The 60,948-nt window shown below is 46.4% G+C and overlaps 1 protein-coding gene and 1 long non-coding RNA gene across 2 annotated transcripts; both read right to left on the bottom strand.

Moving 5' to 3' along the window:
• Positions 1–28,987: 28,987 nt before the first annotated feature.
• Positions 28,988–29,932, bottom strand: LOC121149153. Its single transcript, XR_005882621.1, has 2 exons — positions 29,486–29,932; positions 28,988–29,146 (listed from the first exon to the last, which is right to left on the bottom strand). It is a non-coding gene; the product is annotated as an uncharacterized LOC121149153 (long non-coding RNA).
• A 195-nt stretch (positions 29,933–30,127) lies between these two features.
• LOC121149152 (holocytochrome c-type synthase-like) lies at positions 30,128–38,062 on the bottom strand. Its single transcript, XM_040969622.1, has 8 exons — positions 37,925–38,062; positions 37,282–37,388; positions 36,579–36,730; positions 35,796–35,944; positions 34,062–34,181; positions 33,658–33,744; positions 33,357–33,551; positions 30,128–30,450 (listed from the first exon to the last, which is right to left on the bottom strand). Exons 2-8 carry the CDS (start codon positions 37,343–37,345, stop codon positions 30,324–30,326), a joined length of 894 nt encoding a protein of 297 aa, XP_040825556.1. The 5' UTR covers positions 37,346–37,388; positions 37,925–38,062; the 3' UTR covers positions 30,128–30,323.
• Positions 38,063–60,948: the final 22,886 nt, after the last annotated feature.

Consider the following 60,948-nt stretch of genomic DNA (forward strand, 5'->3'; position numbering starts at 1 on the left):
TTCACACCCAAACGCGGTGGTCTATACCAGAAAGCCCACCAGAACTCTCCTCTGCCAACTCACCAGCCTCCTCTTCGCCACATATGTGTGCCAGACTCTACTACTGTATAATTCAGTAATTTTTAACAAATGTTCCAAATTCTGCCACCATCCCTACCATCCAGCTGTAGAGCGTTTCTGTTAGCTCAGGGTCCCCCCTGAGCATCTGTGCTGTCTCATGGCCTCTCCCCAGCCTGAGGCAACCACAGATCTGCCCTCTGTCTCTCCATTTGCCATTTCTCGGCATTGCACATCAATGGAAGCATGCCACGTGCGGTCTTTTGCCTCTGGCTCCTTCACTTAGCATAATGTTTTTGAGGTTCATCATGTGGTAGGATGAATCAATAGTCTGTTCCTTTTTATTGCTGAATGATATTCTCCTCAGATGTCTGTTGAAAAGATTGTGCTGGTTTTAGAAAGGAAGACGGATCGGAGACTGAATAAAGTATAAGTTAAGCGACCAGGGCATGGGCATTGTTGTGGCATAGACGATCAAGCTGCTGCCCTGTGACACCAGCGTCCCATGTGGGTGTCAGTTTGAGACCCAGCTGCTCCACTTCTGAACCAGCTCCTCGCTACTGGTCTGAGAAAAGCAGCAGAAGATGGCCCAATTGTTTGCATTTTTGCCACCCACAGGGGAGACACAGATGAAGCTCCTGGCTTCTGGCTCCTACTAGCTCAACCCTGGCTATTGTGGCCTTCTAGGCAGTGAAATAGTCAATGGCAGATCTTTCTGTCCCGCCCCTCTCTCTGTAACTCTGACTTTCAAATATATACACATCTCTTAAAAAAAAAAAAAAACAGTTTAATTGGTGGATGATAGTTGCTGTTTAGGCTAGAAATGAAGCAGGTTTTAGCTGGCCGAGTGGCTGTGGGTTTGAAGAGAAAGGGAAGGGATGGGATGACACAAGACTTAGAGCCCGCTGGCTTTCGTGTGTCAAGGAGCGAGGCTTACCAGGAGCCAGGACCATCTGGGGCTGCGAAGCTGGGAGAGCTCTGGATTCCTAAAGGGCTAGGAAAGCAGGATGAGAAGGGCTTGCACATTGCAACAGATGCATACCTAGCCCGAGGCACAAAGTGTTCGGCCAATACTTGTTAGTTTTTCTGGTCCTTCTACTGGTCTGCTGAGGGGCAGCTCATTCGGCATTAAGACACACACACACACACAATATGCTCGTCAACTATACAGGTGACACAAAACCATTAGGGATGAACATTTTGGAATAAAAGAATTCAAAATACCTTTGACAGACTCAATGAGCAGTGGCAGGACTGAGTGAGTCGGCTCCATGGCAGTTCGAGCCCACAGTCTGTGATTTCCTGCTTACTTCTCTTTCCGGGTGTTGTAGACTTTGTGAGAATTGGGACCCAAGGAAAACCATCTGAAAATAATGCCCACTGCTTTCTCTGGGGTACTGAGGCCTTTCCTTTGTGGTTTCCTATGGGGCCGAGGGGCTCTTGTTGCAACAAGAGAGTCTGTGGCTACTGGACGCTCTCACAGGCCCCTAAGATTTCCACAGATGTAACACATGCTCTGCTGGACCACTCTACTGAAGAGCATCCTTTGATCAGATAAGCTTAGCATAAGGCAGGCACTTGGCCCAGCAGTTGGGATGCCCACACTCCGTGTAGCAGTGCCTGGGTTTGAATCATGGCTCTGTGTCTGAGCCTAGATTTCTACTAATGCCCACACCGAGAGGCAGTGGATGCTTGCACTAGGGAGTGGCTCCCTGTCACCCGAAGCCAAGATCCTGGTTTTGGACTGGCACATCCTCTGCCACTGAGGAGAGAATTAGCAGGTGGGAGCTCTCTGTCTGCCCCCTTTGGATGCCTGTCAAATACAAAAATCATAGCAAAACAATAACCTGGTAAGTTGGCCAGCCCGTGGTGGGATTCTCCAGGAACACTGCAAAGACGGGGACCTCATGTCTCTTTGTGCTGATCTCTATTTTTCATCTTTTAGACTTATTTTTCTTGAAAAGAGTTAAAGAGGAAGGCAAAACAGGAAAAGCTTCCATTTGCTGGTTCCCAAAATGGCTGTGATGGCCGAAGCTGGGGGCTTCTTCTGGGTCTCCTACATGGCTGCAGGGGCCAAAGCATTTGGGCAGTCTCTGCCACTCTCCCGAGCCACAAGCAGGGAGCTGGATTAGAGAGCGGCCAGAACATGAAGCTGCTCCCAGGCAGGATACAGGTATCGCAGGTGGCGGTTTAGCTGGCTGAGCTGTAGTGCCAGCCCCTGACCCTTACTTTGTAGTTTCTGTCTAAAGCAGCTTACTCTTGATGTCTCCCCGGCAGTGTGCAGATATTTGTTCTAAGGCCTGGCACCCAGCAGGAGGCCATCATGATGACTTGTTTAAGCTTGCACCCATCTGTGACAGTAGAGAGCTGGCCTAATGATCAGCTTTTGACCAGTAACTGATGGACAACGGAACACATAAGCCGTGCGGGCGAGGGTGCCTTTTTAAACGGAGTCCATTCAAATTTCCTGGTATTAAGCAATGCTGAAATCATTTACTGTGCTTTCTGATTTTGTAAGTAGCAAATGACCTTTGAGACAGAAATGTAGACAACGTTAACTTTTTGATCAATTCCTCTCTTTCATATACCTTCAGTATCCATCTAACTATATATATGTTTATATATATGTTTATATATATTATATACACTTGTACATGCATACATGTAAGCCACATATTATAACTACATAATTGAGATCAACAGCTTGATTTCCAGTTTCAAATTAAAAACAGCTTTCTGTCATTAAGACTCTGAAAGCCTCGTCTGTGCTTAGGGCATGGTATGCTGCAGGGGCATGCAGGTGACATGATTTGGGCTGTTTCTGGACGGGGGCCTGTACGTCTCTCCGCAGCCACCTGATGCTGCTTCCCCTTCAACCAGTGGCCGTCAGCACCAGCACCTGGAGATGCTCCTCTCGGTGTTCACGGATAACCTAACCTCTTGCTTTCCACTCACTTCAAGGTTAAATTCTTCCCTAGATTTCTGTTCCCACCCAGCAGCTAGTTTACTTTTTAACTTTTAGTTTCAGATTAGTTTTCATTTTACCAAACAAAAATTGTTCAGATTTCTCAACCTTCACGTGATTCAGCTAGTTTCTAAGATGCCAGGTATTCATAGACCTGCCAAGGATACTGTGGTTCTCTTCTGCCATCTCCTGGCCATTCATATTCCCTGCAACCTGACTTAGCACTGGGACAAACTGGAAAAGGACGAGGATACAACAGGGCCTTTCTTTGTGTTCAGTTACAAAACTCCATACTTTGTTCTCGGTTCTTGTTATATCAACTAAGAACAAACTTACTTAATTCCATTAGAAAATATACCTTGGAGGCTTTCACTGGTAATAAACTCAATGAGAATCAATAGTGATATGTGAGCGTTGGAGAAATACCAAACCCAGTGCCATTTCTAGGCGTCTTTGTGTGCTGTTTTCAAACCTGGCATCAACATTAGGAAGTACAGCAAGGCAAATTTTCAGGTCAGAAGAGGAAACGGATGGCAAAGTATCACCCAGTACATAATGGTGACATTATGTTCCCCGAAGGTATTGCTACTCACACAGATGTATTTCCCACATGTCTCAAGAGAGGGCTGGAGAAAGAGAACAGCCAAGCAATCTGTGGGCACTGCAAGCTCTGGCTATGTGGGAGCATCCTCTCTTGCAGGGAAGTGTGTGCTAGCTCTCTGAGGTGGGTGTGAACGTGACCCCCAGGCAGAATGTCCTGCAGTTGTTATGGCTGGGCAGAGTGAGGCAGCATCTGATCTCTTTGGCCAGGACTTTGACAGGTGGGGGGCACAACATCCTCTGCTTTCCCTGAGCCCTGGACAGTGCCCTGAGCCTTCTCCCTTTGCCCTCTGTGTCCCAGCATGCTTTGTGGTTGTCCCTGCACTTTCTGCTCTGAGTCACGGCAGCTCCAACTGACTCGTGCCTATCACTCATTCAAAACACCTGTTAGGAGGAATGCTTTGCCTGAGTATCTGGGTCCATCCTCCTTTGGGCCTGAAAGTCAAGAAAGTCTTTTAAAAAGGCCAAGGCAGAGAATTGTGAAGGGATGGATTTCCTGGATCAGCTAAAAGAGAGCACAGAATCGTGAGAGGCAGAGGAGCTTAGGGCTGTTACAGGGTACGAGCGAGATCACTCCAAACATGTCTAAGGTTCATTAAGGAGTCTTTATTAACCAAGCTTGGTGGTAATAGAGCACAATAGCAAATCACAAGTCCATACGGCAATCATAATCCAACCAAACATAATCCAAAGGGGAACAAATGGTCATTACCCTTCAGTCCATCCGTTAAACTGAAGACCCTTGTTCCAGCTTCCCCAATAATGTAAGTTATCCTAAGAGACATGCAACAGATAACCTGGACACACTTACAAAGCTGCAGACATTCACCTTTCCCTGGCTTCTCTGCCCACATTCCATCACTGCTAGGCCTCACCTCTCCTAGAACTCCTGATAGTACACACACCAGAAACAACATTACTATGTCCATTGTCCCATCTAAGCAGTACACAGGGACCATGATTGCTCCGACCAGCAGCGCCAGTAACGTGGACAGGGAGAGGGTCTGGGGATGAAGCACCGACAGGAGACAGTGATGGTAGAAGTCTCTGCGAAGTCTCACTTTATTCCTCCTTCACCTCTCCTTATATACTCTCCCCGACACGTCCTCATTTAGCAGGATATTGGCTACAGATGAGTCCAATTAGTCTAGGTGTTTTTAGCCACAAGCCCAGTTCCTGTTCCTGCCCAGCTCAAGGAGGGCTGATCAACTCCTTAGCCCACTGTCAATGGGTGCTGGCTATCACTGGCTGCACCCCATAACAGGGCCTGAGGCTGAGGGAGAAAGTACCAGTGACAACCAGAGGCTTGGTCAGCGTGTGGCTGAGTGGGCCAACACAAGACTCAAAATAAGTACAGCCACACCAAGATTCCTGGGTTTCAATCTGAAAGCCACCGAAGCCACTGAAGGCACACAGAGAAGAGGGCTGCAGAAGCTGATTTTCATTTCCCAAAGATAATCTGGCAAAGTCTGCAGAGCAGAATGGAGAATAGATGGAAGCAGAAGACACTAACGGCAGGACGACTGGGGGACAATTCCCAGGGCTTTCGCTGCAGCCATGCTGCTGGAGGGGTCAGGGAGGGGGTCTCTACAGGTGGGCGCGAGGAGGGCAGCGTGTGTCCTGCTGACTCCCTGCTCTCTGTTAAAGCCATCCCCAAGAATTGCAGGCATGATTTCAGGTACCACATCTTGTTGCTCTCGCTCACACTGCCTTTAGATTGGAAACAAATTATGTGCAAGTCCCCCTGCCGCCTTAGTGTGTGTGTGTGTGTGTGTGTGTGTGTGTGTGTGTGTGTGTGTGTGTGAGATACTTCTCATTGCATTGGATGCCTGCCACCTGAGCCACCTGTTTGTAAAGTTTCCCTATAGCATCAGTCTAAACGGGAAGCAAACTTACACATACCTCTAGAAACTGAAAATATCAAACTCTTGATTTCCTCTGCTCTCTTGGAGATAGTTTAGTTAGGTACCCTGGGTTAGCCCCATGACATTCCTATCCTGGACCTTACAAAAACAAAACAAAACAAAAACAAAAAAGCCCCACTGATAAAAGAAGCAACAGCCACTCAGGCAGAGCAGGGAACCTTAGTTTGGCAGACTTCCTGGGCGCTCAGGGCAGCAGCAATGGCCCCTGCGTCCAGCAATAGCTGTAGCAGTCTGTGCTTGTTCGGGCTGCTCTGAGGGTGACTATGCTGTCCTCTGGCAAATCGCAATTTATCATGCAGTCTCCAAACTAGCCAGAATTGGTTTCTGTTGCATGCGATTATGAACACCGACTGTTAGAAACATTGAAACCAGGAACATCTGCAGGCAACAGATTCTTAGGGAAGATACAAGGGTCTTTTTATTTTAGTTTTCATGATACAGTTCCATAGGCTCAGAGACCTCCCCTTCCACCCTCTCTATCCACCCTTCCGTGCCCCCAGTACGGGGGTCTGGATGGTTTTGGGAACTGAAGGCTGTGAATCTCATCAAGAGACAGGATTGTGGCAGTGTCGCATGCAGAGGAAAGCCAGCAGGTGCAGATTAAAGTTTGCTAATCATCTAACGTTCCATAAGAACAGACCGACTTATCCAGGAGAGACCATGAGATCTCAGGAGCCCTTAAAAGCTGAAGTCTCTGGGGGGGGGCAGTCAGAGCTACACAAAACAGTACCAGGATTTGATATCAACTGTAGGTTTGGATGTGGAAGAGTCACATGTCAAAGACTGGGACCTCAGTCCCATGACCACAAAGAGGAAGTGAATTCTGGCGATAACATAAATGCATTTGGAAATTCAATCCTTTCCCCAAGCCTTCAGAAAAGAATATGGTCCTGATGACCCCAATGATTTTGACTTTGGAGAGTCTGAGCAGTGAGTTCAGTTACATTACCATCATATTTCTGACCCATGACCTTGGGGGGGAAAAAAACAGCATTGGGTTAAAAACCCATAAAGTCTGTGGTTTCTTGTGAAGCATAAATAGAACACTAGAACAAGCAACCAGAGAGGATGTTTTCAGGGAAGAGAGAAAAATCGAAAGCATGGGGAATCCGGGTGGGTCTCAGGACGGGGCGTCTCATGCCTGGATCCCGGACGGCCGCCATGGGCACATGGTGAGCCGTCCTCCCCGGGCCTGCTGGGTTTCGGGGGCCGCTTCCTTCAGGGTGAGTAGACCGAGGGGGGGAGGCCTCTGGGACTGGGCAGGTCCGGGGCCCACCCGCCGCCTTCATGGGGCGGTGAATGGGATTTGGGAGGGGCGCGACCTTGGGCCTGGGTTATTTAAACCTCCAGCTGCCTCCTGGCAGCTGGTGGGTCTCAGGACGGGGCGTCTCATGCCTGGATCCCGGACGGCCGCCATGGGCACATGGTGAGCCGTCCTCCCCGGGCGGCCAGTGCGCCATTGGTGCCAGGCTCCGCCTGCTGGCCGCCCGGCTGGGGAGCTCTGGGGATTTGGTTCTTTGAGTTGCTGCTTAATTAGCTCCAGGTTGAACCCATTGTGCTTCTTGGACCTGAAAGAGGCAGTAACTCTTCCTTCGCAAAACTTGTAATCACTAATAATTCTGAGCACCAAATACCAGTCATGCAGAAGCTATGGCTTGGGGCTTGCCCTGCACAAGTAGCTCCAAGAGTTGGCCAATGTGTTAACTGGTAATGGAACAGAGTAGATTAGGCACGACTGAACAAACCTTAGCCCACAAGTAAAACTAGAAACCAGGAGGGAGCAGAGGTCATGCCGAGCTAGGCTCTTGTACCTGCTGGTCTGTGGGAGCCTGGGACGCTAAGCCACAGTGTCTAAGGCAGAGTTCAGGACAGGGGAGGGGTTGTGCCAAGCTGAGTCAGAGCATCCATTGGCAGGCATGTGATCTATGGCTGGGAACGGACTCGGTTGGGGAGCAAAGGGGACAACCCTAGCTGGGCTGAGGTTCCCACCAAGAGGCGTGTGGCCTGGAAGGGGGCTGCGTTCTGATCTGGAAACAGTTGTAGTCTCCCTTGGCACAAGTGTGGACTGGGATTGGATGCACCGAACTGGGCCGGACCCCGACTCCCCCTGGTGTTCTGGAGGACCAGGGCAGATGTGGGATGGACTAGGCAGGGTCTCAAACCCCTACTGAGCCATGTGTGAGCCATACGTGGGTATGGACAAACCATGGCTGGGCTGGAACATCCAACAGCAAGAACCAGATTGGGTTGAAGGCCAGTCAGGAAAAGCCACAGTTCCTGCTATGACAGGAGGTGGACTGAGTAGGGTTGGCTCATGGACCCACTGGTAAGCGTGAAACCTGGCATTGGGAGAGGTTCTGATGGAGGAGCCTGGGCAACTCCTCTGGCAGGACACAGACCCAGCAGGTAAACGCAAGAAACATGATAGGAAACAGCCCAGAAAAGGCCATGGAAACCTACCCACTGGCATACAGTTGGCAGACGTGGGGGCAAGACCAGGCTGAATCTGTCCACATCATCCCCTGGCAAATCCAGGCACCAGTGCGGGTCGACCCAGGGTCGGTCGCAACAAAGACTAGTGCACATTATGGAATGCCGAGGTGAGGTTGCCTGTACCAGAAGGGACCGCAGCGCCCAACCAGCCTGAGAACAAGCAAGGAAGTGGGCAGAGCTGGCAGGGGAATAAGGGAGGGTTCCTTTGCTGGACAGCTACTTCCGCAGGAGAGCATGGGCTGGGATGGGGGCAGACCAGACTAGGCAGAGCTACCACACCTGTGCGCCTCATGTGGACTAGATCAGGGAAAAGCCAGGCTGGGCGGATTATTCCTACTGGTGCAAACAAAATTAAAGTGGGCGAGGTTTGTTTGGGCAGCATCAACTGGAATCTGGGAGTGGGAGAGGCCTGGGAGGGAAATAGTGGGCTCATCCCTCTTGGGTTATCACTTCCACAGGAGGACATAAAACTAAGACAGCGGCTGGGGTGGAATGGGATGTGGGACAGACTGGATTACTGCTACACTTACTGGCAAACCAGGGTAGGGGGTGGGCCTGGTTGGGGTTATTGTGGGTCGCTCCAACCTAGGCTACAGCTCCCGCTGGTTTATGTGAGGGCCAAGTATGTGCTGGGCAGAACCAGACTGGATTGCAACACCCATTGGCTCCAGTGGAAGACGGGAGTGAAAACAGAACCAACCCAGGAATTGCAACCACCAGCTGATTGGAGCGATGGACGGTGCCAGGCCCGGTACTTGTTAGCACATACAAGAAGTTTCTTTGGAGATCTTCCTAATCTAAATGCTGGACTCAGAACCATAACAAAGAAAAGAGAGAAGACAGAACGGGTCAACCAACCATCTAAGCTATGATGGACTATGTCAATCAGTGGATTTTTCAAAGACCTCATAGTGCTTGGAGCGGCAAGATTGACAGCGATTCATAACTGTTGCAATATCAAAACCACTTGAGCAAGAACCTCAGAGCATGCCCTACACCCGGGACTTGGGGAGGGTGGGAAATTGGGTGGGCCTTCTCCCTTAATACCCCCCTTTTAAACATGAAGGTAACAATATGGAAAACATATTAGTATTATCCACTTTCCTGTAGCCCTCGAACCTTCTTACCCTAATTAACTATGTAAAGAATGTCAAAATAAAATTTATTAATAAAAAAAAATTGATAAAAAAAAAAAAGAAAGCATGGGGAATCCGCGACTCACGGAGTTGGTGGTTTCTTCTAAGGATGACTCCCCCTGAAGAAAAGAACAGACTTCCAAATTCTTTGTGGGGCTCAACTTGTCAGTAGGAGTGGTCAGCGCCACACGGAGAGCTGTGCTTGGTTCTCACGGAAGCACACCTGGATTTGCAGTTCATCTGCATAATCATCTGTGAACCTGACTTCTACACAGGCTTGATCCTGAAGACCACATCACTTTTAGAGAATCTATTTTTCTGCACAATAAAAACAATTAGTTCGTGGTCTTCATTCATTCGTTTTTGCCAATCATCAAACAAATCACGCTTGAGAGGATGTCATCAGCTACTGAAGGCTCCAATTATAGCAACAATGGAGAGAAAGCACCTTTTGAGGTTAGGCTACTACTCTACAGCATACAGTCTGTCCTCCAGCAGCCAACACTCTGGGCCAGGAGCACCAAGTCAGACGGGTTGCTTATCACTGTTGTAAGTACTGACCCGCTTGCAAAGTTTGGCTTTTATTTTTCTGCGACTCAGACTTGAAAGTTTTAGTCTAGAGAGAAGAATGCTTTCTGTAAAGGACACGCTAATGGTTCCAAAATGCAGTCATCTTAGTTTCTAATGCAGCCGTGCTTCTAAGAGTTACTTCATAGCTCAGACAAAGAGGAATATATGTAGGGTCCAAGGATCCTATGGGATGTCTTCTCAGACTGCAATGGTTAGTGGCACCAAATTATACTGTTTGGCAATCACCTCGGTGTAAAAACTGAGTACATGAAAAAAAATAATTTTTTTTTAATGACTCCATGGCCAGTTTCAAACTATTAACATGACTTTACCCCAACTGAACATGACCTGGGATAAGTTATACAATAGAAGGCCATTAAATGATACTTCTAGAATTCATAGACAACAGATTGTCTATCCAGGGGCTACAGTGATGGTGTTTCACACTAACCCTCCGACTGTGGTGCCAGCATCCCATACGGGCCCTGGTTCATGTGCCTGCTGCTCCGTTTCCGATCCAGCTCTCTGCTTATGACCTGGGAAGACAGTGGAGAACATCTCAAGTCCTTGGGTCCCTGCATCCACGTGGGAGATCTAGAGAAAGCTCCTGGAGACTGGCTTTGGATCAGCTCAGCTTCAGCTGTTGCAACCTTTTGAAGAGTGAACCAGTGAACAGATCTCTCTGTCTCTCTTTCCAATGAAATATAAATAATAAAAAATTATCAGAATTATAGGTATAAATAACATAATTAGGAACTGACGAGTTTGGGGTATTTATCATGTTTGCTTTTTTAAATATTTATTTTTATTGGAAAGCCAGATGTACAGAGAGGAAGAGAGACAGAGAGGAAGACCTCCTGTCCAATGATTCACTCTCCAAGTTTCCTTTTTCCCATGCGGGTGCAGGAGCCCAAGGCTTTGCACCATCCTTGACTGCTTTCCCAGGCCACAAGCAGGGAGCTGGATGGGAAGTGGATCTGCCGGGATAAGAACTGGCACCCGTAAGGGATCCCGGCGCGTTCAAGGCAAGGACTTTAGCTACTAGGCCACTGCGCCAGGCCCCTGTGTTTGCTTTTAATTTGATTCATTATAATCTTGGGATCTGGACACCACTGAATCCTGCAGTGGGACAGAAATCTCATCCAGCCATCTTTACCATCCTACCAGCTATGTAATTTATTTCGCAATAACATAGTCCTGAACTTTATAAGCATCGATTTCATAATACACTTGTGACATTACAGCAAGGTCTTATGATATTAAACTCCAAAAGGAAAGGTTCCCACAGGTACTTATTCTGTTGCTTTAATTTTTGGCTTCTCAGAACCTGAATCCCTTTCAATTATTAGAAAATTCCCACCCTAAGAGTCTTAACATGAAGCTGTGCTAACAATGTCCAATATTTGCTTTCCCAGCCTCTTTGGCAGTTACTGCATAAGCAGCATGGTGCAGGAACAACCAGGATGCTCACCCATCCTACACCTGGCCGGCGGCGATGGCAGCAGTGACATCTCCACTGACTTTGTTCTGATGGTTTGGCTGCACGACCTTCCCACTTGGTCTTCCCTTCTGTCGATCCTGACTGCATTTTTTCTTAAATTGTACAACTTAGCTCATTCCATAAGAACCGGATGTTCTTCCTTTCTGTGGGCCATCCTGCAGTCACTATTGTAGAGGCACGAGAGGAGCTCTAACAACCCTGGCTGCTTGATTCTCCTCTGTGTTTACTTTTCCTGTCCACAATCCACGTGCATATAACATACTACATAACAGTAACGGTGACGGGTTCAAGATGCGCACGCAAATATACGTACATCTCAGTTTAACTCAGGGTCAGAAAACACAACTCTAATTCAGAGAAAGCAGTAAGAACATGATTGGTGCAAGTACCAAGACAAACCAACAATCATACTAGCAACAGAACCTGAAGTGAACATGGAGCTAAGGGGTACTTCTGCAAGAACCAAGAAATCTGTTTCTCAAGTATAAATACTAGGGTTAAGTTAGTTACCCAAGCTCACAGCAACCATAAAATGCATCGCTAGAAACCAGCATCAAACCTTATTTAAAATATATATGCCCACGGCCTGGCATGGTAGCCTAGTGGATAAGGTCCTTGCCTTGCATGTGCCCAGGATCCCATGTCGGTCGCCAGTTCAAGTCCCAGTGACTACTCCATTCCCATCCAGCTCCCTGCTTGTGGCCTGGGAAAGCAACTGAAGATGGTGCAAAGCCTTGGCACCCTGCACCTGTGTGGGAGAACCAGAGGAAGCCCCTGGCTCCTGGTTTCAGATAGGCTTAGCTCCAGCCATTGCAGCCACTTGGGGAGTGAATCAGCACACAGATCTTCCTCTCTGCGTCTCCTCTCTGGATATCTGACTTTCCAATAAAAATAAACATATATATATCCCAACAAAACTTTATAAGTTTCCATGATTCAGCATGTCCTGACGAGCACTATGGTTAAGATACTTGCACCCCGCATCTGAGGCCCTAGATTTAATCACAGGTTTTGGCTCCAGAGTCCAACTTCCTACTGATGTCCTGGCGTATGGAGGGAAGGCCAGCAGTGATGGATCAAATCATGAGGTTGCTGCCTTGTATGTGGGAAGTCTGGGTGAAGTTCCTCAGGTTTGACTTGAATCCATCCCTGGTCAGTACTGGCATTTGGGGAGTGAACCCATGGATGAGGCTTTCTTCCAAATAAAAACAAGGTCACAGGAGGGTATAAGGATATTATCCAGTCTACACACACTCAGTGATCATAAGAGGAAGAAAGTTTTTACACTTTTACACAAAAGTCATTTTCTGTTTCTGAGCCTGCTAATATTTCATAGCTACGTTCCACTTGATTTAAGATTTATTTCTCTTGGGCCTGGCGGCATGGTATAGCAGCTCAAGTCCTCGTCCTTGAACGTGCCAGGATCCCATATGGGCGCTGGTTCTAATCCTGTCACCTCCATTTCCCATCCAGCTCCCTGCTTGTGGCCTGGGAAAGCAGTCAAGGATGGCCCAAAGCCTTGGGACCCTGCGCCCGTGTGGGATACTGGGAAGAAGTTCCTGGCTCCTGGCTTCGGATCAGCATAGCATCAGCCGTTGTGCTCACTTGGGGAGTGAATCATCAGACGGAAGATCTTCCTCTCTGTCTCTCCTCCTCTCTGTATATCTGACTTTCCAGTAAATAAATAAAATCTTAAAAAAAAAAAAAGAATTCTTAAAAAAAAAGATTGATTTCTCTTTTACGACAGGATGTCATTTTGGGAAAATATCAACAGTTCTTGCATCTTGGATAATCTAACATGTTAATTTTCCCACCGTGGATCTTGCTCGTGGTAGCCAACGTGTAAGGTGACAGACCAGGCTCCTAAGCATGCCTATACGCAAATGTAGAACAGAAAAGACAGTGGCCATTGTTCAACGATGTTGCTATAACACAGGAGGTGAGAAAAAGTCTTTTTTATTTCTTCACATTCTAAAGGGTTAAGTCCTTTGAATTAGAGAGGTAGGTCAGGAGAAACAAAACATGTCACTAACTATGGGTTATCTTAGCCTTTGGGAAAGAGCTGATATTACAGCTTAAGTTTAGTGATGATATGAGAACTTCACTCCTAGCTCTACTGGAACCCTCTGTTTCTTAATGGTTACATTGATCTTTTTAAAATATTTACGCCAGTCATTTGTGGGTTTTTTTCTGAACTTTGAATTTTTTTAAAGATTTATTTTTTAATTTTACTTTTTATTATTATTATTATCTTTTTATGACACAGTTCCATAGGTCTAGGATTTCCCTTATCTCCTCCCCAAACCCCTCCCTGCTCACTGAGTTCCCTATATTATTACCAACATATAGTTCTTCATACACAGTCATATGTCCATCATTGCAGGCACAGACAATGGCAGAGTCCAGCATCCTATTGTCAAGATATAGTAAACAGTTTCATTGTAAGTCCATCTTTGTCTGGAAGTAGAGATGCATATTACATTGTATCCTCATATCTGGATATGATAGTCTCCATTACACAGTTACTATGCATCCTCTTAAATGAAAAGCCACAATACAAAATCAAAAACAGGAATCTGGAACTCGGAATTTTAAAGAATAATTTTCAGGGTTCAGCACGGTAGTCTAGTTGCTAAAGTTCTTGCCTTGAACATGCCAGGATCCCATGTGGACACGGTTCTAATCCTGGCACCCCCACTTCCCATCCAATTCCCTGCTTGTGGCCTGGGAAAGCAGGTGAGGATGGTGCAAAGCCTTGGGCTCCTGCAGTCCGCGTGGGAGACCTGGAAGAAGTTCCTGGCTCCTGGCTTTGGATCAGCTCAGCTTCGGCAGTTGCGGCCGCTTGAGGAGTGAATCATTGGACAGATCTTCCTCTCTATCTTTCCTCTTCTCTCTCTCTCTCTCTCTCTCTATATATATATATATATATATATACATAAATATGTATATATATCTGACTTTCCAATATGAATAAACAAATTTTAAAAAATAATAATAATTTTCAAAAATTATAGTCACTAAAAATTCTAAAGAAAATACCAAAAAATCTATGTAATTTTCCCAAGTGATTACATTTTATACCAATATAATAAATACAAAACATGTTTATACAACTGCAGCACCTCTCAGGAGAGCAAGACCCTGAGGATACCTTGATCTGAGCTGGGAAGCATGTCTCTGATCTTTGGTTTCCAGAGCTATGTAACTTTGTAACAGTGACAATGAGAGACTGACACACTGCGGATAACTAAGGCAGCCGCTTCCTGATACCGTCCTGGTGCTCAAGAAAGCTTTTATGAATTTCTCTGAGTTCAGAATAAGGGGAAAAGCCTTCCACAAGGGAATTCCTGGAAGGCTTCATAGATTTAGTTTTTTTTTTTCCTTGAAGATAGTTACACAGATGCATATCTTAGTTCCCCCAATTCTTCAAGGGATGAGAGATCTGTTTCAGGTGGTGGGAGTGAAAAGGGCAAAGGATGCCAGCCCAGGCCTGCTGATGGCAGTGCCGCAGGGAAGTCGGCCCCTTTGGCTGGAATGGAAGGCACAGGGGGCGTGCAGTGCAGATGTCCCTGTTCCCTTGGTAGTCCATGCACCGGCTGCCACTGGCTTTCCTTCTGTGCAACCCATCCCGTCAGTGAGGGGATGCTCAACAGATGATTCTTCTAAAAATCCATTATCACCATTGCTCTGAGGTGTGCAGTAAAAAGCCCATTTCAGTGGGGCTACTTGGCCGTCTTGCCAGGAAGCTATTTAGAACTTACGAGGTAAGAGAATATTCTGTGAGTTTCTGATCAGCTGTTTACTACTCCGTTAGTTCCCTTCTGGTAATAGTTCCAACTTACAATGCACATCAGTTCACTGTCGAGATGATCACCCACTCAGCAATGAATGGTCTCATCTTCTGCTCCAATGACTGCATATGCCTGTGTGAGTGACCTCTTTCATTTTTTTTTTCTTAACTTAAACAATTTACATAAAGGTAACAAATTTATCTACTTGTGTGACAGTTTTAAGAACAGAAGGATACTTCCTGCCCTGCCCTGCCTTCCTTCCTTCATCCTACTTTCTTCCTTTGTCCCTTTTAATTGTTACCATCACAAGCATAACCTTCCGCTAAATACACAATTCAACCAGCAGTGAGTCTGTCCTTCAAGAGTATACCTAAGGGCTAAAAATGGTAAACCTCAAAATGTGGATTTTATGTTTGGACTCTGCATATCAGTTACCACAGAATCGGGGAGGATGTCCTGCACTGCTTTTCATCTGGGAAAACCGTGAGTTTATCTGACTTTATCTGACACATGGCTCTGGTCAGTGCTATGGTGCCGTTGAGCATCTTTATACCACCCCACAAGGTCTTGACTGGCTTTGTGAATTTCAACAGCAAATTTCTATGTTCACTAGAACATTCCATACAGAGGAATCATGGCAATCTCCAGCTGGGATGCCCCAAAAGATGTGCCCATCTAGTCAATACTGTCTTTTTTTTTTTTTTTAAGAGAAATTGCAGAAACATTTGAAACTTGAGAGAATATACATATTCAAGGAGAGGTTACAAAAGTAAGTAGACCTAATGAAATCAGCTGTGGTTGGAATTTTAATGTTTGCTCAAGGCGGCATTACGAAACAGGGGAGAAAACAAAGACCACTGAGCTGAAATGCAAAGGCAGTGAATTAATAAGGCAAACTAGATGGCAGTTTAGATAATAATTTATCTGAATCTGTGCCCATCAACATGCCATTAAAGCAAATTCATAATTGGTCACTTGTCTAAGCACAAAGGACATCACGTAAATATCAGTACTAGACAAAGTACAGACACCAATGCTGGGAAACAATGTTTAAGACATGGCACCACGTTGCAGACACCTTTAAAGACAGACAAGTGTGACTAACCACAAATTTCAAATTTCTGAACTAAAGAAAAATTAAAGGCCTTTGGCCTAGCGGTTAGCAAACCACTTGGGATGCCTGTATCCCATACAGAAGTGTGAGGGTTTTTGTCTCAGCTCTGCTCTCAAGTCTAGCTTCTTGATAACGCGCACCGTGTAGGCAGATACAGTCATTGTTCCCTTGCCACTGACACAGGAGATCTGGACTGAGTTCCCGGTTACTGGCTTCTACTTGGCCAGCTTCTGCTGTTGCAGGCATCTGGGCGAGTGAACCAATGGATAGGAACTCTGGACTCGGCCTTGACAATCTGTCCATCTCTCCTTCTCCCTCTGCCTCTGTCCCTCAGATAAACAACTTTTAAAAGGACAGATGACAACAATGAATGGAAAAACTGCCATCTACAGGACAAAACATTAGCACACTTTTGTATTTGATTCTTAAAATAACAATGAGTTTAAAGAAATCCCTCAATTTTCCAATCTGGCTACCCTGGTCCTGTTCAATTAAGCACTTTTAACTGCAGGTGCTTAAATAAGAATCAGAAGTTTGATTCCATGAGTCCCTGCCAACCACATGGAAGGCATGAACTGAACCTGGCCCAACCAAGGCTGTGCGACCATTTTGGCAATGAACAAGAATGTGGAAGACTTCTTTCTGTCTCTGCCTTCCAAATAAAACGAAAATCAACAAATAAAAAAAATTTTTTTAAAGATTAAGAAAAAAAAACGGATACTTCCTTGTGAACCAACTGGAATCCAAATGTGTATTACTAGCACCTTTCCTGCGCATTCATTTCACAGGTTACAGATTACTGCAAAATTAAAGCATTAAGAAATGATTTTCTTATAACGGAGTCTGATGGGCCCTGAAGGAGAGTCAGCTTGAGAAAAGCCAACTGATGCACTGTACCCACAGGGAAGAATTTTCTGGTTTCAGAAGCAGGGTAACTTCTCTTTCTAATGGAAACTGTGCCCGCTGTATGTGATGTTCATCATTGCATTCCTGTTAGGAAACTCAGAGACAAACTGACATCAGTTCTAGAAGAGTAGAAATTTTTGACAAGTCCCTGAGCCGTTTTACATACAGGACAAATTTACCTGTACAAAATTTACATTGAAAAATAAATACACCAGTTATGATAACTTTGAAATAAATACATTCCCTTGAAATATTTATAGAACTGAAATGTTTGGGCTTAATGAATATAGTCATATGTTTTCAGGATCCTAAGCTGATGCTTGCTTTTCTCACACTTTTAGCTTTTGCCAGGCCATTTTCTTCTCCCATATAAAAGTAAAATTGCTAACCACCTTAAAATCCTTTTGTCATGAGGTAGCACAAGAATAATAAATATGCATAGTGACATTTTCTTGGGAACCCAGAATATGAATTCAAGGCATTGGCTCTTAATTCTGGGTAGACATCAAATCACAATTAAACCTTTCTCCAATTCTCTGTTGTCCTGGCAACTGTTCTTTACTGAGGGAACATGGAGGGTGAGATTGCCCAAAAGGGTCTGGCAGAGCTTATTAAGGAATCTTTCTGACGTTCACAAACCACATAACCAACCGTGTGGTTCTAGCAGCACGGATTGAGGGAAAGCCCTCCTTCAGGTTGTCCCAGTTGCTGGGAAGTATTCTGCTGCTGTTAAAAATCCATGTACATTATAATAATGAGATTGGCTACAACACACCAAAAATATTGACAACAAATAATGCTTTAGATGATTAGAATGTAAATCCTCTCAAACACATTTCACTCTAACAGATATATTTAAACTTAGTTGAACTCTAGCTGGGATTTTTTTTTTTATAGCGTCAATTGTGGGACTGAATAAAGATGGCTTAAAGGAGCTCTATCACTGAAGGATTAAGGCCAACTGGAACAGTTCACTTTAAAAAAAAAAAAATAAAAAGCCTTTAAGCTCCAGAGAGAAGCTCACATTTCTTCAACTAAAGTAGACACTCTAATCCACAGGACTTGTACACAGAAGGGTGACTTTCATTGAGCATAAGTGGAATCCTGCAACTCCGGTAAGACAATGTTTGCAGCCACAACATAGAAGGAACAAATCTAAGCAGCAATCATTTTTATTTTGGCTCAACAGATTTTTAGCAAGAAGATTCTGAATATGAATCAATTTCATTTTTAAATCCTGCAGAAAATTTCTGAAGCAGTCCATACGGTGCCACTTCAGTCAGAGGCAATTAAAAAGAGCCTAGAATAGCAAGGAAGAAAATCACAGAATTTGTTTGGACAATGTAGGGGGAAAAGTTATAAATTATATCAACTCCATTCCACATCCTCCTGAGTTTATCTGCCTTTCTACTCCAATGTAAAAACTCTTGCCTGGATTTTTGGGGTGGGCCTGGGAAGTGGTACCCCTAAGTTCACATTGGTTAAGATACTGGCTGTTGAATTTCAATTCCAACAGTGAGAAGTCAGTCCTGTGCTTTTAGTAAGGAGGGTGGTGCAGACCCCTGGCCCACAAACAAGTGCGTTCTACAAGCAACTAATTCCCCTCCTTCTCTTGACACATCAAGCACCACATAAAAGGCCAAATGGGTCATTGTTTTCGTGGACAGTGAAAGAGCCCTGTACTTTCATGCTGAAATCCTTGACGGCACACAGCCACTTGGAGAGGAGCCGGGGAATCTTTAGAAATAGGGCTTTTCTCAATGTATGATCTTCAAGGAGGTTCCAAAGATTCCTAGATTTTCTACAGCGAACACCTCTAAAGTGGCTTCCACTGCAGCCTCCCAACCTATCAGAAAGCAACTTAATGTTGCATAAAGCTAATTGTTATAAAATAAGACTGAATCTGTACAGTAGCTGTTTGCAATGTGGAAAATCACACTTTTTCATGGCCTATTTTCTTTTAAAATGTATGTCCTTTCTCTATCCTTAATGTGTCTCTGTATGTAAAATAAGTATTCCACACAGCAGGGCCCTGGCTTGGAGGTCTGAAAACCCAATAAAAGAGTCCTGTGGTTTAATGGTCCTTAACTGCTCAACATCTTTTTCACTTAATGTAAAATCCATCTGATCTAATAGCCGTGACTGAATTATAGATATATAATTTTTTTCTATTAAATGTTAATCTTCTGACTTGGCAGAGCAATAGATGCTCTAAATTATTAAGAAGGCAATAACCTCTCCAAACTACTTCCAGAATTCAGAATATTCCCAGGACTGCTATCATTAAAAAAACTTGCAACCTGCTTAAAATCAGGCCTATTCAGTACAACTTGATATGAAATACCAATTATAAAGGGCACTGTCTTTATGGATGCCTCTTCTATTATTTTGTTGAATTATGAACTTGTAATTACACTTATGTACTTGTATGTATGTTACGGGATTATTGGTAAGCCAGTAGCAACCCTCACAGCCTTGGCTCTTTTTAATTTACGAATGACATTTTGATAATCTCCCAAGTTTGTTCACATAAGCATCAATAGTGAGAATGCCCTCCGATGCGTGAGTGATGCCACATGTCCAATCATCCCCGTGCAAGTGTTCCCACTGCCCAGGGAGGCTTGGCAGAACATCATTCCACAGCAGCTTGATCTTGATTACACGTACCTTCGTGACTCTTGAGTCGAAGGTCAAGGCGTGCAATCAGAAGCAGAACCATGCCAAGAAGCAGGTTAATATTTACCAGGAGAGGTTAGTCGGAAAGTTCTATTTCAAACAGCCAATCCCATGGGAAGGGACAGCATTTCCAATAACAGACTCAGATCTGACTGTCTTGGATATTGCTCAGGGAAAAGGCAAGTGCAAGGGCTGGCCCCATCCAGCACTCAAGAGAACCAGGTCTGTACGGCATATGTGGGCCTAACCCTACGGAAATACAAGTCCCACTGGGTAGCCTAAGAGTTAGGATGGTAGGGGCTGAGCTAGGCATGACCATAAAATCTGCCAACACTCACAGGTACTGGGACTGGGAAAAGGCTAGGCAGGTACAGGCTGCAGCCTCGCATCTGCAGCCCTACCAGGGTGTGGGGTGGGCCGAGTCACATTATCCACCAGCTCATACAAAGGCTGGGATGGAAGGGGCAGGCCATACCGGGTAGGGGCCTGGCACCCGTTGACATGTGTGAGATCTAAGTCTGGGAGTAAACCACATGGGGGAACCTGGACAATTCTCCCAATGGGTCATAGCTTCCACTGGTGAGCACATGGTCCAGGCCTGGGTGTTGGGAAGGCTGGGCAAGATAGCTCCATTCACTAGCCAGGTGTGTGGGTTGGTTCTGGAAGGGGGCGAACTGGGCAGGACCAAGCAAGTGCAGAAACCAGGTGGGAGTGCAGATCATTCTGGGCTAGGCTATCACACCTGCTGGTTTGCATGAGCCAGGGATAGAAGCAGACTGAGCAAGTCTAGGCTGCAGCACCTGTCAGCAAGAGTTAGGACTGGAGACTGGCCGGGTCAGTAGCCTGGGCTATAGCATCCAAAGGCAAAAGCCAAGATAGGTGAGGGGCTATGCCAAGCTGGATCAGAGCAACCACTGGCATGAGCGAGATCTGTGGCTGGGAATAGGCCTGGTTGGGGATTTAAGGGGATGTGGTTGTGGTTCCCACTGGTGAGAGCGAGGGCCAGGGTGGGGGCTATGGTCTAGACCGGACATGGCTGCAGCCTCCCGCACCACAGGTGTGGACTGGGTCTGGGTTGTGTCAGACTGGGCTGGACTCCAGCACCCACTGCAGCTCATGAGAACCAGGATGGGTGTAGGGTGGGCCAGGTTAGGTCTCTGTCCCTGCTGAGCCAAAAGTGAGCTGTATCTGGGTGTGGACCAGGCTTGGTTGGGCTGCAATTCCCAACAATAAAAACTGAAAAGGGTAAAGGATGGCCAGGAAAGGTCACCATTCCTGCTAGGATGGAAGATGGACTAAGTAGGGCTGGCCCATGGACCCACGAGGTGCGTAAGATCTGACAATGGGAGAGGTTCTGACGGAGGAGCTTGGCAACTCCTTTGTTGGGACACAGTCCCTGCAAGTGAGAGCAAGAACTAAGACAGGAAACAACCCAGACCAAGCCAGGGAACTTTACCTGCTGGCATACATTTGGTTCAGATTTAGGGCAAGGCAGGCTAGGCCAGTTCGTATCATCCACTGGAAAATCTGAGAACTAGAATGGTGTGTGGGTCAGTCCAGTCGGGCCGTAACACCAGCCAACTTACATTAGGGCCAGAACTGGGGGCTGCCTGGGCTGGACTGGACTGGGCTAGCCATAGCCCCCACAAATGTGAGCTGGAACTAGGGGCAGTGTCTAGCCCAGCCAAACTACATGTAGTATCCACTGGCAAATGCCAAGGTGAGGCGGACCATGCCAGAATGGACCACAGCACTCAACCAGCACATGCAAACCACAGGGTAGGGAATGAATACAGTAGGGGGGCTGCCTGGGATTCCCCTGCTGGGCCACTATTCCCACTGGTGAGTACAAGAGCTGGGATTGGGGGCAGATCACGCTGGGCAGGGCTACAACATATGTTGACTTCATGTGAGCTGCATCAGGAAAAAGACAGACTGGGTTGACTGCTCCTACCGGTGCATACATAAGCAGAATGGGTGTGAATTGGTTGGGCTTTGCTGCAGCATCAGCTGGTAGATGCTGCACAGGAGGCTAATTCTGTTAAGCCAAACTGCAGAAGCACCAGGAGAATACAAGATCTGGGAGTGGGAGTGGGCCCAGCAGGGGAATAGTGGGCACCTCCCTTTTGGGTTGCCACTCCAACTGGTGAGCATGAGAACCAGGACTGGGGCAGGCATGACTAAACTGGCAGGTGTGAGAGTTGAATAGTGGGTCTGGTTGGGTTGAACTAGGCTTCAATACCCATTAACATGTACAAGAGCTGAATAGGATGTGGGACCGACTCGACCAGTCTACTGCTGTGCATACTGGCAAGCATGGGAGCCAGGGGCAGAGGGTGAGCCTGGTGAGGGTTGTTGGGAATCACCCCAACCAGGCTGCAGCTTCCACTGGTTTACATGGTCAAGTGTGTGATGGGTAGGACTGGGCTGGGCTGCAATACCCATTGGTTTGCTTAGAGGACAGGGCTGGAGACAGAACAGACCCAGCAACTGCAACGACCAGCATGTGCATAAGCTGATTGGGGCAACAGACCGTGTTGGACCCTGTACGCAAGCACACAGAGAATTAGGTCTGGGATTACCTCAATTGAGGTTTCATTGGGGATCCCCTGCCAACTGAACCACTGGACTCAGAACTTCAACCATGGAGAAAATTGCACAGACCATAATCTGACTGTGGCATGCTTGTGTCAGAACTGGGTCTCCTCAGTGGCGCAGACAGAGCAGTAGACAGCATGGCCAGTTGCACATGGAGGATATGATGGTACATTAGAATCTGCAGAGGACACCTGGTACCAAAACAGGGGACAGAGGAAAGACAAATCGACCAACTGCCCCAGCCAAGTGTTGGCAGTGAAAATCTAGGCAAATGGAGCCTCTAAGGTGGATTATGTCAGCCAGTGGATTCTGGAGAGATTTCATTGTGCTTGGAGTGGCGATATTGGCAGTAATTCAGAAATGTTAAATTATCAAAACCACCTGAGTGGAGCCCTCAGAGCAGGACCTACATCAGGGACGCTGCGATGGTTGGGAGGCTGAGTGTGGCTTTTCCCCTTATCTCTCCTCTTCCCCCTATTATGATCCTGAAATTGTAGTGGTCCGTTTCTTTCCTCTTTACTCCTACTCCATGCACCCTTTGCGAGTTCTGAACTCAGCTGGAGCTGGACTCCAGCAAAAGAAGGCTCCTGAATGCTAAGAGCAAAATAGTTAAATGTGGGAAATGAGTTCTAATGGAAAGAAATAGCTGTTGTATACTGGAGAGGATATCAAAAGGAAGATTGTGGAATGGCGAGAAAGAACAGTTTAGCTAATGATGTTTCTAAGTGGGTATCCATGATAGAGAAACTCCTTCTGCTATCCTTAACACTTTCTCAGATCCTTCATAAACTGAGCTTCCAGCATTTTCAGCAAGACTCACAGGAAACCCAAGACAGTTTCAGGAGGAGGGGTCAGGGATTTACTGGTGAACAAAAGAGGAAAAGTGTGCATATTGTGGGCCCTCGACTGGGCCTGATTCTATTAACTACATTAAGGAGATGCATAATTAATACTTCAGGTAATCAAATCATAGAGGAAGGAGAAAAAGAATTGGAAGGTAAGATAGTAAAAGTATACTTATTGCCTTAAAAGTAATGTACAGATCAGGTTTACCACACCTCTGCTGGCCAAAGCAGTGCAGTTGAACGTTATCTTACCCAGAGAATATTGGCAGGTCATCTCTAACTCTACTTACAATCCCAGAGGATTTAGGTACCCCAAACATTTGTAGACACCTTGACCTGGTGTCTTTTCCTTGCTAAACGGAGAAGGCTGGAAAAGTCATGAGAATCACGAGAAATGATTCCTATGTCCAGTTTGCCCGGGAGATGTACAAAGTGTTAATGGGTCAGATTTGTTTCAGGGAGTGGCTGGAATATTCCAGAATTCAGACGTTAACTGTTGCCTGGAGACTCCAATCATGCAGAAAGATTTAAAGAAATGATTGGACATTAACGGCAAATTTAGCTAAGCTTTGCCAGGAAACTGATGAAAACAACCTGTTGCCCCAACCCATGTGAAGAAAATCCCAACAGGAACTTTAAGTGTTGCTGCATAGGAGACCCTTTTCAAGTACAAGTAGACTCTTGGCCTGCTGCATGTGGAGACTGGCAGAGCAATACGATGCAAAGCGCAGTTAGTGCAGGGAGTCACTGCTCTCAACCAATACCCAGGTGTGAACCTTCCTCACCTACTGTGGAAAGACCCTGTGCTATGACACCCTGTCCTCTGTCCACATACAGACTTGGAAATTGGGCTGTTCTCAGGATCAGCTGAATTCAGTCTGCACGGGACCCACTTGATGTTGCGAATCATTCTCTTAGATTACATGTCGTGATTAGCTGACTTCATTATAACTGGGTGAAGAAAGCTGAGACTCCCTTGTATCTATCATAAAGGTGAGCAGGCAAATAGGTAATAATAAGTCTTGAAAGCTTTGTTTTAAAATGAATTTCCAAAGTGTAGACTATTTAATTGCAAGAAAAAGTATATTCCAAAGCCAGAATAAGTCTGATTATTCACACCTGTATTATCTTTGATATAAAAATATAATAGAGTTGGGCCCGGCGTGGCCTAGCAGGTAAAGTCCTCGCCTTGAACATGCCAGGATCCCATATGGGCACCGGTTTTAATCCCGGCAGCTCCACTTCCCATCCAGCTCCCTGCTTGTGGCCTGGGAAAGCAGTCGAGGACGGCCCAAAGCCTTGGGACCCTGCACCCGTGTGGGAGACCCTGAAGAAGTTCCTGGCTCCTGGCTTTGGATCAACGTAGCATCGGCCGTTGCACTCACTTGGGGAGTGAATCATGGGACAGAAGATCTTCTTCTCTGTCTCTCCTCCTCTCTGTATATCTGACTTTCCAATAAAGATAAATAAATCTTAAAAAAAATTTAATAGTTTATTTATCAGTGCTAATGAATAGAGGCTTAGTATAAAATCTAATAAAAACTATAATTCAACTCATTTAATTCAGTATATCAGAAACACACTAGAGGGCAGCAGAAACAGCACTATAAACTTTTGTTAAACTCAGCAAAGCAAGATCAACATTATACAATGTTGTTTCTTCTTTATATAAAGGCAAAAATATTTCTGAAACTATTTTAGGGCCCAGCACACTAGCTCAATTGGCAAATCCTCCCCCTTCAAGCACCAGCATCTCCTACGGGTGCTGGTTCGTGTCCCAGCTGCTCCACTTTCCATCCAGCTCCCTGCTTGTGGTTTGGGAAGGCAGTAGAGTAGAGCCCAAGGCTTGAGACTCTGTATTCATATGCGAGATCTGAACAGAAGCTCCTGGCACCTTTTTCAGATTGGCTCAGCTCTGGCCACTTCGGCCATCTGGGGAGTGAACCAGTGGATGGAAGATCTTTCTCTCTGTTTCTCCTTGTCTTTGTAAATCTGCTTTTCCACAAAAATAAATAAATCTTTGAAAAACATACTAACACAATTGAAAAAAAATGAAGTGCAATGTATGCATCTGTCATATAATGACCTTGCTTGAGAATATCTAATTTTTCTAATCAAAATAAACATCCTGGGCCCGGTGGCATGGCCTAGCAGCTAAAGTTCTCGCCTTGAACGCACCGGGATCCCATATGCGCACCAGTTCTAATCCCAGCAGTTCCACTTCCCATCCAGCTCCCTGCTTGTGGCCTGGGAAAGCAGTCCAGGACAGCCCAAAGCCTTGGGACTCCGCACCCATGTGGGAAACCCGGAAGAAACTCCTGCTCCTGGCTTTGGATCAGCATAGCATCGGCCGTTGCGCTCACTTGGGGAGTGAATCATGGGATGGAAGAACTTCCTCTCTGTCTCTCCTCCTCTCTGTATATCTGACTTCCCAATAAATAAATAAATAAATCTTTTTAAAAAAAATGATGACTATTACTGCTAAAATCTGTAATTATTTAAAATAATAATAAAATAAATAAACATGCCAATTAAATATTCATACAAAAGCAGCTATGTATGAATTAGCTATGATTGCTCCTTTTTATTATTCAAATGGAAGAGGAGTAGAACATAAAATCACCCTTGACCTAAAATATCCGTATATATTCTACAAATACAAGAGGATATCTATACCTTAGCGAATAACAGATATAATTAGGATTTTTGAAATGTTTAAGACTGCCAGAATCAAAGACTACCTTATTTTCACAAATGTACCTCATAATCAGTCAAAATAAAATCATTACTTCTTGGAATGTATAGGCTAAATATTACTGCTGCTCCTAGAGGATAACTTAATATTCACTAGGAAACACAGATATGCATTTTTATCAAGAAGTTTTTTAAAAAATGGAGTGAAAACAAAGTTAATATCTATTATGCACATTCTTAAATTACTAATACATAAATGCATGTAGGATTACACATTTGGTATTTTTTAAGACTTATTTATTGTTTATGGTAACAGATTTTATAGAGAGGAGAAACTCTAGAGAAAAAGGTCTTCTGTCTACTGGTTCAACCCCTGAGTGGGGTCTGGGTCTCCCACGTGGGTGCAGGGTCCCAAAGCTTTAGGCCGTCCTCGACTGCTTTCCCAGGCCACAAGCAGGGAGCTGGATGGGAAGTGGAGCTGCTGGGATTAGAACTGGCGCCCACATGGGATCCCGGTGCATGCAAGGTGAAGACTTTAGCTGCTAGGCCACGCCACCAGGGCCAAGATTCTTCTCTGCTACTTTAAAGGGGACTGTACTTACAAGTTCTTTCTTAGCCATGGAGTTACTTGTTTATACTGGAGGCATCGTTTTAAGTTCATTAATTTTGTACCCTACTACCCTGCCAAATTCTCTTACGAATTCCAAGTCTCTTGATTGAGTCTTTTGGTTCTCCTTTGTATAGAAATCATGTCATCTGCAAATAGTAATAATTTTAATTCCTCATTTCCTATTTGCATTCCTTTAGTTTCTTTTTGTTATCTAATAGCTCCAGCAAGGACTTCCAGTACTGTGTTGAATGAATAGCAATGGTGAAAAGCCGTTATATTTGCTTTCTTGTCCCTGGTCCTATTGATTTGTATCTTCTCCCTCCTTTTTTGATTAGATGGGCTAGTGGGGAATCCTTGTCTAGTTCTAGATCTTAGTGGGAAAGCTTCCAGTATTTCTCCTTGGAGTATGATGCTGACATTGTTTTAGCTTTGTTTATGTTCCTTTTATGCCTATCATAATTAGGGCTTTTAGCATGAATTGGTTGGTGTTGGATTTTTTTTTTCCCTAAAGATCCACCTGTTTCCTTTGGAAAGTCAGACCTACAGAGAGGAAAGACAAAAAGATCTTCCATCCACTGGCACCCCCAGACCCCCACCGCGAGTGGTCGCAAAGGCCAGAATTGAACCTATCTGATGTCAGGAGTCAGGAACCTCCTCTAGGTCTCCAATGCAGGTGCAGAGTCACAAGGATTTGGGCTGTCCTCTAACTGCTTTTCCAGGACACAAGCAGGAAAGTGGAACAGCTGGGACACAAACTGGGCCACATGGGACCCCAGCAACTAGGCTACTGTGCTAGGCCCCTGGGGTTGGATTTTATCAAATGCCTATTCCGCGTCTTTTATGATAATCTTTATTCTTCAGTTTGTTGTGGTGGTGTACCTTTTTACTGATTTGCATAAGTTAAACCATCCCTGAATGCCAGGAATAAACTCCATCTGGTCCCGGTGAATGATCTTTCTGATACATTGTTGGATTCTGTTGAAACCTTTTGCATCTATGTTCATCAGGAATATTGCTCTGTTGTTCTTTCTCTGTTGTGCCTGTATTTGGCTTTGGTTTTAAGGTGATGCTAGCTTCTTAGAAAGGCTTTGGAAGGATTGCCTCCCTATTGTTTGGAATTACTTGGGATTAGAGTCATTTCTTCTTGAAAAGTACAACCAGTGCAGAATTCATTCTTGGGCTTTTCTTTGTTGGGAGGGATTTAATCAATGATTCCATCTACATCCTGCTTAACATTTAGATTATTAATTGCATCATGATTCAATTTTTGAAATAGGTGGCCAAAAATCTAAACATTCTTTCTTTCTAGGCTTCCTGATGTGGTGGCATATAGTTGCTTGTAACAGTTCTTGATTATTCATTGGATGTCCCAGGTATTGCCGTTATATTTCCTTTCTTGTCCCTGGTCCTATTGATTTGTACCTTCTCGCTCCTTTTTTGATTAGATGGGCTAGTGGGGAATCTATTTTGCTGATTTTCTCTAAGCACCAAGCCTTTGATTCATTGATCTTATGTATTGTTTCTTTGGTCTCTTTTTTATTTCCTCCCTATTTTTTGGTTACTTCTTTTTTCCTGCTAATGTTGTGATTGTTGTTGGAACATCCAATAAAATAAGCTGTGGTGCCAGATGCAGGCTGGGACCTGTTGAGAAGAGGCTCCAACAAGAGGAAGAAAAGGCCCTCGGCCAGCAGGCATGCTGCACCCAGCGAGTCCTTGGAGGTGTTTTGTGCTCTTCTTGATGAAACGCGAACATATGTGCTCTGTCTAGTCAGCTAATCAAGGACCATCAGTACTCCTTATCTAGTCCCCATTTCAATAGCGCTTTGATAAACACACCATAAGAGAACTGTTACTCTTGAAATAAACTGTCAGTTGCCCAAGAGAGCACTGCCCTCCCACCACCATTTCTTTTTGGTTGCTCTCTTCCTCAGGAACCCACAAGATAAACTTGCAGTGATGGCTTTGCTGTTGTTTTTCTAGCTCCTTCTAACACTCTTGGAAGACAGCAGGTGACAAAGTGCCTGAGTCCCTGAAATCCAAACAGGAGACCCAGATTGAGTCACTTCTATCTTGCTTTGTATATAAGATCACAGCTGGGGATGTGAGGGCGATCTGGCTGGGACATCTGTCACCCCATTGATCACCAGGGTTGATTCGGCTGATCTGGCTGACTAGGCGGGTGTCCCCTTCCTCCCTCACCGCTCCATGTGTGTCCCCCCTGAAGCTGCACGCTCGCTTCGAAGAGGATGACCATCCCCTCTAGAGGAGGACCAGTCTTTGGTCAAGGGTATAGGAGTAGCTGCGTTCCCCTGCTAGAACCTCCAAACAAGCTCTCAAGATCACAGCTGGGACAATTAGGAAATAAGAAGTACTAAAGCCTATCAAGTTTGGACAGAAAAAAGTAAAAGCATTTATAGATAACACAATTTCAACATTTACTAAAGCTGCACTAATCAAGATTGTAAAATATTGGTGTAACAACAGGCATAGAAACTACTGAAACAGGTTTCATAGTAAGCTCTAACATTTATTATAACTTGATTTCGACATTGGTGACAAGATAATTAATGGGAGAAAATTGTTTTTTCTTCAACTGGTTCTGGGAAAATGAAACATACACACATAAGTGTTAAATTGGACCTATATTTTACAGTGCATACAAAAACTAATCAAGGGCCCCGCGGCATGGCCTAGCAGCTAAAGTCCTCACCTTGCACACACTGGGATCCCATATGGGCACCGGTTCTAATCATGGCAGCTCCACTTCCCATCCAGCTCCCTGCTTGTGGCCTGGGAAAGCAGTTGAGGACAGCTCAAAGCCTTGGGTTCCTGCACCCACATGGGAGACCAGGAAGAGGCTCGTGGCTTCAGATCGGCATAGCATCGGCCATTGCACTCACTTGGGGAGTGAATCATCGGACAGAAGATCTTCCTCTCTGTCTCTCCTACTCTCTGTATATCTGACTTTGTAATAAAAATGAATAAACCTTTAAAAAAAAAAAACTAATCAAAATCCTAAATGCAAAATTTAAAGCTAAAACATTCTTAAAAGACAAATGGATATCTTCATGACCTTGGATAAGGAAACTGTTTTTAGGCATGATACTCAAAGTAGAAGCAACTAAAGAGAACAAGGATAAATTAAACTTCACAAAAAAACATATAGGTATTACTTCAAATAACATTATCTAGATAGTGAAAAAAAAGGGGGGGGGGGCAGGCATGACAGCTCAACTAGCTAATCCTCCCCTTGCAAGCTCCAGCATCTCTTGTGCTTGCTGGCTCATGTCCTGGTTGTTACACTTCTTATCCAACCCCCCACTGACAAAGCAGTAGAAGACTGCCCAAGTGCTTGGGCCCCAACATCCACGTGGCAGACATGCACGGTTCCTGGTTTCAGATTGGCTCAACTCCAGCCATTGCAATCACATGGGAAATAAACCAGCCAGCAGTTGGAAGGTCTCTCTCCCTCTCTTTCTGTCAATCTACCTTCTAATAAAAATAAATAAATCTTAACAGAATCTTGCTGAGTACTAACAAGTACCATAATACCTAATGCATTCATTCTCTTCCTAGTGTGTAACATGCCACTGTCTTTTCATTGGAGACAGACAGTATGTGCATGCTTTGGTAACCAGCTCAGCCCTCAAAAACCTGCAGTGGCTAGGGCCGGGCCAAGACTGGAGCCCAGAGCTGGGACTTCAATGCAGGTATCCCACATGAATGCCAGGCACCAACTGAGTCATCACTACAGCCTCCCAAGGGGAAAGTTCCCCTTTCAGTAGCTGGGTGACATCAGAATAAATGCCTTCCAACATGCACCCTCCATTTTCTCAGTGTTGTCAGCACGGGAGTAATGGCAAACTCCCAGAATTTTGTGAAGGAATGCACGAGGAAGTACCTGGCACAGCACCAGCTGAGCAGGAAGTCATCCACAAGCAGCAGAGCACCTGGAGGTGTTGGGAGTACCTGCAAGATCATTTTAGAAACTCAGGCACAACTAACTGCCATTCCTTCAATATGCTCTGCTCCCATCTACTGTTTCTCCCACCAACTTGTATATTCCCTTCAGTAGCCAGAGAGCACCTGCGGGGCACTCTACGCTTCCTGCCCTTTACCAACTGAGGGAAACAGAAGCAAAAATAAAGATTCAATGAGGGGGCTGGTTTTGAAGAGGGCTTCAGAGAAAACCCAGAGAGCAACATGGGTGTAATTCAGAAGTCAAACTTTAGGCCTATCTTGGTAGCCTAGTGGCTAAGTCCTTGCTGTACAAGCGCTGAAATCCTATATGGACAGCAGTTCATATCCCAGCTACTCCACTTCCCTTCCAGTTCCCTGCTAACGGCCTGAGAAAACAGTAGAGGATGGCCCAAAAGCCTTGGGATCCTATACCCATGTGGGAGACAGAGAAGTTCCTGGCTCCTGGCTTTAGATCAGCTCAGTTCCAGCTGTTGTGGCCACTTGGTGGGTGAGTCAGCAGACAGAAGATTCTTCTGTCTCTTCTCTCTGTAAACCTGACTTTCCAATAAAATAAATAAATCTTTAAAAATAACAATAAATAAGTTTTTAAAAAGAAGTCGAACTTTCCAGTTGAATTATAATCAATCATTGCTCATTAGCATATTAATACAATGGCTTATACTGAGTTGCCATCTGACATTAGCTTTAGAATTTCATTAGTTTCAGAAGCTTCGTGAGAGGAGTATATTGGAAGAGGACTTCATCCAACAATCTGGCTAGTCAATATTTACTAGATGTTCACCAGCTGCCACACCCAGTGCTGGGCTCTGACTTAAAACAGATACAATGCAAGCCTGGCACAGTAGCCTAGTGGCTAAAGTCCTCCTTTAACATGCTGGGATCCCATATGGGCACTGGTAAGTGTCCCGGTGGCCACACTTCCCATTCAGCTCCCTGCCTGTAACCTAGGAAAGCAATAGAGGATGACCCAAATCCTTGGGACCCTGCGCCTGCATTGAAGACCCAGAGGAGGCTCCTGGCTCCTAACTTTGGATCAGCTCAGCTCTGGCTATGCAGTCACTCAAGGAGTGAATCAGCAGACAGAAGATCTTTGTCTCTCCTCCTCCTCTCTGTATATGACTTTCCAATTTAAAAAAAAATTTTTAAACAGATACAATGTGTCTCAGTCAGCTAATAAAACATTCACTCTGTGACCAGCGCTGTGAGATCAGCCACAGATGAAGAATTACTGGAATATTCTCCGAATTGCAGGAAGCATGCCCAAGGTGTACGACAGGCAAAGCCACCTGTTTCCCTCATCCTTTTTTTTCGGCCCCAACTGCCATCGTCTTAACAATCTGAAGGTCTGTATCCCTCCAAATTTATTTGCTGAACCCTGAACCCCAAGGTCATAGTCATAGAAGGTGGGGGAGATTAAGTCATGATGATGGAAAAAGGTGATTTTCTATATATTGGTGTGTTGTACACCAATTCAGCAGTAACAGTTACAAAGGTTAAGATAGCTGCCACGTGCAAATGCACCATCCCCAGCCAGACAGAGGCTCCCTGAAAAGAAACTAGTCTTCAAAACATGTGCTCATCCACACACTTGGCTGCATGCCACCGAAAATGTTGGAACAGGGCCTGGCACCACAGTGGCTAAAGCCCTCCCCTTGCATGCGCAGGGATCCCATATGGGTACAGTTTGCATCCCAGCTGCTCCACTTCCACATGGGAGACCAGGAAGGAGCTCCTGGCTCCTGGCTTCAGCTAAGCTCTGGCCGTTACTGGCCACTTGGGGAGTAAACCAACAGATGGAAAACCTGCCTCTCCTTCTCTCTGTAAAAGCCGATTTTCCAATAAAAGTAAAAATAAGTAAATATTTTTAAAAAGTGTTGAAGCACTGGCTATGTAATAGATGAGCCCCAGGTTCACATATCTGACTGTTCTGGAAGTTGTGAAAGGGTTAGGGTGTAGAAAACTGTTGATTCTGGTGTCAGATTCTCTTTACTGTTGCGTTTTTGGGTTACCTGTCTCAAAACATACCACAATCCTATGAAAGGAGTGAATCTGTAGGCCCTATGGCTTAATTTTCAGCTTCCAATCCTACACTCATTCAATAGCACTTGGGTAAAAAAAAGAAAAGGCCAACACTATTTTTTCTCTACATTTGAAATATATGGCTGACAGATGATAAGACGGTGGCCTTAAGTTGGAAGACCAAAGCATTACTTCTGCAAAGTTAACATGTCTGAAGAAACAAGGATAAAGTTACTCTGAAAAGACCTTCTAAACCTGGTAACTAGGTTTTATTTTAAAATATACAAATATTCTGAGATGCAGAGTTTAATGCTGCTGGATTTTTAAAACTCCACATAAAACTAATATAATAAAATCATCCATACCAAATTAAAACTCTGAGATTATGAAATCCATTGACTAAATTTACACTGCAGCATTCCTGATAAACTGTTTAATGTTACCAACCTTGTTTTTTTTTTTAAAGTCACTTTTATGTAACATGCTAAATTCAATTAAACCAACTTTGAGTTTCCTTAAGACAAAAAAAACATGTAAACTGAGACAAGCAGTTAATGTTGTACATAGAAGAAAAACATTCTTGCTTTACCATATCGTTCCACATAATACTGGTATGGACTCAAAGTTGGGATAATTTGTCAAATGCCACAACAAGGAGGAAAGTTGTCTGTCAGGAGCAAAATCCTATATCAGAAAAACAGGAATCAAGAAAAGACTAAAAATGTTGAAATATATGAATGAGGGCGCCAGCTGCTTGAAGTCCCTGGGACACTGTAAATGCCATCGGGCTTGGGGGAAACATTTTCATGTCCCTCATAGAAAAAAAAAAGTCATTTGTATGTTTCCAGCTCAGAGAAAAAAAAAGTAGTGCTTACGAAGTCCAACGCCACCAAGCAACCTTCATTCTGTCCCACACTGCAGAGAATGAATCCAGCGCGGGCCGCACGTCCAGGATGGCAAACTGGTAATCCTGGTTGACTTGGCCACCATCGTAGTAGTCGATCACATATCTCACTTCCCTTCCACAGCGGTCGATGACCCAGTCATGCCTGTCGAAAGGCAGCTCGTACCTGAAACGAAAACAGGTGCACCGTGATGACAATTCGCAAGACAGCACAGCAGTTTCTCAGACCGTTTCGTTCTGGCTCTGACGCGGTAAAGGGTGCTGACACCTACCCCATCCAGGAACGAATCCTTGCCCTCGGCGAATACTCTCGGGCCTTCCCTCCAAACCGGATCAGTGAGGGACCGCAAGGACACTCTCTGGAAATCCGCACATAAGAGTCCGTTACAATCTTATCTTTTCTCTAACAATGAAGTTCTCATAACGTACACTTTCCCACATGTATCTCTCAAGATATCACTTCCCTGTGCAAAGCGATTCCAAGAAATAGCCATGCTTGGAAGGGCCATGCTACAATGAATGTCAGGTGCCCCAAAGCATCTGCATATCATGTTCCCAAGTCTAGAAAGCTGGAATGAAGTCAGGAATGCTCTCGAAAAGCTGGAAGGAAGTCAGGAATGTTCTGAAAAAAACTGGATTGAAGTCAGGAAGGTTCTAGAAGCTCAAACACACTTACCTTGCGTGAAGGGCTTCCCACTTCAGAATCTCCTGCCAAGCCTGCTCATTATTCTGATTGTGAATTTTAATAATATTAGACATGTCTTGCTGAGTGATATCCTCTTCCTTCCACTTCCACCTAGAAAAGAAACAGGAGGTGAGATGGGACCAACTCATAATGAGAGTGTGCCCAGATATTCAGAAGACAGTTTATTAAATATTATCTATCCTTGACAGAAAAAACTAAGAATGCTTGTCTCCACTGGATTAGATTCATTTTGACATTTACTTATCTATTAACTTATCATGATGCAGAAGTGGTAATCAAAACATATTAGATACAGGCTGAAAACAAAGATGAAAGGCTCATTTTCACCTCACTTTAGTGAGTCACCAGAAACGAGACTGACACACCAATACTAAGAAACTATAGAAGGACATTCAGAATCTTTGCTATTGTGGGAGACAATAGCCAGTACAATCTCCCCTGAAGGCGCCAGGAGCAATTGATAAGGAGGATAAGCAGGATGCATCTTGGTTCACAGGTTTAGATAAAGAACCTGGGAGAGGCACCTTGCTGTTGAGATGTAAATGGCTCAAGCCCCTCCTCCCCAGATGCCTGAGTGGCGACAACCTTCCTTTAAAAGTCTGGTGCTGTTAATAAACTACTGACCATCAGTCAGTACTACACGCCTGTTATCATAGCCTGAACAGGGACTTGAAAGGAGAAGAGAAAGTGCAGCGGAGACCCCCACAGAAAGTTGTGAGTGTGGAAGTGGGCCAGAACCAGTGTAGAGCACAGTCTTTGATCTCTCTTACGTAGGAATTTTTAGTGAAAAGTGGAGCAAAGGTAACTAGGCAGCAATTGCATTCTTATTTAGAGCTTATTGGTGAGCATCATCTGTGGTCTCTAGATGAAGGGACACTAGAAAGCGAATTTAAGAATTTTACTCAGAAAAATGGTGAAAAGGCTGGAAAGATAGAAAATATTAAACTTAGTTTTTGGATTATACAGGCTTTGATTAAAGCTGTTACTATAATTTTAGAAGGGGAATCTGCAAGAAATTCTCCACCTTAGAAATGTTTGAAGGGGCCCTGGTGGCCTGGCCTAGCAGCTAAAGTCCTCGCCTTGAACGCGCCCCGGGATCCCATATGGACGCTGGTTCTAATCCCGGCAGCCCCACTTCCCATCCAGCTCCCTGCTTGTGGCCTGAGAAAGCAGTTGAGGACGGCCCCAAAGCCTTGGGACCCTGCACCCCTGTGGGAAACCTGGAAGAAGTTCCTGGCTCCTGGCTTCAGACCAGCATAGCATTGGCCGTTGCGCTCACTTGGGGAGTGAATCATCGGACGGAAAATCTTTCTCACTGTCTCTCCTCCTCTCTGTATATCTGCCTTTCCAATAAAAATAAATAAACCTTTAAAAAAAAAAAAAAGAAATGTTTGAGGAAGATTTTAAGTGTAACTTATGATTTATAGATAACAAGATTCTTTAACGGCCTTAGACGTTAGAAAAGCCATAGAAATTTGTGGTGGGATCCAACAACCCTGACACCCTTGTAAAAGCAGGTTGTGTGTACAGAGCAGGAGAGGATCTCAGAGCAGAACAGGATAAGAGGAGGTCTGATCAAACATAATTCTGATTAACTCATAAAAACTTCCTATCTGTTTGGGGGCTATAACCTCTTCAACAATTAATTCTGACATAAATCTGGCAAACACATTGATAGTATAAAAAACAGGCTCACTTACTCACCCTTTCCTTAACATTGCATTCCAGAACATCTGTTCAGAAGGATAAACCCACTTCCTCTCCGAATTTGCCCTCGGAATGGACGACTCCTCTCGGGCAGTAGATAACGCAAACGGTTGATCTGGGGCTGGTGTTTGGTTAGGTGGTGGCATCTGCATAAAACAAGCACATTTTGTTTTTTTAATTGCCAGTAATATGACATCAGGTAGAAACAAATGATATATTTCCTTCCTTCCCAGAAAGCAGTGCCTCACACATGTCTTTAATAAACTAGTTCTCTCTAGAATTCTGCAGTCAAAATATCAAATATCCTTTTTGTTTTTTTCAGGCCTTCATTCTTTCTTTTGTTTAAAGGTTTATTTATTTTTACTGCCAAGTGAGATATACAGAGGAGGAGAGACAGAGAGGAAGATCTTCCGTCTGCTGATTCACTCCCCAAGTGGCTGCAACAGCCGGCGCTGTGCCGATCTGAAACCAGGAGCCAGGAGCCTCTTCAGGTCTCCCACACAGGTGCAGGGTCCCAAGGCCTTGGGCTGTCCTTGATTGCCTTCCCAAGTTGGATGGGAAGCGGGGCGGCTGGGATTAGAACTGGCACCCATATGGGATCCCAGTGCATTTAAAGCAAGAACTTTAGCCACTAGGCCACCGCGCCAAGCCCAAATATCTGTTTTCAAAGACTAGAGATGATACCATCTTAGCAGTCAGTCATGTATCATGGGCATCTATAACTTTTATAGAGATGCTTCATCTCTCCATAAAATATGCCAAAAAGAAAGGATGGATTACCATGTTGGAAGGATCTAGGTTTTCCTTTCTCTTGAACTTAGCACCTGTAACGGGGCATTCCACGTACTCATACGCACGGTCTTGGTGAGCTGGCACAGAGTCTGTTTTCTTCTCACAGTTTTGGTCAGATGATCCCGCATGCATCGGACAACCTAAATAAATCAGGACACAACCCATGTCAGCCTGAAGGACATAATCTGCCCCTGACCCCACTGGGGGGGGTGGGGCGGGTAGACAAAAGAGTGGGACAAAATTCATTCTCTAATTGTAGCATGCCTCCAGCAAAAAAAAAAAAAAGAGAGAGATAATAAGGTATATCTCAGATATCTCAGCAGTTGCCAGAGAATGGATGACTAAAGCTATGGCTTTAGTCAAGGGCCTGCCCCCTTGGATGTTTTAATGGCAGACCTGGCTCTACTCACAGAAGCCAGCAGCAGTATTTCCTCTTAGTTGTGACCAAAAAGGGTTTTCCCGTTACCAGTTGAGACCACTACAGCACATACAGCACAGGTGGAGCTGAACTTAGGAAGCCATGGGTCATGCACCCATATTATCTCCCCCAGGACACTGTGACATCTCGGCCAGACACAAGTGACCCTGGCTCGCAGACCTGTGACCCTCCCCACCACCCTACACTGTCCCTTCCTGAAAGCCTTTGGGACATGAGCTTCAGCTTTCACTCTGTGGACAAAGTGTCAATTACCTTTCCTTGTACTTTCATGCTTTGTCTCCACCGGGACAGCCTCAGTCGAGGTCGACAAGCCCATGGCTGGAATCAGGGTCCACTCCCAAACAATTCCAACTCCCCAGCTGGAGAAACACAGGGACAAAGTTAATGTGGATGCCTGGAACGCACACAGTGTACTTGTGATCCTGAGAGACCCTGATACAGTGAGGGGACGGGGAGCCGGTTGCTAGGAGACCCCTCATAGTGAGGAGATGGGGAGCCAGCTGCTAGGAGACCCCTCATAGTGAGGGGACACAGGGAGTCGGCTGCTAGGAGACCCCTTATAGTGAGGAGGTGGGGAGCCGGTTGCTAGGAGACCCCTCATCGTGAAGAAATGGGGAGCCGGCTGCTAGGAGACCTGTCAGAGGGAGGGGATGGGGACCAGCTTCTAGGAGACCCCTCATATTGAAGGGATGGGGAGCGGGATGCTAGGATACCTGTCATAGTGAGGGGACGAGGAGCGGGGTGCTAGCAGACCCCGTCTTAACGAGGGGGCGGGGAGCAGAGATCTCCCAGCCCCTGCAGCCCTCCAGCAAGGGGTGGCGAAGAAATGGGATTCAAAGAAGGAAAGGGAAGAACTAGGGCCTCCACCCGCCACAGCTAAGTCGTCCTTCCTCACCCGACTCCTCCGACAGGCTGCTCCGGGCGGCCTCACCTCCAACCGCAAGTCAAGCCCAGAGGGCAGAGAACACGCAGCCGCCGCCTTCCCTCGGTCACCGCAGTCACCCCTTTCACCCTCGGCCGCGCGCCTCGCTACTTCCTCTTCCGAAGGCGGGACTTCCGGACGCTTGGGTCTGAGTGCCGCGGCTGAGGGAAAAGGGAGTTCCGCCACGCCTAAAGGGCGGAGTCTTTCCGAGCCACGCCCTATCGCCCCTACACGGCCCACAGCGAGGCCACGCCCCCTGTCAGTCACCGCCCACGGCGGAACCACGCCCCCTGGCCACGCTCTCTCTTTTTCTTTTTCATTAGTATTATTTCATCTTGATAACCTTTCCATAGTTGATTAGGCACCGAGGGTCAAGGGCTCCAGGCCCTTGTTTCCACAGTCGTTGTTTTTTCCTGCATCTGGGGCAAGGGGGCAGATAAAGGGAGAAGCGAAGCCGGGGAGAGCGAGCAGGCGCTGAGGAGACCCGGAGCTGCAGTGAAGGAGCCGGGGAAGCGTGCAGAGCCAGCCCCGCGACCAGGGCCTTCCGGGGCGTGCGAGGGCAGTGGTGGCCACAAGGCAGCTCCGGCCCTTCAGCTGACGGGTCAGTGCCGCGGGTGAGTGGGGCAGGCGTGCAGCCAGCGGTAACCACAGCCTAGGTCACTCAGAGGCACAGAATCAATGCTTCAGATACAGACCCATCTCACAGGACCATGAAACACACGTTGACTTTTTAAATTTCCAAGGAGTCATATCTTTGCCTAGCATCGACAGTTCTGAATTCAGGGGAAGAAAGGCTTTTGAGGGAAAAAAAATGTCATGTTCTCCACATCGGTCCCCGTTGTCGCTAATGAAAGCACCTTGCCGTTTTGAAGCATGCGTGCACACATTGTACTGGTTTTTCTTTATTTTTTTTATCCATCTGCCTGAAATGGGCTCTATTTTGTTTCAGAACATTGAAAATGGACACTGTTAAGTATTCCACAGATATTAACTAGACTTAACTAGTACAGGTTCCACACAAAGAATTAACCATCTTCAGTGTGAGAATGGAAAAAAAGAAAAACTTTGGATGGAAGGACAACACCGGTTTAGGTTTCTAACAAGAAGGTCTCAGCTTCGGACACCGGGAGGCGCTGTAGGCTCGCCAGAGACGCTGCTCGTCCCGGGCATCAAGTGCTTTAGCTGGTGCATTCCAAACTGGAATCAGGATGTGGGGACCCTCCAAGCTAAGGGAGATTCCTGGATAAGAAACACACAGTCCTAAAGCAAACTTCACCAGAGGTGGAGCAGGGGCTGCGGCATTGCTAATGTAAATGACCTCGGGATTCCAAGATGATTGCTAAGAACGCCATGGATCGCATCTCCGCAGTCAGAGGGGCAGTGAGGGTCTCTGCGCCTGCTGAAGCTGCTGTTGAAAGTTTAAGACCTTGCTTCTCCCAAGTTTTTACCCTCCCAAGAGCAGGTGCTCCCCAGATTTGTCCCTTGGTGCCCTCGAGGGAAAATAAAGGGACAAACTCAACAGTTTTCACCACTTTGAGGCATTGTCATGACAAAGCAAGGAAATAAAGCCCAGACCCCCCTCAGATGGGGATCCGAGTTACTGTGAAAGAGACGGTGCCTGCGTTCTCAGCTTCAATCAGAATGGCAGGAAGAAGCCACCAGCCACACCCTTCTGATGCCCTTACTGTCTTGACAAGGTAATAGACGTTCCTGCCCATTGTGAATGAGATTTTTCCTTTTTGGGGGGGCCCGGTGGCATGGCCTAGCGGCTAAAGTCCTTGGACGCACCAGGATCCCATATGAGCGCCGGTTCTAATCCCGGCAGCTCCACTTCCCATCCAGCTCCTTGCTTGTGGCCTGGGAAAGCAGTCCAGGACAGCCCAAAGCCCTGGGACCCTGCACCTGCGTGGGAGACCCAGAAAGAAGCTCCTGCTTCTGGCTTCAGATCGGCACAGCACTGGCCATTAAGGTCACTTGGGGAATGAATCATCGGACGGATGATCTTCCTCTCTGTCCCTCCTCCTCTCTGTATATCTGCCTTTCCAATATAAATAAACAAATGTAAAACAAATACTAATAAATTAAAAAGTTTAATCTTTTAAAATAAATAAATAAAAATGAATAAATCCTTTTTCAGGGCAAAGAGCTTTTGGGAGAAAGGCGACTTCAGTGTGTTTGTCTTTTTAGGAATGGAATCATTAGACAGATGAATAATAATAAAAAGGGACATAATCAGATATCAAACATACATAATAAAATATTTTGGTGGTGATATCCAAAGGCTAACATTTGAGGCTGGCATTGTGGTGTGTTAGGCCACTGTTGGTCATTGTGCATCCAACAGTGCAGTGCCAGGCTGATCCGTGACTATCTAGTTTGGACTTAGATTCCTGCTAAAGCGCCTGGGAAGGCAGTAGAACCTGACCCGGGGGCTTGGATCCCTGCCACTGATGCAAAAGATGCAGACAGAATTCATAGCGATGGACTGTTTCCTGCCCCAGACACGACTTTTGTGGCCATTTGAGAAGCAAATCCAGAGAAAGAAACATCTGTCCCAATTTTCCTTCCTCTCAGGGTATAAGCATTTCTGTGATCGGAGATGAAGCTATCTGGGCTTGAACACCAAAGGTTAAGGTCCTTGCATCTGAAGCAGAGTCCATGAAGGACAATTGCAGGTTTATAGATGAGGCAGGAATCTGAATACAGTAAGTCAGACATTGAGTGTACGCTGAACCAGGAACGGTCTCGACCAAGAGTCTCTACCCACTCCATATCCCTCATCCACCCACATCCACCCAGAAGAGGAGCTGCAGTGTCGGTGGGAGTTCTAGGAAACCCTGTGTCCACCTCCCTTGCTATCTTGGATCAAGTGCAGATCCAGCCGTAAGGGCAATAACTGAACCTGGGTAGTTATAGGGATGCATAGATGAGTGGATGGGGCTTTGGAAATTCAAGATTTCCTAATCAAGTAGTTAACAGAGATAACCATTCGAAACACACCCACCTTTAAGGCCTGCTATATAATCTTAATAATTACAGTACAAAAATGTTCCCAACTCTGGAATGTAATCCATGACTAAGTCACAACTATTTTAATAGGTGAGAGCAAACATTGATTTAAAGTATTAGACGTGAGTTACTAAAGGAAAATTACTTTAGGTATGCTCAAGTAAAAATTGCATCATTTTTCCTTTACTCATGATTTATTTTATTTTATTAAGATTTATTTCTTTTTATTGCAAAGTCAGATATACAGAGAAGAGGAGAAACAGAGAGGAAGATCTTCTGTCAGATGATTCATTCCCCAAGCTGCGTCGATCTGAAGCCAGAAGCCAGGAACTTCTTCCAGGTCTGCCACGCAGGTGCAGGGTCGGGTCAAGTGGGTGTTCCCAGGGATAATTCTGCCTTTTGTTTCGCCTTAAAGCTCTCATTAGAAGTTCTCAATATCAATCAGTAACGCATTCCTACTACAATCCTCATTCCACAACTTAATCTTGAATCAGTTAAGGGAGGAAATGCATCACAAAAGGAGGGAGCTTAAGATCAAGGATGGTCAGTGGGGGCAGCAGAGACAGAGACAGCACCAATTGTCCAAGTCGGTTGTGCAAGACGTTATCAGCAACATGAACGTCCAAGCTCACATTAATAGTAAAGACCAACTTCACAGTGGCAGACAATGCCTAAAGAGATTACAGAATTCTCAGCGGGGTTGTCAGGTGTCCATGCAAAGGCAGGTGGAATTGCCTTCAGGGTCCATGCAAAGGAAGGTGGTTGTAGAGACATCCGCCGGCCCTGCCATACAGCAGGAAATTCCTTGCAGTCCTGCCTGCAATGGAACAGTTCTCTTCACACCTTCATGTCCTCCACATCCACTACACGGACCCCAGCAACTTCTGATACATCATGTTGTGCCTGCAGACCACAGGGCTGACTACCCAGGAAATAACCATCACTCTCTTACTGTTTGCCAACTGAGGAGTGCAGAGGCTTGGGGGAAATACAATGTCCCTGGGCCATGTCATTACCACCACACAAAAACTGAAAGGGCTTTTTCAGGCTTCTTCTAAGCATGTACCATTCTTCATACTCCTGCCCTGACTTTCCCACTGGATTTCCTTATACATGGACCACCTAGATACTGTATCCCTAAAAGTTCTTTCCATTGGTCAAGATGATTTCTACAGGCTGTGGGGAGCCCTTGGATGTGATATATGTATTCTTCACTTATTGGAAACAGAAACACCCATAATTCTCACATCAGTGAGTTTTCACATTAAGGTATGAGCCACAGGCTTTACTCTGGGAGGGAGGCTATGCTGGCGTTGGATCTTCTGATGTGGAAACAGGAAGTGGGCACTATGGGCTGTGCTTTAAATGATTCCTTTGTCAGTGGTAAATGCTCTGCCAGTGTGGTGCCCAGATTTTGAGATTTCCAGAAATCACCAGGAATCTGAAGCCAATCCAAGTGCACAAGGATGGTTTGTTCAAGCTCAGCACATCTGAGCCTGGGTTCTTGGTTGAAAGCAGTTCTTGGTTGCACCGGCCGGGACCAACACCCCTTGAAGTGTGTCCTTGAATAGAACATTCATAGGGTTTTTATAGGGACAGACCACAATAGCTTGAAAAGGGGCAATTCACAATAGCCTGCAAGGTGAGGGGAAATACCACACATTCCCTAGCTGCACAGCCCGTGCCTCCAGCAACGAAGGGAAGCACCCACTTCATTACTTGGAGCCACCTGTGAGATAACCAGACTTAGGTGGGCCTTGATTCTTAAGAATTGGGACCCATCAGTGTTAAGGGTCACATAAGCCATTTGGCCTGCAGGCTCACACAGTTTCTTAGTAGCAATAAGCCATGAGCAAATGGTTGGGATTTTGGTACTAAGGTTCCCCAGCAAAAGGCCTCCCTAGATGATCAGAAGTTGATTCTAGAGACTTCCTTTCCAGGATGAGTTTGGGTCAGGCTCAGCTACTGAAGAATCCTGTTACTGACCTACGCGGATTTGGTTTATCTCTTTAATGGGAAGGCATCAAAATGCCAAATATTTACAGCTTTCCAGTAAAATCACTGAATTGTGTGCAAGTTCTCTTACTGTGAGGCTGGTGAATTTATGAAACTTTATGGTTTTCTCTTGAAGAATAAAACTTCTGTTTCATTCCTGTGTGATGTACCTAACCAGTTTCCTTTGTTGAGTTTATAGAGGCTTTTAAACTTCCCTGGTTTCCAAGGGAAATGGGGTTTATGATGCAAGATAGGATATAGATGAAGATTTGTGTGGGGTTTTTTTTTTTAATTTTTTTTTTAAATTGGAAAGGCAGATATACAGAAAGGAGGGGAGACAGAGAGGAAGATCCTCTGTCCAATGATTTACTCCTCAAGTGAGTGCAACAGCCGGTGCTGCGCCGATCCGTAGCCCAGAACCAGGAACCTCTTCCAGGTCTCCCACGCGGGTGCAGGGTCCCAAGGCTTTGCACCGTCCTCGACTGCTTTCCCAGGCCACAAGCAGGGAGCTGGATGGGAAGTGAGGCTGCCGGGATTAGAACGTGCGCCCACATGTGATCCCGGCACGTTCAAGGTGAGGACCTTAGCTGCTAGGCCACCGCCAAGTAGAGCCCTGAACCACACTGTGTTTCCAGGCCAGAGAACATGAACACACCTTCAGTAAGTCATTTGTTTATTTCTCAGCTTGTTTTACATTGCATTTTAAGAGTTTTGTGGATTTTTAAAATTAAAATGCAAAAATAAGTATGTGATAAAAAGGTAAAGTTGTCAGTGCTGAGACGTTAGAGCTGTCAAACCTGATTGAGTCCTTTTCTGCAGGCCGTGTGCTGCATAACCAAGGCGTATTCATTTCATGATTCAAACTGGAACTAGGAATCTGTTCATTCTTGTGGGACTTCGAGTCTGAAGGTATCTTTATTGGTGTTATAGATAATATAATTAAAGTGGTTTAGTACCAAACTGGAAACAGAAACACTCAATATTTTTGCAGTGATAAGTTATCTAGTGTAAGAAAGAAAAAAAAAAAAAACACACATGAGGCATCACATTTTTAGTTTTTGCTTTTTTGGAATTGTTGAAATAGTGTGGTTCCTGTAACATCTAGAGGCTGTATGATATCCGTGAGCCTCTACAGCAATGCGTGGAAAACAGAACATGCTCTGTGCTCTCTGATTAAAGACAGATTTTGTATTTATTTATCTTAAAGGCTGAATTAGGGAAAGAGAAGGAAAGAGACAGTGACGGACGTGTCTGCTATCAGCTGGTTCATTCTATAGATGGTCACAATGGTCCCGGCTGGACCAAGGCAGACAGAAGGACCAGGAGGATCATCTAAGCCCCCACATAAGTCTCCCACCCAAATACTTGGGCTAACTTCCACTGTTTTCCCAATACGCCTTAGCAGAGAACTGGATGGGAAGCGGAGTAGGTGGTAACTTAACCTGCCATGCCAAAATGCCATTTCCTGTTGCAGATTTTTTTAATAACACTTGTTAATTTGAAAGGCAGAGTCATTGAGAGACAAAGAGAAACCCACCATCTGCTGGTTCACACCCCAAAAAGGCCAAAACGACTAGCGGTGAGCCAAGCTAAAGCCAAAAGTTTCATCCAGGGTGTCTGCTTTGCTGCAGGGACCCAGGTGCTTGGGCCATCCTACACTTTAAAACAGGCCCATTAACAGGCAGCTGGGTCAGAAGCAGAGCGTGCAGGACATAAACCAATGCCCATGTGGGATACCAGTGGCTTTACCTGCTAAACAACAGGGCTGGCCCCCTGTTGCATGTTCTTTTATTTGAAACACAATTACAGAGAAAAGGGGAGGGAGAACCATCCACAGGTTCACTCGGCAAATGGCTGCATTGGCAGAAGCTGAGCCAATCTGAAGCCAGGAGCCAAGAGCTTCATTCAGGTCTCCCTCATGGGTGCAGGTGTTTGAGGACTTCAGCCATCCCTTGTTGCTTTCCCAGGCCACAAGCAGGGAGCTGGATGGAAAGCGGGGCAGCTGGGTGATGAACTGCTGCCCCCATATGGGACCCTGGCTGATGAAAGGCGAGGACCTCAGCCATGAAGCCATCCTGCCAGGCCCAAGTACGCTTCATTCTGCGGGGTGTTCATACTGTTCACATAAGTTATGGTGCTAGAGACAGGTCACAAGTTACTATAAATATGTATTAATTTTGCGTTTTGAATAACATACTAATAAAACATTTAAAGAATTAAAAGGAGGCTGAGTCTATGGTAGGGTGACTGGGCTGGGCCACAGCAACCACCAGTTTGCATGGGCAGGGGCAGAACCGACCAGGTGTAGGTGACAGACCACACCTGATCCTATACTGGCTGGCACACATAAGAGTCAAATCTGAGGTCATCCTACAGGATGTTTCTTGGGGGATCCCCCAAACAGACCACCAGTCTCAGACCCCAGCCATCCCAGAAAAGTCACAGAATGTGTGGTCCAACCTCGGAGTGCACATACTGGGACCAGGTCTCCTCCGTTACTGATGTTGGTCTGACAGCATGTCAGATGCACGTGGGGGACATGACAGCAGGGGATGTCAACTACCTCATCGGAGGGTAGAAAGCAGAACAGGTTAGACAATTCTCTGGCCGAACTTGTCAGCACGCTCCTGGGTGCGTGGATGCACACATGGTGACTTTGTCAACCAGCAGATGTTGGAACAATTTTCTCAACCCTGAAGCAACAAAGCCAGTGACGTCTCAGAACTATCAAAGCCACTCGAGTAACACCCTCAGAACACTCTTCCCTACACTGGGGTCCCCCACCCCTGGGTGCCCATACTGTTTGACAGCAGAGAGCGGCTTCTCCCCTTCCTCCCCTGTGGACATGGAAAGAAAAAAAAAACTGAAATATTTGTTCCACCCACCTTCCTCCATATCATAACCTTCCCCCATATCATAACCTTCCCCCATGGAGGCACACATGGGCATGTATTTTTCTCAATTATGTAAATAAAGAGGGCCTGGTACGGTGACCTAATGGCTTAAGTCCTCGCTTTGAACACTCTGGGAGCCCATATGGGCACCGGTTCTAATCCCAGCAGCTCCACTTCCCATCCAGCTCCCTGCTTGTGGCCTGGGAAAGCAGTTGAGGACAGCCCAAAGCCTTGGGACCCTGCACTTGCGTGGGAGACCTGGAAGAAGTTCCTGGCTCCTGGCTTCAGATAGGCGCAGCACTGGCCATGTGGTCACTTGGGGAGTGAATCATCAGATGGAAGATCTTCCTCTTTGTCTCTCCTCTCTGTGTATCTGACTTTGCAACAAAAATTAATAAATCTTTAAAAAACAATAATATTAAAAAGAAAGTTAAGCATTGGAAAAAAAGAATTAACAGGGGAATAACAAGAATAGCAGGTTCCAATGCAGTATTTGTGACAGGAAGTTGAATGCTAAATGCTTTCTGAGATATTTGTAGAAGACATTATGCTGCAATAAGAATAACCCCACAGACCCAGCATACAGCTCCTGACTGAGCAACCAGGAGCAAGCCACTGACCTCCCTGGGCCTCAGTTTCCTGTTTAATCTGTAAATGAAACAATTTTTAAATGTTAAATGAAAAGGAGAAGATATCTATATAACCCTCTGTGCAAACGTGCAGGTTCTTTGCTGGAAAGGCAGGTTAGCTCTTCCAGGCTGCTCGTGGACACCTAACTCCCCTCCTTCATCCCTTGGTAACTTGGGTGTGGAGGTGGGTAAGGCAAGAGGAATAACACGGAGACTAATGGAAATGTGGGGGCCGGACTCTAAAGAAGCTCCGGGGATTGACTCTCAGCGTTAGCGAATGGTTTTGCTTGCCTCTCTGGGGAGAATGCCTATTTGCATAAGAAAAAGGATGCAAAGTCAAGCAGCCCAAGTGCCTAGTCCCGCAGGCTCCTCAGAGGCAGGCGTGGCTTTCCTGAATCTAGCCGCCATTCCAGAAGTGGCCGCGGGGTGGCACTGCTTCCTCGTCAGGACGAATACTGAGGGCGCTGCCAGCTGGGACAACAACCAGTGCTCCCGGGCACAGCTAACCGCTGAGAAAGACAAAACACCATCCCCAGATCCCACGTGTTCCCTGCAGCCCACAGCCCTCTCCACCAACGACCCCAGGACGAGGACAAGGTCCCCACTTTCAAATCTTAGGTCCAGCAATATCTGTCCAGCTCTGAGGCAGAGTACAAAGGAAGGTTCATGTGGCCTGTGTCTAAATATTATTTAGTTATTAAATCAAGCTAATAAGCATAATTTTGCTGCTCACCATTGAGATTTCATTGGTGTTAACACTCAACACATAGCCACTTTAATTTGTACATAAGTCTTAGTAAAGATCTGAAAAGTCATGAGTTGTCATTCATGTTAAAATGATTCCAGTGACTTTGCAGCTTCAAATTCGCAGGCAACTTTTCCTTAAGATTATATCAAATACCAGTCCCTTCAAATGTTGACAAACTGTAACAGCAATCCCAATTCACCAGACAATATTGTAAGGAGTCAGACGGGATAGTCGGCAGTTAGGGTCTCTGGCCTCTGGTAAAGTTACCTTTTAAAATATAAAATTGTACTTCTCCCCATTTCTTATCCTCCCAAGAGCACGTTCTCTGCTTGAAGGAGAACCAAAGGACAGAATCAACATATCAAATCTCTCTTGCCACAGTCAGAACGGGAGGAGGAAGAGACAAGACCCACCTTCCCGATTCCCTTTGGTAACGGACAGGTGCCATATTGCTGTCCATGGTGAATCAGATTTTACCTCTTTCTTGCCCTTTGACTGACTCCCCTGAGATGACGCCTAAACGACACCAGCTCCTCAGGACATTTTTCCCCTTGGAACTGGCTCCTGCCACCATGACCAGAGCTCTCCCTCATTCTCTCTTAAATTTCCTGGGGTCTCTCCTGCCTTGGAGCGCCCTCCTGTCATGACAGCAACCCTTTATTCTCTCTTTCCCAAAAAAATACATTTTTAAAAAATAATCTTACTTAGTTGATTAGGGTACAAAGTGTCAAGGGGTACAGGAAAGTGGGTAATATCATTGTTTCCACGCTAATATCATTTTCCCCCTTTTTCTGGGGTCAAGGGAGAAACAAAGGGAAAAGCCCCACCCAGCCTCTCTCCCATCCCAGGTCCCCGATGTGAGGCACGCTCCTAAGATTCTGCTCAAGCAGTTTTGATAGTTCAGCAGTTCTGAATTGCTGCCAATCTCACCATTCCTTTTTTTTTTTTAAGATTTATTTTTATTATTTTTTATTGGAAAGGCAGATATACAGAGAGAAGAGACAGAGAGGAAGATCTTCCGTCCGATGATTCACTCCCCAAGTGAGCGCAACGGCCCGATGCTATGCCGATTCGAAGCCAGGAGCCCCTTCTGGGTCTCCCACGCGGGTCCCAAAGCTTTGGGCCGTCCTCGACTGCTTTCCTGGGCCACAGGCAGGGAGCTGGAAGGCAGCCCCGCTTCCCTACCATTCCTTTTTTTAAAAAAAAGATTTATTTTACTTTTATTGGAAAGGCGGATATACAGAGAGGAGAGACAGAGAGGAAGATCTTCTGTCTGATGATTCACTCCCCAAGTGAGCACAACTGCCAATGCTATGCCAATCCGAAGCTAGGAGCCTCTTCCAGGTCTCCCATGTGGGTGCAGGGTCCCAAAGCTTTGGGCCGTCCTTGACTGCTTTCCCCAGGCCACAGGCAGGGAGCTGGATGGGAAGCGGGGCAGCTGGGATTAGAACCGGCGCCCATATGGGATCCCGGGCGTGCAAGGGGAGGATGTTAACCACTGAGCCATCGCGTGGGCCCCAATCTCACCATTCCAATCGCGATAAAACCTATTCAGAATCCACTGGCTCCCTATTCAGAATCCATAGTCTCTTCATGGTTGGGGTTCTGAGATCAGTAGTTCAGTTGGAGGGATCTCCAAAAAAACTTCATCTGAGATGATCCCAAACCTGATTCTTGTGTGAGTTTGCCAGTACAGGGTCTGGCACAGTCCATCGCCCCAATCAACTTATGCACATGCTGGTTGTTGCAATTGCTGGGTCAGTTCTGTTTCCAGCCCTGTCTTCCACTTGAACCAGTGGGTGTTATAGTTCAGCTCGATCCTACTCACTTCATACTCGGTCCTCCTGCAAACCAGTGGGAGCTGCAGCCTAGCTGGGGCTGATCCCCATAACCCCCACCAGGCTTTCCCCCTACCCTGGTTCCCATGCTTGCCAGTATGTACCGCAGGCTTGTTCAGTCTGTCCCACATTCCATTTAGCTCTCCTACTTGCCAATGGGCATTGAAGCCTAGTTCAACCCAACCAACCTACTATCCAGTCCACACACATACTGGCAGGTGCTTTTCTATCTAGCCACCCCTGCCCCAATCCTGGTTTTCATGCTCTTCAGTGGGAGTGGTAACCTATGAGGGAGGTGCCCACTACCTCCCTACTAGGCCATTCCAACTCCAGATTATGCACTCTCCAGGTGGTTCTGGCATTTAACTTAACAGAATTAGCTCCCAGTGCCAGCCTCTGCCATCTGATGGTGTGGTAAAGCCCAACCAACCCTCACCCACTCTAATTTATGCTTGCACTAGTTGGAACATTCAGCCCAACCTGGCCCTTCCCCAGTCTAGCTCACATGAGGCCTACAGGTGTTGTAGTCCTGCCTGGTCTGGTCTGTTCCCATCCCAACTCATGCTCTCCAATGGGAATGGTTGTCCAGCAGGGGAGCCCACATTCCCCTGCCGGCTTTGCCTCCTCCCCCCCCGGTTCTCACGTGTGCTGTTTGGACGCTGCAACCACATCTGGTGTGGCTCACCTCACCTTGGCTTTCCTTAATGTGCATTGACATGTGTTGTGACTGAAACTGGCCTGACCAACACTCTATGCTGGTGCTCGGATTTGCCAGTGGTTGATGTGAACAGGTTCAGCTTGGTCTGCCCCCCACCTATGCCATATGTATGATGGTGGGTATCTTCCTTTGGCCTGGTCTGGGTTGTTCCATATCGTGGTTCTTGCGCTCACCTATAGGGACTGTGTTCTGACAGAGGAGTTTCCAAGCTCCTCCTTCAGAACCTCTCCCTATGCCAGGTCTTGCGCATACTGGTGGTTCCATGGGCCAGCCCTCATTGCTGGCCTTCCATCCATTCCAGTTCTTGGTGTTGGCTGTTTCACCTCAGCCAAGGCTTGTCCATACCCAGACACTGGTCACACATGACTCAGTAGGGGCAGAGACCCAGCCTAGTCCATCCTACATCTACCCTGGTTCTCCAGAGTGCCAGATGGTGCTGGCATCTTGCTCAGCTTGATGCACCCAGCCCCAATCCACATTTGTGCCTAGGGAGATTGCAGCCATATCCAGACCAGAACGCAGCCCCCGCACCCTCCTGTGGGAATCCCAACCCAGCAAGGGTGTACTCTCACAGCTCCCCACCCGAATCTATTCCCAACCCTAGATTGCTCACGTGCCAGTGGGTGCTCTGACGCAGTTGGCTTAGCCCCTCACCTGTCTCAGCCTTTGCCTTCAATGCTGTGGCATAGTATCCCAGCCTCATGAAGACCAGTTGGGGTAAGAGCCTAGGTCGGAATGACATGTGCTCCATCCTGATTTCTTTCCTTTTTTGTGAGTTGAAGTTTGCTTGGCCCTGCCTGGTGTGCCCCCTTCCAGTTGCAGTTCGGCTCACCCCACATCCTATTTTAGAATGCACCTTCAGGTGGTGCTGCCTTGACCTGCCCAGATTGTCATCAGTTCCTTTACCTGTAAGTGATGGCAGGTGCCATGGTCACTCCTAGCTTAGTCCATTGCCACCCCAGCTTGTGAGCTAACAAGCGGGACTTGTATTCCCACAGGGTTGGGCCCACACTTCCCCCACAGAGTTTACCCCCAGACAAAGTTGTCTCATGTGCCGGTTAGTATCTTTACCCTGCCAAATGTGACCAGTCCACTATTCCACCACCCAGTCAAGTAATGGTACCTAACCCTGCCAGACAAGCCCCCATCCATAGCTTTGGTGTGGACTGTTGTGTGGCAGTCAGTGGTCAGTGATGCTCTGTGCTAACAGCCCATCTCAGGATTTCTAATTTGGCTAGTGAATCAGTCTGGCCCTAATAGATCTATGGACACTCCCCTCCAAACCATCAGGTCTCAGTCTCCACACTTGCCTGAAAGTTTCATGACCCTGTTACTGGGAATCACCTAGAATTAATCTCTCACCTACACTAAAACTGGCCTTATTCCTGGGTGTCCCTAAGTAACAATTTCATATCTTAAAAACCCCAGAGCTCACCACTGGGTGGCCAGCAGGCAGAGCCTGGCAACATTTGGTGCACTTGCCACCCAAAGCCAAGCACTCCATCACTGCCTTTCGGCAGTGGCTTTGGCCTGAGTCCCTAGCATTGGATCCAGCCCAGCAGGGGCACCCCCCCACAGTTGCCACACTGCAGGGAGCTGCAAGTCGCCCCAACCTCAAGGTCTGGACCCCTAAATGAATCTTGCTGTGCAAACTGGGGTTGTCCACATGAAAATCCTTCTTTCATATAAGACAAGAAACAAGGTTACTGCCGTGTATCTTGTTGAATTCCCCACAAAAATATCATATGCACAACATACTCAAATTGTAACCAAATAAAGGCATCTTCTTTTTATTATATATGCCAGCTGCTGGGACTGCTGTTGTGGCATGGTAGGAAAAGCTACTGCCTGTGGATGGCAGCATGCCACATGGGCAGTTCAAGTCTCAATTGCTCTAGTTCCAATTCAGCTCCCTTCTTGAGGCCTGGGAAAGCAGCAGAGGATAGCCCAAAACCTTGGGACCCTGCACTCAATTGGCCGACCTGGCAGTTAGCCATGAGTGAACTAGTAGACGAAAGATCTTTCTGTCTGTCCTTCTCTCTGTAACTTTGCCTTTCCATTGCATATTTTAAAATTAAGAAATAAAATACTTTCATACTCTGGTTTCTCTTTAGATCGAACAAATCTTTCACCTTTTACTAAAGAAATGCAATACTTCTGTGCTTTGTGGCAGGTGCCTTTGCACTTTGCAGCAGGGGGCTTTTAGGGAACCTGGGGATGATGCTGGGAGGGACATGTGGGGACCTGGGGCTCACATCCAGGCAAGCTGAGTGAGCCTGGCGATTTCCCCACATGCTTTGTCTCAGACAGGGTGTGAGGAGCGGAGAGGAGAGCCCAAGGTGAGGAATGGCTTTTGAGGGAGGTACATCAACCAGGTCATTGTACTTGCAGGTAATCGAAGGGGTTGAGAGCTAGTGGTTTGAGGTAAGGGCAGCTAGAAGACGTTTATGCATGACTGATGCATATGTAGGAGACCGAAGCTGGGCTAGTTAGGATGGATCACTGCCGATTAATACTCACTGGTACATGCTATGGCTAGGGCTGGAGTCTTCCTGGCAGGGCTAACTCACAGTACTTGCCAACAAGAGTCACAACAGGGGATGGGTAATGTTAGACTGGGCCATGACACTAACCAGCACGTGAAAGACCCAGGTCTGAGGGCATATTCTGTGGGGCATATGTAGGCCCACTTCTGTGGAACTGCAATTTCTGCTGGTTTGATTAAGAGCTTGGGGTGGTGACAGGCTGAGCTAGGCATGACCATGGAACCCACCTGACATTCATGGGTATTGGGGTTGGGTTCAGGCTGGGCTGGTCCAGGCTAAAGCACCCGCAGGCACACCCAAGAATAGGGTGTGGGGTGGGCTGCGCTACAACATCTACCAGTTCATACAAAGACCGGGACAGAGGGGGCAGACTATGTTGGGTAAGGGCCTACCACCTGCTAGCACATGTGAGATCTGGGTCTGGGAGTGGGCCTCGTTGGTGGAGGAGCTTGGGAAACTCCCCTGCTGTGCCTTTGCCCCCCACTAGAGAGCATGTGATTCAGGCCTGGGTGTTGGTCAGACCAGGAAAGGTAGCTCCATGCGTTAGCGATTGTGTGGTTTGGTTCTGGAGGTTAGTAGACCAGGAAGGGCTAGGCCAACCTTAGCTCACCAACATGTGCAGGAGCCAGACTGGAGTGTGAGTCATGCCAGGCTAGGCTATCACACCTGCTGGCTTGCATGAATCAGGGATGGGATCAGATGGGGCAGGGCTAGGCTGCAGTACCTGCCAGTGAGTTGGGACTGCAGGGGCTGTGGCAGGACAGGTCAGGCTGCAGCATATGATGGCAAAGGCCAAGACGGTGGATGGGCTATGTCAAGCTGGGTCAGAGTAACCACTGGCACACGCAAGTTCTGTGGCTGGGAACAGGCCTGGATGGGGAGCTAAGGGAACGCCTTAGTTGGGTTGTGGTTCCCACTGGTGAGTGCAAGAGCCAGAATGGGAGAGGAAATCTGGGCTGGACATGGCTGCAGTGTGGACTGGGTATGGGATATGCCAGAGTGAACTAGACTCCAGCACTCACTAGTGCTCGTGGGAACCAAGGTAAATGTAAAACAGGCTGGGCTAGGTCTTGGCACCTGCTGACCATGCAAGAACCAGGCTGGGCTATAGCACCCAACAGTAAGAACTGGCATGGGTGTGGGCCAGCTGGGTAAGGCCATTGTTCCTGTCAGGACAGGAGGTGGACTAAGTCAGCCTGGACCAAGAACCCACTGATGTGTGCACAAGATCTGCCACTGGGAGGAGATCTGATAGAGGATATTGGAGAACTCCTTTGTCGGGATGCAGTCCCTGCAGGTGAGCACAAGAAATAAGACTGGGAGCAGCCCAGACCAAGCCAGATATCCACTGGCATACATGTAGGTCAAGTCTGGGGGAAGACTAGGCTGGGTCAGTTCATAACACCCACTGGCAGATCTGAGAACCAAGATGGGCATGGGACAAGTCAGGTCAGGGCATAACACCAGCCAGTTCACATTAAAGCTGGGACTGGGTTCTGGCTAGACTGGGTTAGGTTACAGCATCCACCAGCATGAGCTGGAACTAGGGGCAGATTAGGCTAGGGCTGGCTGTAGCACCTGCCAGCAAATGCTGAGGTGAGGCAGGCCATACCAGACTGGGTCACATCACCAACCAGCACACAAGACCAGTGTGTGTGTGTGTGTGTGTGTGTGTGTGTGTGTGTGTGTGTGTGTGTGTGTGTGTGCCGCCAAGTAGGGGAGTACTGGGAAGCTTTCTTGCTGAGCCACTGCATGAAAGCTGGGATCAGGGTAGACCAAGCCAGGCAGGGCTATAACACTTACTGGCCTGCACGTGAACTGGGTTAAGGGGAGAGCAAGATTGGGCTGACCAATTGTATCCACCGGTGCGTGCATAAGCCAGAGTAAGTGGAGGTTGATTGGGGCTTTGTTGCAGCATCAGCTAGCAATTGCTGGGACTGGGGGTAAGCCCTGACAAGCTAAACTGTAAAACCTCCTGGAAAGTACACGTCTCAGGATTGGGAGTGGGCCCAGTAGGAAAACTGTGGGCACTTCTCTGATGGGTTGCAACTGCCACTGGTGAGCATGAGAACCAGGGCTGGGGACAGGACTGGCTAGACAGGCAGTAGCACCCACAAGCATGAGTGTGGACTGAATAGTGGAGTCAGTTGGGTTGAGCTAGGCTTCAATGTCCATTGACGTGTATAAGAGCTGAATGGGATGTGGGCCAGATTGGACCAATCTGCTGTACATACTGGCAAGCATAGGAACCAGGGCTGGGGGTGGGCCTAGTGGGAGTTATCAGGGGTTGCTCTGACTAGGCCGCAGCTCCTGTTGGTGTATATGAGGGCTAAGTGTGTGTTGGGCAGAGTTGGGCTGGAGCACAGCATCCATTGGTTTATGTAAGAGACAGGGCTAGAAACAGAACTGACCCAGCAACTACCAGTGTGAGCTTAGGCTGATGTGGGTGATGGACTGAGCCAGACCCTGTACTGGGAAGCACAAACAAGAGTTAGGTCCGGCATCACCTCAGATGAGGTTTTCTTGTTGATCCCTCCCACCAACTGAACCACTGGAATCAGAACTCCAACCATGGGGAGAATCGCAGGCTCTGTGGTCTCAGATGGAGCAGCGGATGACATGCCCAGATGCACTTGGAGGACATGGCCGTCCGCTGCGGCCTGCAGAGGACATCTGTTACTACAGCTTAGGATGAAGGGCAGAACAAATTGATCAACTACCCCAGCCAAGTGTTGGCAGCATATATCTGGGCGAATGGAGACTCCAGGGTAGACTAAGTCAGCCCATGGACCTTGGAAGAATTTCCTCGCCCTTGGAGTGGCGATCTCACCCTTGGAGTGGCGAGATCGTCAGCATTTCAGAACTATCAAAACGACTTGACCATCCCCTTGGACATGTTCCACGTCAGGGACCTGGGATGACATCGGATGGCCATTCCCCAACACTGGATACTGAGGCAGTTGGGAGACTGGGTGCTGCTTCTCCCCTAATCTTGCCCCTTCTCCCACTACAACAAGAAGAAAAAGAGCATTTAGAAACAATGATCTCACCCACTTTCCCCTAATTCTCGGCCCTTCCCACACTAATCAACTAAGTAAACAACATCAAAAATAAAATAATTTTTTTTCCTCTCCCCAGCACTCATCTCGGGTGAATTGACTACTCAAGCCTCAAGCAGCATAGGCCTGATTATTTGTACAGCAACAAACTCTTTAATCTTTCACAGCAAATTAACAAAATTATTAGGCAAACCAGACAACCACCACCACGTACGTTACAAGAGTAAACACGGTTCTGGGCCCGGCGCGATAGAGTAGCGGCTAAAGTCCTCGCTTTGCATGCACCAGGATCACATATGGGTGCCAGTTCTAATTCCAGCAGCCCTGCTTCCCATCCAGATCCCTGCTTGTGGCCTGGGAAAGCAGTCGAGAACGGCCCAAAGCCTTGGGACCCTGCACCCACGTGTGGGAGACCTGGAAGAGGCTCCAGGCTCCTGGTTTACATTGGCTCAGTTCCAGCCATTGCGGCCGCTTGGGGAGTGAATCATTGGACAGAAGATCTTCCTCTCTATTTTTCCTCCTCTCTGTATATCTGATTTTCCTATAAATATAAGTAAATCTTTTTTTTTTAAGTAAATACAGCTCTGACACAACAACAAGGAGTAGCTTTCTGTAGGAATCAATTCTATCAAACAGCATGGGAGTAAGTGTAATTGAAAACATCTAAGACATATTAAATATGTAACTTTTAATTCTAAATTAACCTATAATATGTGTTTATTGTATAATATCAAACTGTCCCCATGTGTCTATGTGAAACTGATACCCAAGACATTCAAATCCTTTCCTCTGATACCCAAGATATTCAAATCTTTCTTTCCTATTTATCTGCCTTTCCAATAAAAATAAATAAAATCTTTAAAAAAAAAAGTTGAAATCCTTTTTTATATATAAACAGAAAAAAGTAGTGGGATATTTAGCCACATGGGCTATCGTACTCCTGATTTTAACTCCTAGAAGTTTAAACTTAAGGGCCTGGCTAGAAGGTTCAGTGGCTAAACCCTTGGCTTGCACACACTGGGATCCCATGTGAGCACTGGTTAATGTCCCAGCTGCCCCACTTCCCATCCAGCTCCCACTTGTGGCCTGGGAAAGCAGCAGAGCATGTGCCAAAGCCTTGGGACCCTGCACCCATATGGGAGGCTCAGAAGAAGCTCCTGGCTCCTAGCTTCAGATCAGCTCAGCTCTGGCCATTGCAGCCACTTTCGGAGAGAACCAGCAGATGGAAGATCTTTCTCTATCTCCTTCTCTCTGTAAATCTGCCTTTCCAATAAAAAATAAATAAATCTTTTTTTTTTAATTAAGCTTAGAAATTAGATCAGATGGGCTTTTCCATTTCTTAAAAATGTTTCCAGAGTCACTAAAAAATTGCATTTACAAAATAGCTGAGAAGCTGTTCGTCTGGTTTGTGAAGGAAGAGGCGCTAGGAGCACTGATGGACATGGATATGGTATTAATCAGACTTAGCTTCTTCTTTTTTTAGCTTCAGAGACTTGAGTCTCCTCATTTTTAGTATCTATTTTTTTTCTCCTGGCAAGTCTATTTTTTCCACCTGGATCTGTTTTCCCCTTGCTCGTCTCTTCCGTTTTGTTTGCTTTTTTTTTTTTTCCAATGACATCCTTCCCAGCTTTGTTTCCGCTACTGCAAAAGTGGGTGCAGCAGACAACCTGGCCAGTACCCTCTTGGGTTCTTCCTTCACAACATGCCTAGGACATCTTGGCTGTGAGGAGGGCACGTGCCAGGTGTCCTCAGGTTACAAAGTTCCCACAACCTTCATGAAACCGGGCTTCCTGAGCACTGCCCTACAGCATTAATGCTAAACAAACTATGCTCCACCCTTTGCATGCACACCTTCAGAATTACCTGAACATCCTGGGGAAGGTTTAGGATTTTGAGACTCATTGAACATCCACTTATGGCCTTTGGCTCACCCCAATCTTCTCAGATTGTACCGATTCTCACATGGGTGCAGGAGAACACTCCAGCTCATATATCCAGGTCTTATCCACGGCCACACTCCCCAGGATCCTGAAAACGGCCTCCCCTTGGGTACTCTGGGATGCACTGTGTGAACACTGATAGTGAAGGCCACCCTTGGGAAGAGAGATCCAGAGAAGAGGCCTCGCAGGCCCTGGGAGAGGGCTTGTTGTCTTTGGGCAGGAATTCTGGGATCCAGATTGGACTAGATCATGAACAAGTCTCAATCCATGGACTCCTTCACCTGCGGGAAGGGAAATGGCCTCAGCAGGTACAAACAAGGGGATCTCTTGCTCTGGATCCTGGAGACTGGGTCAGAGAGAGATGATGTTCTGATACCCCCGCACCACTTAGAATTGTTCCTGGACAGCTCGACTTCTGAAAAATCTGGGTTTTGAGAAGCCAAATCGCCTCTCAACTCCTTTTTATTTCTGTTTTGCCCCCCCCCTCAAGTCCAATGACGGCACCAAAGTGCTTACTTCTCACACAGCACTGCAACAGCTGTCCCAGAAACTTTGTCTTCTCAGATCTCAACAAAAGCATTATCAAAACAGCAGTGCAGGAACCCAGTGTTCAGCGGAGGCTGACATTAACAAGCAGTAGAGGAGAAGTGTTCTTGCAAGGGTACAGAGTGCCATTTCTCTTGCAAGGGACAGATAATTCCAGCCTTACTGCAACCCTTCCTGTGCTGACGGGAAAGCAGCCTCCTGAAGCGGTTCCAGTGAGGGATGAGGGCTCTTTGCTTGGAGTGAATAATTCATGAAAGCTCAGGATAGGCATTCGGATAACTGCCCAGTTACTGTGCTCTGGGGACACGGTAAGAAATTCGAACAGGCTAATGGAAACTTTCTCTCTTCTTCTGTCTCCCACAATATTTTTGTTTCCTGTTCAGGGCTTCCTTCTCTGCTCTGCCTAATCAAACCTCCTCACCAATGCTCATATGCCAGGATATTCAGGAGGGAGCATCTCGCCCACCCAAACCAGCTACAAGGCAATTGCCCAGCATTCTCAAAAAAAAAAAAAGCGCATTCTTGCTGGCCAAGCTGGCATGGTCCCACACACCTGCCTCCCTAGACCTGGAAGAAATTCAAATTGCCTCTTGTTTGTCCTTGGAAAGGCACCTACAGATTATGTCTTATTTCAATTTCCTGACCAAGAAGCATGATCATAATTCCTATAGTGGGAGTGATGGCGCTAAGTCAAAACTGCGGGACAGGCCCTGAGTTTCTTGTCATCATGCTGGGCAGATAAGGAAGGAAGGAAGGAAGGAAGGAAGGAAGGAAGGAAGGAAGGAAGGAAGGAAGGAAGGAAGGAAGAAGGAAAAGTAAGAAAAGAAAGGAAGGAAGGAAGAGAGAAAGAAAGAAGAAGGAAGGGAAGGAAGGGAAGCAGGATAACTCCTCAAGATAATTCTTGCATCAGATCTGGATGTGATTTCTTCTTGACTTAGAGACAAGTTATTAGCTGTCCACATACCCAAAGGACAAAGGAAGATCAGAGCCAGGATAATCTCAGTAAATACTCCATTTGGAAAGGATCAATTGGAGGCATAGTATTATTACTGATGTGTTGAAACCTTGGAATTGCACCGGGCTAATGTAAGAGTAATACTGAGAGTAACCTGATCGTTGATTAGGTTGGTTCAAGCCGCTGTCTCCCAAGGCAATCTGGGAGACCCAGCCTTTCCTTCCTACGAAGGGTATAAGGCTTCCTGGGGAGTTAAGGTGCTTTTTCACTTGCTTCATGAATATTAGAAATATTTAATGACCCTTAGAAGGAGAGTATTTCATTAGTGGAAAACTGTAAGTGCTCACCCACTGAAGACAAGCTTGGGCGTGTGGACTGTTCTGGCCGGTGGAATGTGAGCACAGATGATGTGTGCCTACTGCAAGCTCAAGCTTTATGTCGGGTGACCAGTTGACTCAGGACTATTCTGATTTTCAAGATTGAAGCTTTGCTCCAAGGAAGTTCTCTGTCCTGGTAAGTGGGAGTAGTTGGTCATCCTTGCAGAGTTATCATGTGCCCAACCACTTTCATTTTTCTTTTTCCACGAGAGCAAGACAGGCCTAGGCAGAGTTCCTGAGCCATGGTCACAGAATGAAGAGACATAATGACTTCTGCGTACTTGTAACACAAATAAGAAATAAACCATGGGCCTAGTGTGGTAGCCTAGTGGCTAAAATCTTTGCCTTGCATGCACTGGGATCCCATATGGGCACTGGTTTGTGTCTTGGCTGCTCCTCTTTCCATCCAGGTCTCTGCTTGTGGCCTGGGAAAGCAGCTGAGGACGGCCCAAAGCCTTGGAACCCTGCACCCATAGGGTGCAGAAGAAGCTCCTGGCTCCTGGCTTTGGACTGGCTCACCTCCGGCCATTACTGCCACTTGGGGAGTGAACCAGCAGATGGAAGATCTCTCTCTGTCTCTCCTTCTCTCTGTAAATCTTACTTTCCAATAAAAATAAAATAAATCTTAGGAAAAAAGAAAGAGATCATTGGGGGTGAAGCCAAGCCCCTTCACGAATGTTCTTGATGAAGACTTTGACACGCCGCAGTATCTCTGCCTTAGCTTGCAGCTCATCTGTAAGGAGTACCTCCTTACACAGGTTGAAACTAGAGCCACAATCCTAAGTCACAAACACAAATCGCTCCTATAGTTCACATCGGCATGCCAGCCTCCACTCAATTTTGCAGCACCTCGTAAGTCCTGATCAAATGGAGTACTATCCAGTCCACCCTCAGTCACAGACACAGAGCCCACTTTGCCATTTCAGAGGAAACACACTGGCCCCAGGTCACTGACCAATCAAAGAAGACCAAGAGCACTGTGGACCAATCAGAGGCCCACACGCGAGCTGATCATGCGTTGCTCAGCTCCCATTTAAAAAGATGCGTTGTGTCCAATCCCTTAGGAGTCTGTGTGGATTGAGCCATAGCTGCCTGATTCCTTTCTTTGTACATTGCAAATGAACTCCTGCTTTTTTTCCCCACTGGGGTCAGTGATGGGCTTGCTGTATGTGGTCAGTGGTCAGTTCAGGGAGCGTTCTGTAACAGTTATAAAATCACTCTCTGAGATACCTGGGTTGAAGAAGTATACTGAGAAAACTGCATCCTTGATGAGCAGCAGTGTGGAATGGAATGTTATCGGATTTGCGTGAAACTTTTAAAAAGGAACCTCGGTGTGACAGTTAATTAGAAACTTGGGTAGGACACTTAAGTAAACTGCGGTTTAAAACAAAAGTTGCTTCATTAATTTATTTGTCAGCTGGGTTTGGAAACGACTGCCCGAAGGCAGTGCTTCTCAACTCTAAGGCACCTGTGAAACACTTCCAGGTCTTGCCAAGCAAACCTCAGCTCAGCAGGCTTAGGTGGCACCTGTGGTCTTTCATTTCTAACAGCGTGCTGTTGATGCTGCCAACGTGTGGGTTACACTGAAAAAGCAAGACTTTGGGGGTACTCCTTAAACCTGAATGATTTTGAGAGCTTTTTAAATCTAACTCCTGTGCCCCACCCCAGAAATGGTGACTTAGTAGGTAGATACAGCATGCTTTTGTTGTTATTGCTAGAAAAAGTTCCTAGGTATTTCTGAAA

This window comes from Ochotona curzoniae, unplaced genomic scaffold (assembly GCF_017591425.1).
Source record: "Ochotona curzoniae isolate NIBS_2020 unplaced genomic scaffold, NIBS_Ocur_1.0 scaffold_4701, whole genome shotgun sequence".
NCBI lineage: Eukaryota > Metazoa > Chordata > Mammalia > Lagomorpha > Ochotonidae > Ochotona > Ochotona curzoniae.

Excerpts from the sequence above, each read along its gene's own strand:
- LOC121149152 (XM_040969622.1), bottom strand. The coding sequence starts at position 37,345 with ATGGGCTTGTCGACCTCGACTGAGGCTGTCCCGGTGGAGACAAAGCAT. Across the intron at positions 36,731-37,281 it reads GCATGAAAGTACAAGGAAAG|GTTGTCCGATGCATGCGGGA; the intron begins GTAATTGACACT and ends TGATTTATTTAG. Across the intron at positions 35,945-36,578 it reads ACCTAGATCCTTCCAACATG|ATGCCACCACCTAACCAAAC; the intron begins GTAATCCATCCT and ends TGTTTTATGCAG.